General features: G+C 43.4%; 2 long non-coding RNA genes across 2 annotated transcripts in view; both read right to left on the reverse strand.

Annotated features, from left to right (window-relative positions):
• Positions 1 to 15081: 15081 nt before the first annotated feature.
• Positions 15082 to 30701, reverse strand: LOC121015417 (uncharacterized). The gene is made up of 5 exons (XR_005783824.1): positions 30534 to 30701; positions 29804 to 29922; positions 24054 to 24102; positions 21999 to 22129; positions 15082 to 15715 (listed from the first exon to the last, which is right to left on the reverse strand). It is a non-coding gene; the product is annotated as an uncharacterized LOC121015417 (long non-coding RNA).
• Positions 30702 to 48464: 17763 nt separating this feature from the next.
• Positions 48465 to 72089, reverse strand: part of LOC121015425 (uncharacterized) — a 58591-nt gene continuing 34966 nt past the window's right edge. Inside the window, exons 2-3 of the long non-coding RNA XR_005783830.1 lie at positions 56117 to 56277; positions 48465 to 48548 (exon numbers count right to left, since the gene is read on the reverse strand). This is a non-coding gene — a long non-coding RNA (uncharacterized LOC121015425). The remainder of the gene's footprint in view (positions 48549 to 56116; positions 56278 to 72089) is intronic.

The raw sequence follows: 72089 nt of genomic DNA on the forward strand, positions 1-72089 counted from the left end.
GAGCAGCTGGTCCTAGGCAGGTAGAGATGCAATGGTTGGTCCATCTGAGCTGGCTTTAGGGGATGAGCTAGGATGAGCTAGGATGAGCTAGGAATCAGAGGGAAGAGAAGTGTTACGAGCAGCAGCCAGTCTAGGCAGTCGAGACACAGCTCTAGCAACAAGGAGCTGTCAACTCTGAAGCCATCTTGTAGCAAGACGTACTATAGCACAGTGTTGAGGAGTGCAGGGCTGTGGTTAGGCTCCCTGCACCCGTGTCTCAGCCTGCTGTTTAGTAGGCTGGACCACTTACTGGTTCTTTCAATTCTTGATTTCTTCATCTGTAAGTGGGAGTAACAACGGTGCTCAGCATACAGAGTGGTGTGAACTAAATGAGCTATTGCAATTAAGTATTTAGTGCCTGGGATACAGGAAGTGCCCAATAAACATTAGTGATTACTACTATTAATTATCCTTCTCCTCCATCCATAAAGTTTCTGTGTACTTTGTGGCATCATAGAACAAGTCCCAGCACTGAGACTCCCCAAGGCTCTGCTAGGAATACAAGCCGACCTACCTCTCAAGCATCTGGCTTGCATGACCCTTGAGTCATTCAAGACATCAACTTTCCCCCCCAACCGCATGGACTGGTGCAGTAGTCTCTCTGACTCTGCCTGTAGTCTCAGTCTCATCCAGCCAGAAGTGATATTTCTAAAATAGGAATCTAATCATAAGCTCTCACTTGACTGCCTAATATCATGATTTTCATTTGTCCTCCAGATCCTTTGGGTTTCCTTTCCTAAAAAGGATGAGAGAGCTCCTTGGAAAAATAGCTGACTCTGAGACTGGAGCAGGAAGTATATAAAAAGAACCTGGAACATCTAGTGGTGCCAGATAGTAAGGAAGTGCTCACACAAACACAAAACCCCCCAGTGATGGGGGCATGTGAAAGGGACAGAGGAACCAACTAAACAGAGCCTCCAAGGGTCAAAGCTGGAACCGTTTGAACACAAAATAAATAACATAGTATTAGATTATAACCCAAAGTATAAAGTAAATATCCATGAGTTCATATTAATGTAAGTAAATGATTGAATGAATAAATAAATAAATGGTAGAGAAGGGACAAATTCCCCCTGCAGAAGAATTCCAAATAAATTATGTAGCTGCTTCATCCTCAAGTAGGGAGCCTAACTCCTCACTCCTTAAGTGTGGGCTGTGCCTAGTGACTTCTTTCCAAGGCTACAGAGTATGGTAAGGGGGAAAAGACTAATTTTATAGTGGAAAAACTTGGCAAACATTAGCTTAGCCAGGTGATCAAGGTCAGCCTTAGCGAAATGACTCATACATGATAGAGTTCTTACATTAATAGCCTGTACCTTCGATAGAATATGATGAGAATGACACTTCCTCTAGGGTCTTCTTCCAAAACTTGTAACTCCAGACAACTCATGTTATAAACGTCAGGCCAATCTGGTACCTGACCAGTATTCTTCGAAGCTGTCCCAGTCATCAAAAACAAGAAAGTCTGAGAAACTGCTACAGCCAAGAGGAGCCTAAGGAGACATAACAATTAAATGTGATGTGGTATCCTAGATGGGATTCTGGAACAGAAAAAGAACCTTACATAAAAACTAAGGAAATCTGAATAAAGTGAATCAAGTGTTGACTTCAGTTAATAACAATGTTTTAATAGTGGCTCATCAGTTGTGACTCATGTACCCTACTGATGTCTGGCCCCTACCAGGTCTCTGTGCAATGTTCACAATTTTTTTTCTAAATCTAAAACTGTTATAAAAATTAAAGGTCACTAAAATGAAAGAAAACAAATAGGAGAGAATCAAAAGACAAATGTCACCTGTTTTGGAATTCTGGTAGGCTCAGTTACCATTAGACCAAGCACATTCCGAATCAGCGGCAACATCTCCCCCACCCACAGGCACACACAAGCTCTGAGTTCTTCAGAGAGGTGACAACAGGGTCACCCCACTTTCTTCCATCTGGAACATAGAAAGCACCCAGGTTCACTACCTCATCATACAGAGGCAGCCAGGCACAGGGTTGATGGGAAGCTCAGTGTCTGAAATGAGGCCAGTTGGCTCTGCCATAAACTCAGGCAGGCTCCTGACCCTCTGTGAACCAGTTTCCTCATCTATAAAATGATGAAACAATAACACTTAGCACATAGAGCTGTTGGGATAATATATAAAGATGGTTAAGGCAGTGCCTGGCAGATAATGATTGTGGAGTGTGACCACCTTCTTCTTTCCGGAACTTGCTGAGTAGAGCCCAGTGTACGGATTGAACACACAGGAAAAACAGAAATGCTTCCTGCTTTCTAGAAGCTTCTTGTCAAAACCAAAGTGGACAGATATGGTGGTAGTTAGAGTCTACATCAGGCAGTGAATTGTCTAAGTGACTTGGCCAGATCTAGCTGAGAAGCCCAAGTGGCAGTTTATTATGGAACTGAGGCTGTATGTACATTTGGAAGGGAAGCCACGTTGAGGTCTAACATTTACCCTGAGGCGACTCACTTGGCCATTTGCTGACTGGATTGATTTCCAGAGGATCAGAAAGCTCTGTTTTAATACATTCCAGCCAGTTTTCAGCCTACAGAATGATTACAATCAGATCCAAACCAGTTTGAGCAGAATTTGCCAGTAAAATGTTGTAAGACAGCAGAGCGAATTCTTTATTACTTCAATAAATCTAAACATACAGCAACTACAGTTTTAACAACAACCCGTTGTGTTGGTGTAATTTTAACACAAATAGCAATTGAGTGTGTCTGGTATGATGTGTTCCCACAGTTTTGAGGTCACCCTGCTGACTGAGCAGAATCCCCTCCCCCCCCATTCCCACCCCCACCACTGGTAGTTACTGAGGGTCTCCTTCATAACCACTTGGCTATTTGACCAGGTAGAGATGCCAGCTGTTGCTGGTGTCGCTGTCCTTCCTTTCTGAGGACCAGGAGAGCAATCCCCAGACACCATCCAGCTGGGCAATTTCCTGGCCGAGTGGAGGCCGAGCTTCCAGCCGTTATAAGTCCCTGCTCACACTCCAGCTCTGGTAAGCCAGTCTCTCAGAAAAGGCACAGAATGGAAGATTCCCATGAACCTCAGGCCGAGGCCAAGCCATCCCGTAGGGTGCCGTGCAATCCTGTTCTCTTCTAGAAATTTGGTACATTCTCATTTCTGTGTAATTAAAAATTACATATTCAGTAGGTATACTAGTCAGAGCCTTTTAACATAATAGCAGTCAATCTCTACGTATCTACTGGGAATCCACTATGTCAAGTATCGTGGGAGGACCTTTTGGTTATCCTCCGAAGCAGGTCACTTGTAATACATGTTTTGTGTTTTCTTCCAGCATGATCTTTCCCACTTTAGGTGCCTCACTGATTTCACAATACTTTCAGCATGTTATATTTTAAGGTTTTCTTTGTTTCACTTTCCTTTTTTCTTCTTTCATATTCGATAGTTCTATCATGCAGGGGAAGGAAAATAATAAACAGTCATCTGATAAATGCAACTAAAGCACAATAACAATTGAGTCCTTCTGGTTAAATGAAAGTTTCTAATAAGAATTTCCTATTCACTCCACTCTACTGTAAATAGTTGATAAATTCTATTCCCAGCCGTTAGGGGAAAGTTAACTAATGTTTATTGAACACCTACTATGTGCTTTATAGACAGAATTTCACTTGGGCTTGGTTATTACAGTCATCACAGATTTGCACTTTTTTTTGTTTTGTTTTGTTTTGTTTTCAGGCAGTTGAAGTTCACATTTCCCTAAACACACCCACAAAAGCACAGCAGAACAAATGACCTGATGGGTGCCTTAATACCTGACCTTCACCAGGGCAGTATTCTCCTATGGAATCCTGCATTTTTATATACTGGCTACTCAGTAAGAGTTGTTGAATTGGATAGATAATCTTGTTTAAATCTTTGTATCTACTCATCTCTATGTACAATGATGTAAAGAAATCTTATGAAAAAAGCTAAGTTAACATTAAAAATTATTCAAAATGTATACAAATGTTTTGGAGTGATTTCTGACATTTAGATCTGTCTTTGCCCAATATATGGATGTCTTGATAAGAAAACAAGAACTAAACCAATATTTGAGATTCTCAAAAGATCAAGTGATAGGTTAACTCATTTTGAATGCTATTTTGGCTTCAGAAAACTCCACGTGCAAAAGTAAAAATTAAATATTGGCAAAGGCTCCCCGTGCGTAAGTGAGCACAGTCAACTCAAGTTTTGCACTCCATGCAACGTCAGTCCGTCTTGCTTTGTATACGTGATGGGCCCACGTCACATGACATCACATGTATGGAAGAAAATCAAGTGTTTGATCATTCAACCAAAATGAATTTACTGAAAATCCATTGCAGGTATATCTGTAAAGTACCATCTGGGGAATACAAAGGAATTAATAAGATAGGGTCCCTCTCCTCTTGGAGAGATAAGACTGGCACAGTTAAAATATATATAAAGGAATACAAAAGTAGGATCCAACTCAATTTAATTATTATCTGATTGAAAACCATTAAAACTTAATTCAACAAATCCTTTTTGTGCGCTAACTACATACAGGGCTTAGTCATCTTTCAACTTTGAACATCCGTTCCTACCAAATGCTTGGCAATCAGCAGGGAAACAATACACTATGAATGTATGAATAAACGAATCTTACTGTATGGAAAAAGCTTACAAGGGAGTAAAAAGGGAAGATGAATATATAAAGAACTGTAACGTTCACTAGCAAATGATCACAATTCAGTGTTGTGAAAGTGTACAAGTGGAGAAATCACAAGGCTGAAAATTAGCCATATAGGTTCAGTGCCAGATAATGTAATTGGAGTGAATTCTAGGGCAGTGGTTGAGGGTGAGGATGTAAAGTTGAGCTGAGGCATACAGTGAAGGCCTATCCTAGGCGATGGGAGCCATAATGGGGTTTAAAAACAGAACAGTCTAATTGAGCTATGCAGTGTTAAGAATAAGTCAGAAAGTTGGGTCAAGCAGATTGGGGTGGGAAGAAAACAGAGGTAGGAACATGGTTGAGGAGGGTCTCTAACAATTGTATACAGATAATAAGAAATAAGAGGTTGAACTAAAGTGGACAGTAGGATAAAGAAAGGAAGTAATTTTTCAAATATGTAACAAAACCAACTCTTTGCTCTAGAAGCTTCTGGTCAAAACCAGGTTATAGGTTTCACTTCCTGAGTGTATATGAAGCACTGGGATGAGGGATGGAGAATAAATCTAAATTTGAGGCTGAGAAGAACATAGTTGCTTCACGTTGTCTGTTAAAGATTAGAACTTTATAGTAATTTAGGGAAACGAGATTTCACTCCTAGCTGCAGAAGCAGGGACGGTAAGGATTTGGGGCGTACGCTGAGCTGGATAGAGAGACAAGAACAGTATTGTTCTGAACAGTGAGGAACAACAGGCAAAGCTCTGTTTACATATCTGTTATTAACAGCAATTATTTAATCTGAGAACTCTTCAGTTTATTGAAGCAATTATTTAGATGTTATGTCTACACAATGCCAAGCACTGGGATATTTTGTAATAACCCAATAAATTACAAGGATTTTGTTTGTTTGTTTGTTTCATTTTGTTTTTAATCTATGAGATCATGTAGTAACAGATTCAGCATTTGGCTGGTTTTTTCATATTAAGGTTTTTAATCTCTTGGAAGATCCATCCAAGCCAGAGAGTATATTAAATGCCATCAATTTAGCCAGAATGTCATAAGGAGATCATAAATTACATAAGGATATGTATTTTGGAAAATGTTATTTTCCAAGTGAAATTTTTGTTTGTCAGGAAAATTAAGATCTACAAAACAAAAGAAGACAAAAAATCATTTTGTTCATTTTGGAAGTAAGTCACAAAATTCTAAATTATTTCTACATTTTTTATTTATTTTTGGGACAGAGAGAGACAGAGCATGAACAGGGGAGGGGCAGAGAGAGAGAGAGACACAGAATCGGAAACAGGCTCCAGGCTCTGAGCCATCAGCCCAGAGCCTGACGCGGGGCTCGAACTCACGGACCGCGAGATCGTGACCTGGCTGAAGTCGGACGCTTAACTGACTGCGCCACCCAGGCGCCCCAAAATTATTTCTAAAGGAGAGAGGCATCTTTATAAAGTGAGGGAAATAAATGGAAGAATAATTAAATAAAAAAGTGGTGAATCCTCTATGTTTCATTCTCAATTGACAAAGGGTCAATTCTGGGAAAAAAATTAAAATTATTTTGTATCAACAAGATCAATTTTGGCAACACACCATCTTTGAGATTAGTAGTAACATGTCATTCCTGATTTTTAAATATTTTGTTTAATGTTACGACTCAAATTTTACTGTTTTGGTCACGAATCACTTTGGGGAGCTGACAAAACTGTATACACTGTCCTCCAGAGAACCTACAACTTCAAATAAACAAACAATGGTTGCATAAACAGACTCCAAGTTGACATCCTCTGCTACCCATTTCATTCTTTAAAATAGCAGCTCAAACAAAGCTCCTATTTGCAATTGCTAGATGAATGGAAATATGGCTTTGAAAGATTTACCACTCCAGTGGTATTTGGTCCTTGGTTCTGTTTGAAATCATGATAATAATAATTCTCCTAATCCTACACATTCTTTAGAGAAGCTTTCATTCTTTATAAAAGCTGTTTGGGCCTGAGATGTGAGGTAAATCTACATCCAATGACCCATACACACAACTGGACCCAATTCCATCTGCCAGGATCCCATGGTGGAGCGGGCCTGGTGCCCAGCCCTGGAGCCACAGTCCCCAGCCGTTCTCAGTGGCCTGTTGGTGGTGAAGCAAGGTCTCAGGAACACCACCGGATACCTAATATTTTTGAAAAAAAACACAGTGACATGTGTCAGACAGCATGAGAACCACTGGCCCGAGGTAGTTCACAGTTTCTGTTAGATCAGACTACATCTTTTTCAGTGACATCATATCCTTGTGAAGCAGGGTAGGGCAGTGGCTGTGTGAAAAGCAAGCACTGCATGAAAATCAGGGCAGAGCAGGAAATGATGGTGGGGAATTCCAACTGGAGTCTAAGATTTAAGAAGCTGTGCAATACCTAATAAGGATACATATCTCGTTGGCAAGTAATTATCATTATTTTAAAATGGAATAAAAATCTTAATATTTCCCTTCAATGTGTATGTATTATTTTTTCTCAAAAAGCTGCTGAGTTGTTAGGACATAAATATTTATGGTTTTTTGGACCTAACTATTGAATAAGCGAAACTATTAGGTATTTCTATGGGCCTATGGGCATCCTGAAAAATTGCAGACACATCAAGGGCATTGTGAACTGAAAGTGTGGGAAAGACTGTCCTACAGGGGAACTAACTTAAATAAAACCCAGTCCCTGCTTTGTAGCTGCTCAGAGAGATATAGGTCCTACAACCACAGTCATTCAGGATATTTGCCATAACAAGAATATAGACAAAATTCAAAGAGCTAAGAAATCCCAGATGCCATTCTGTTAGAGGCAGGAGAGACACGTGAGGTGGCATTTGAGTTTAACCTTAAAAGACAGTGAGACTTTAATAGGTGAGAAAAAGAGGAAGAACATTCTTCTAGAAGGGAACAGCATGAGCAATGGCACAGAGGCATAAAATAAACACCTTGTTTGGCTGGAAAGAACAAGGGAAAGGAGTGGAAGAGCTGCAAATTTTTACCTTGGATGACAGCAAGGCAAAGGAAGCTTCCAGGCAATTGTGCCTTAGAAAGCTAAGTATTACAGTGATAGGAAAGGTGGGTTGGAGATGGGAAGTTAGGGGGAGAATATATTGAAAACGACTATCATTTCCAGCTTGGATTAAACCTCTTGTTTGCACAAACTGTGCTTTATTAATCTGTATTAATCTGTATTAATATGTATGGATATTACCCGGGACAAGCCGGATAATTTGAGACAACGAATAAACCTTGGAATTTGAGGTACCTGGCGAGACAGGGAAATAGCTCATGGTAACTATGGGGAAATATCCTATGGCACAGTAGAGAGGTCAAACTTGCCATATCAATTTGGAAATCATCCACCTAGAAATGAGAGAAGGAACTGACAAAATAAAATTTCACAGGGAGCAAATAGAGATTAAAGAGAGAAGCCCAGTGACAGATCCCTGGGGAACATCCACCCCTGGGAAATGAGGATGAGCTGCCAGCAGAAGAGACAGGGAAGGATGGAAGGGCGTTGACGGGGTGAGAACCAGAGGGAGCGCTGGCCCGGGGAAAAAGCAGGGCAGACTTCCAGGATGGAGACAATAGTTTATAATATCTAAGGGAGGGGGACATCCTGCAAGGGAGCTACTGGATATGGTTCATCAACAGGTCCTTAATGCCTTCAGGGAGGACAGGTTCAGAAAGATTTAGAGGTGAAAGTCAGACTGTGCTGGAAACGATCAGAGAGGCCCTGCTGGAGAAACTCGGGGGGTGAAATGGATCTGAAATAGGAGGATTAGGTGAAAAGAAGTTTGTGGAGGGAGCCTGGGTGGCTTGGTCGGTTAAGCATCTGACTTTGGCTCAGGTCATGATATCATGGACCGTGAGTTCAAGCCCCAGGTCGGGCTCTGTGCTGACACCTCAGAGCCTGCAGCCTGCTTTGGATTCTGGGTCTCCCTCTCTCTCCTCCCCTCCCCTGCTCATGCTCTGTCTCTCTCTCAAAAATAAATAAATACTAAAAAAAAATTAAAAAGAAAAAGAAAAGAAGTGTGTGGGAAGATAGCTTGAGGACAGGAGTAGCCTGCAGGGAGAATGCAGTGGAGAGGAATAGAACACAATCAGGTCTGTGTTCAAGAGAAGAGATCATTCCAGTTTCCAGTGAGAGGGAGGGAGTGGGATTAAAAATATGATCAGTTTCTTCTCTCGTCCTCCCTTTCTTTCTTCCCTTCCTTTCAATTCCTCTTACTCAGAGCCAGAGCAGAGTGAGGAGGGTGACCAAGCAGGGGTGGATGAGAGCAGCCTGCACATGGCAGGGAGTAAAAGGGAGTGCACTGGACAGGTGAGGCAGCTGTCCATGCAGGAGTAGAAGCAGGGTAAGGAGTCCGGTGGAGCAGAGTGGGGTGCAGAGAGGGGACACTGATGCCATGGGGTATTTCTTATGTACAAGAAGACTGACCAAGTAAGTAAACATGTGAAGAACAAGGGGGGCTGAAATGCTCACCGCTGAAGAAGGGAATCACAAGTATGAAAGGAGAGAAACCTAGAACGAACTCTGGTTTGGGATTGGAAATGAAGATACCGGTGTAAGCTTATGGATCCCGATCTATGTAATTATAAAAAGAAGTAAACATACACACAAGTGCAGGCGTGTATAATACAACACACACACATTTCTGTAGCTTTGTCTGCTAAGAGGGTTGAAAAGGCCTGGCAACAGCAAACTCTCAATAGCAATGAACACATCTAGTACAAACGAGACTTTTAACTAGCATTCTTAGCTAAAAGAAACCAGGAGAGATGGATGATTCCAGGGTTGGGCACCGAGAAGTACAAGATGAATCCGGCATTTCTTTTTGACTCTGAAGATAAGGAAGCACTCATGGGAGGCAGGTCAAAAGGATGCCGAAGCCAGCCTGAAGTGGCTTCCACTGGCCAAAAGGGTGACAAGCTGAGACCAATAGAATGCCAATAGAAGGCTACGCCCATTGAGTAAAATAGGGTATCATGAGTCCATACAAACAAATTAGTTGATTGAGAGTTTGCTAAGGAACAGGATATTGACATAGCTGGAAAGGACCTCCCACAAGGCATTTTTTAACCACAAAGGAACAAGGAGGAACTTTACAAAGAGGAGGCTGGGCGACACCACTTGACTCCAGTCCAAGTGAACATCATCAGTAACAGGTCAAACTGCAATCATGGGCCACCTGAGAGGTGGCAAAGGGGACCCAACATTGCTCCTGGGTTATTCCTGCTAGAGATGCTTACATTGAATCTAATCATCAGGAAACATCAGATGAACTCGAATTGAGGGACTGTCTGCAAAATAACCTACCTGTAATCTTCAAATATGTCATGAAAGTTAAGGAAAGACAATGGAAGTGTTCCAGACTAAAAGAGTCTCAGTACATTTTGTGCATAAAAGCAAGTCATAGAATAAGAGAGTTTAATACTATTTAAATATAGCTTAAAACACTGCAGGGGCACCTGGGTGGCTCACTTGGTTGAGCATCTGACTTTGGCTCAGGTCATGATCTCACTGTTGGTTGGTTTGAGCTCCACATCGGGCTGACAGCTTAGAGCCTGCTTCGGATTCTGTGTCTCCCTCTCTCTCTCCATCCCTCCTCCACTCACTCTCTCTGTCTCTCTCTCTTTCAAAAATAAATTAACATTAAAAAATTAAAAAAAACACTAAAACAGTATTATATATTTTTTAAGGGAGCACAAATATGTAGCAACATGCTAAAATCATGCATTGAAATGACAGTGTTTATCTTTTTGGGGGGAGGAATATAGAGAATGAGTTTGAGGAGGGTGTCCACAGCGTGGCCTTGGTTATCGATTGCTGCAATTAACAGACTGTCCCAAAAAAGAGTGGCTTTAAAGCCACAGCTATGTATTTGCTCATGACTCTATGGGTTGGCAGTTGGGCAGGGCTCAGTTGGTGTGGGTCATTTCTCCTCTACATAGTGTCAACAGTGCTTGCTCATAGGTCTTTGTCCAGTTGGCTTGTCAGCTGCAGCTGTCTGTCCAAGATGTCCTCACTCACAGCTCTGGGGCCTCAGCTTTGATGCCTGACCCTCTCTCTGTATGAGAGCTCTCTCCATGCACTCTCTCTCAAGGAGAGAGAGCCTGGGCTTGTTCACAAAGTGGCAGCATTCCAAGACACTGAAAGAGGAAGCTGTGAGGTTTCTCTCTTAAGGCCAAGTCTCAGAAGCCATATAATGTCATTCCATCATATCCTATTGTCCAAATAAGCCACAGGGCCAGCCCACAGTCAAGGGATGGAGAAATAGGTTCTTGCTGGGAGGAGATGCAAAGAACTTGCATTTCACTTTTTAACGTGCCACTTAAGAGCTCCCATTGGGTATATACTAATTTATTTATGCAAATCTAGCAATATCTATATGATTTGATAATACTGAGTACTGGACATAGTTGTCTGTTACATTATCTCCTATACTTGGGCTTTGTGTATGAAATACTTCACAGTTTAGAAAAAGCAAATGAAATTAAAATGGTTCCAACTGACTTCTCCTTCTAGAGGCATCCCACACATGCAGTAGAGACTATACCTTCTTTCATGCTCTTCGGGGCCCCAGATCTGTTCAAGTTCCTGCCCTCTCAGAACCTGACTGTTCATCTGCCTTTTCAATTCTAGAATATAATCCATAGACTTAAAAAATACACTTTATGATAAAAAGCAAATTATACTTGGAGAACAATTTTTTGTGTGTAAGAGGAGAACACGGCTGAGTAGGAGTTGGAGCTTCTGGAACATGCACTTTAGGCATCTATTTATTGCCACTGATTTTCACTGAGACTGACAGACTCTTGGGCTAAACTCTGTCCATATATAATATTCAGAGATACAGAGATAGAGGGTGAACTGGGGTAGCCCTGATGGGAGCCAGATTACAGAGTGAAAAGTGATGGAGGTCCCTGGATGAACATGGACCGTAAGGGGAAAGGAAGGACTGGTCAAGCACACAACAGCAGGGTTTAATTGTGGGATGAGGTCGTGGCTCCTGGCACGTATGCCTTCCAGTATTGAAAGTGACCCAGGCCAGCCTGTGCATCAGAAAGAAAAGAGTCTCTGAGTATTGAAAGGGCTAGTTTGCTAACAGCTCTAATGTTTTTGAACCCAAGTGGTTGTGCTTGGGAGCCCCAAAACATTTAATAAAGAAGTGTTTTCCTTCTCAATCTGTATGAGCTATAGTGAAATTCTGACTTCAAAGCATTTTGATGCTTGCTTAGTATCATCAAGATGGGGTGGGGCAAATCCACCTTATGAATGACTTTGGGGTCAGGGGCCATGCAAAGAGAGCCCACAGACTCACAGTGTTTCCTCTGTGAAAATATAGGCCTGGGCTAGACAGTGTAGACTTGAGGGCTGACTGGCTAACAGGCCACTTTGTGCATACACATAAGCATGGCCTTGGGGTTTCCAGTAATATCTTAGGAGGAGGGCTTTTCAAAAAGCATCTTCTGATAGTAAAAGGGATGGGGCCTTGGGTCTACCAGCACTGAAGTTTTACTCTTAATGGGATTTAAGAGATAACTAACTCTCAATGGCTTCAGACTATGTATTTGTATTTCTTCAGCATTAATGCAACTAACATTTAGCATGTCTTTAATTACAAGAAGTTTATGGCATCTATATAGAACTCATTTCAGACTCTAAAGCCTCAGGACACTGTAAACATGTTTATAATGTGTTTTCTTTAAGCATTGAATTTACTCAGACTATTCCAGAGAACAAACTGCCCTACCAGCATTGGGTATTTGCAGGCTCTAAAGAAAGAGACTTTTATTATCTGATGATTAATGGTGAAAATAATGACCACCAACTGCTGAGGTGGATCTGATACCTTTCCGTCTTCTTCCTTAGATCAACCTGTAATGAATCCCTAATTCTTCTACTGTGGCTTAGCTTTTGTCAGGGTTCTCCACAGAAGCAGAACCAATTCATTCATTCATTCATTCATTCATTCATTCATTCATTCATTCATCATAAGGCCTTGCCTCACATGACTATGGAGGCTGAGAAGCCCAAGGTCTCCAATTGGCAAGCTGGAGACCCAGAACTGATACCGTGAGTTTCAGTCTCGATCCCAAGACCCAAGAACCCTGAGAACCAATGGTGCAGTTCCATCCTGGAAGCCAGCAGGCTCGAGACCCAAGAAGAGCCAATATTTCGATTCAAGTCTAGAGGCCAGAACACACAGATGTCCCAACAGCTCAAGGTGATTAGGCAAGAAAATTTCCCTCTTCACCGCAAGAGGGTCAAGCCTTTTAGGTCTATTCAGGCCTCCAACTGATTGGATGAAGCCCACCCACGTTAGGGAAGCCAACCTGCTTTATTCCGTCTACCAATTCAAATGTTAACCTCCTCCACAAACACCCTCATAGAAGCACCATGAGGTCAACTCCAGTCAACACATAAAGTTAACCATCACAGTTTTATTATGCATAAGATTCACAAGTTTTAAATGTGCAATTCAGTGGGTTTTGACAAGTGCATAAGGCAGTGTAACCAACACCATGATTATAATACAGAACATTTTCATCAGCCCCAAAAGTTTCCTTGTACCCTTGTCCCCGAGCCCCCAGCCCCTGGCAACCACAGAAATGCTTTCTATCACTATAGCTTTGCCTTTTCTAAAAGTTCATATAAATGGAACGACAAAAGATATGTTTTTTTTTTTTTTATGTCTGGGCTTTTCACTTAGCATAATGCTTTCAAGATCCATCCATAGTGTTTAGAATCTCCGTAGTTCATTCCATTTTATTGCTGAATAGTATTCCACTATATAGACGAACCACAATTGTTTACCTATTCACTCGGTGAAGGAAATTTAGGTTGTTCCGAGTTTCTTTCTCTCTTCCTTCCTTTCTTTTCTTTCTTTCTTTCTTTCTTTCTTTCTTTCTTTCGGCACTTATTAAAAGAGCTGCTGTAAACATTTAGGTGTCCATTTTTGTGACAGCACAAGTTTTTATTTTTCTAAGTTAAGCCCCCAGGAGTGGGACTGCGGGGTCTCCTAGGAAAATCTATGTGTACGTTTATAAGAAGGTGCCAAACTATTTTCCAGAGGGGCTAAAGGATGTTACATTCCCACCTGCAATGTATGAGAGGTCCAGTCTCTACGTATATTCCTAATAAACAGTATTTCAGGACAACCATGGAAGGAAGTGTGAGGAGGAGCAGACGGAGAGAAACCCAACAGGAATTGATTGTTCTAGAAATAAACTAAGCTCCTATCACTGTGAAAACTTTAGAGTTGAGATATTTGAGGCAAGAGAAGGAAAAACGGTAATAAAAAGGCAATTATGACCTCAAAATGTAGGGGATATTTGTTGAAACAAAAACAATCACTGGCTATGAAAATGGCCTGTGGCAGAGAGAGTCGCAAGAAAAATAAACAAGCCTTATTTAGGAAACAAGACCTAATGAATGAAGATAGAGAAAAGCATTCAGTTCAGGATATTACCCGCCCTGTCTTTTGCGTTACTCTAACTGCAGTGTGTCCTTGTTATTGAGGAGAGATTTATGTTCTTAATATTAATTAACTATTACTATACATACAAGACATAGATCTGTATAAGGGTGCCTAGCATAGTACAGCGTTTCTTAAACCTTAATATGCGTAGGAATCACCTGGGGACCTCGTTAAATGCAGCTTCTAACTCAGCAGGTCTGGGCAGGGCCTGCACTTCTGTATTCTAGAGAGGTGGTAAGTGAGGACACTAATGCTGGGCTGCAGACTGCAGGTTAGTGGCTATGAGTGCAGACCCTGGAGCCAGAATCCACAAGTTCCAGTCCTCCCTGTACAATTTTTAGCCGCGTAAATCAGAGCACATTCCTTAACCTCTCTGCCTTAGTTTTCTCATCTGTAAAGTGGGGGCGATAGCAGTGCACAAGTATCTCACAGGGGTGCTGTGAGGATTCCACGAATTACTATGTGTCAAGCACTTAGATGAGCGCTGGACATACAGTAGGTGCTGTGTCATATTCCTCTAGCTTTCCAGTAGATTCCAATGGCCAAGGCAGCAGGAGGCCTAACGGCTTTAAACCACGCTGATTGAGTGTGCAGTGCTTTACTTCCTCCTAGGTCCTGCGCCATACTCCTGGCAGTCACCAGTTCTCCTAGTGGTAATTAAGGGAGCCCCTTCACAGCCACTAGGCTGAGAGTGCCTTGGAAAAAGAAAACCCACTGAAAGGATTTCAAAGAGAGAGACTGACCATTCAGTGTGCTTTACCTGTCGGAAGTGTCAGCAGGTTCACCCCCTTGGGGAGAGTGGGGCCTCCACACAATAGATATTCCTACATTCAGGACTAGGACGGTGCTCAGGCAGTGCATTTGAAACAATTTCCAGCCTAACCCGAGGCCCGGCTGATAGCTAAGAGAGCTGCGCCCGCCCATGTGCCCTTCTCTCCAGGAGTGCCAGGCTGTCGCTCGGCCACACCAGCCAGTGAATAGACGCTCTATTGTTGTTTGCATCCTGCCCCTTTAATCTGCCTCCAGCACCCCTGTAGACATCCTAATTGGTCCTATGGATCCAGCCTTCTCTGGCCTGTCAGCTCAGCTCTGTGTTCATGGCCCGCTTTCATCTCCCTGCTCGCTTGGCACATTGCTCTATTCTCGTAGTTTCTGATGTTAAAATGCAGCTTGTAGAGCTTGGATGATCTTCATACCATTTCTGCCTCCCTGTTAGTAACTGTACTAGAAAAACAGCTGTTAATCTCAATTAGGTTTTGATTGCTAATTAGCAGCTACCTGTCAGGATCAAGCAGCCCTCATCCTGGTCCCTTCAGCTCCTTCTCATGCAACTGGTACGCTTGGTTTCCATGAGAACCGTTTAGCTGGATGCCTCCTCTCCCCAAACTGCCATCTCTTCTGTGGCTTTTGTAATGTCTCCCTGCTAAGCTCTGAGAGCCCTGGTCTGTTCCCCTGCTTCCCGGTGTTCTTCATTTCGTTGTCCGGCCAGAGTTTCCAATGAAAGCCACTTTATCTCTACTGCCAGTGTAGGCTGGAATAGAAATCAGGTGATTAATAAGCCCATTCGTTAAATTCAGGTTGAGAGCCCATTCCTTAAGATTTCATCCTTCGACTTCTGGTTTCTAGTTCTGCATGGAAGAAGCTTGCCACTCCGTCCTAACAAGTAAAGGGCTGAACAAACTGAGAAGTCAACAACTTCTCTTCAACGCATACGAGAAGTATGGTTGTAGGGCAAATGGCAGCCCTTAGAAGTGGCGAGACTGACAGGCAAACAGAACCACCATCCACCAGAGCACAGCGTCTGCGGGAAGGAGCATGCAGGAGGAAAACTTGAACTACAGCTGACAAACCGGTGGGCACTAAGCGAGGACAAACTCTGAGAGGGAAAAACTCTAGAAGGATCCAGTCTTTGCGGGGGGGGGGGGGGAGTCCCCACCCTTGAGAGAGTTTTACCTCCAGGAGTGTTACCAGGTCCTCACAGTGCACATCAGAGCAAAACCCCCACATGCTTCCCCAGTGAGAGGGGAAAAGGAACTATTTTGAACAACGTCAGAGCATTCTGGTCTTAACAGTATCTGCCCACAGGAGAAACTATTTAACCACAGCCTCACGTGCTGGGCTTTTTCCAGAACCTAACCCAAAGGAAGGGAAATATCCAACTCTGGCCCCTTCTAGCCCTACTGTCCTACCTAAGGGGCAAGGGGCTGGGGTTCACATGTGTGGGGTTCACAGTCCAGGATAGGCTCACTCGAACATGGAGATCTGCTAATAGGACTATAGAACACTTCTCTGTCCCCACACTTCCCACTGCATTACTAATGGCTTACTCACAGCAGTTTCTTTCACCCAGCCCATTGTGTCTGGCTATCAGAAAAAAATTACAAGGCATAGTGAAAGGTGAAAAACACAGATTGAGGAGACAGAGCAAGCATTAGAACCAGACGCAGATAATGGCAGGGATGTTGGAATCATCAGACCAGGCAGGAATTTAAAACCACTACGATTAACATACGCAGGGCAAAGTAGACAGCATGTGAGAACAGATGGGCACTGTGAGCAGAGAGATGGAAATTCCAAGAAAGAACCAAAAAGAAATGTCAGAGATCAAAAACACTAACAGAAATGAAGAATGCCTTTGATGAGAGACTGGGCAGGGCTGAGCAAAGAATCTCTGAGCTTTAGGACAGCTCAACAGAAATGACCACAACTGAAAACCAAAGAGAAAAAAGACTGAACAACAACAACAAAATCCAGAACAGAGTGGCCAGGAACTGTAAGACAACTAGACATCAACAAAGGGTATAATGTGAGTAATGGGAGGAACAGAAGGAGAAGACAGAAAGGAATAGAAGAAACATTTGAAATCATGATGACTGAGAACTTCCCAAATTAATGTCAGAAAGTAAAGCACATATCCAGGAAGCTCGGAGAACACCCAGTGGGATACGTGCCAGGAAGACGACTCCTACTGTATACACACACACTGTGCATGTGCTCCCTGGCTGCTGTTGTGCTACTGTGGCAGAGCTAAGTAGCTGGGACAGAGAACTGATGTGCAAAGCCAAAAGCATTTACTATCTGACTCTCTACAGAAAACAATGGCTACTCTAAGCCGAAGGCAAATTTTCCAAAGCTGTATGGCATGCTTGTTTTCCTGTTGATGAATAAGAGTTCTGAGTATAGGTGAGTGCAGTGGACAAGATGGGGCCAGATGGCGAGAAGGATATTTTGACTTCCAGATGAGGAGGCTCAGTTTCTACCTGGTGGCAGTGACTTGTCTGGGGTGCATGCCTGCTTCCTCAGCTCCACAACAACTCTTAAGAGTCCCCCTTGTCAGAACAACCACTTCAGAGAGCCATGTTGTATATAAATCATTCTGGGGAGAAAAAGCTCTTCCTCCTCTCTCTGCTAGCATTAAGGGGGTATGAAATTCTAAGTCTCTGCTCCACTTTCCCTACTGCCCCCACACTGACATTAGGCACTTTCCCTACACAAAAAGTTGTCCTCAGTGTTATGGGCAGTAAAGAGGAGGCTCTATGGGCCCAGCTGCTAGGAATGTAGACCATTATGTAATTATCCTGCTGATTATCCCTTTAACATCTGTATTTGTCCATGGAGTTTTCCTAGAACAGTTCTTTTTTTTTTAAATTTTTTCAATGTTTATTGTTTTTGAGAGACAGAGAGAGACAGTGCGAGCAGGGGTGGGGCAGAGAGAGAGGGAGACACAGACTCTGAAGCAGGCTCCAGGCTCTGAGCTGACAGCACATAGCCCAACGCAGGGCTTGAACTCATGAACCGTGAGATCACGACCTGAGCCAAAGTTGGACACTTAACTGACTGAGCCACCCAGGAGCCCTCCTAGAAAAGGAGTTCTTGAATGCTATGTTTATCAGAACCACCTGGAAGGCGTGTTAAAATCCAGGTGGTCGGGGGGCGCCTGGGTGGCGCAGTCGGTTGAGCGTCCGACTTCAGCCAGGTCACGATCTGGCGGTCTGTGAGTTCGAGCCCCGCGTCAGGCTCTGGGCTGATGGCTCGGAGCCTGGAGCCTGTTTCCGATTCTGTGTCTCCCTCTCTCTCTGCCCCTCCCCCGTTCATGCTCTGTCTCTCTCTGTCCCAAAAATAAAAATAAACGTTGAAAAAGAAAAAAAAAAAAATTTAAAAATCCAGGTGGTCGGGACCCACTCCACAAATTTCTAACTCTGTAGGTCTGCACTGAGACTTAGGAATTTGCATTTTTAATAAGTTCCCAGGAGTTTCTGCTGCTGGTCGGGGGACCATCCTCAAGAACGCCTGCTTTAGGGCTTTATTGGGGAGAATAGTTCTTATCTGCGGAGGACCTTTCCTTTGTTGCTTTGGACTATAGTTTCTCTACTTTCTATCTTCCAGAGCTTTATCACTTTCTGGTAACGGTACTTACTTTATTTGTTTGTTTTACGTAGGATTTGATTCTTTCATTCTATTCTTTCTTATCTATTTCATGGGCACTGAGGACAAGAGAGGAGACAGACACATATGCTACATCTTCTATTGTGATTTACTTTCCTTATGATTTCTTCTGATTCATTTATGCTGAAAGAGTACTTCTCATTCTATATTTACCTCTAGCATTTAATAGGTCAAAGGTCACCCGCTGCAATTTATTTTAGAGTGGTAATTTGACTGTGTTCTTCCAAATAGTTAACCATCGGTTCCAGGACCACTTATTCAATAATGGTTCCTTTTTTCACTGATTTGTGATGCCACCTTTAATATATACTAAGCTCGCATCTATACTGGGGTCGATTTCTGGGCTATCAAATCCATTACATTGATCCATCTGCCAATTCTGTTGTCAGTAGCGCACTGCTTTAATTATTGGAGTTGCATTATCTGGTAAGGCAGATTCTCTTTCATTAGTCTTTACTTTCAATATATTCTTGATTATTTTGGCCCTTCGTCTTTAAAATTACTGTATTGCACTCCCTTCTCCCCATTTATCTTGGGTTTTTATGAGGATTTCATAAATCTACTAAGTATTTTGTGTAAGACTGACATTACTTTTTCAACACAAAACCATTATATTAATCTATTTATTCGACTTCTTTTATAGATGTCAAACTTTTGTACTCTTCTGCAAATAGGTCACATATTTTTCTAGGTGTTTTATCTTTTTGTTGAAATTATGAAATAGGACTTTATTTTCCATTACAGTTTCTTGTTCCCATTTGGATACAGTTTTGGGGTGGAGTAGAGGGAAGGCTGGCAAGAAGGCCCTTTTTGTAATAAAAGAATTCAACATAATTGGGAGTTTTGGCTCTTGAAAGAGGGTATTTATTTTGGATTTCAGTATGTTTGAATTAATGGCAATGCTTGGTGGTTCTTGACTTAAAACCCATAATAATATGCTTGCATTAGGCTGAATTTTTGCAATAAAACAAAGAGAATGTTAAAAATCGAATAATAACAGAAATGTAATTCACAGTTAAGTTTGCCCACCAGTAGGCAGGGACAATGGAGTGCATCAAGCATACAATTAAGCAGATACACTCTTTTTCATTTCATCCAAGGCCAGTTCATTCAGTGCTTGAATAGCGCTAGAATATGTCAGCCCCTTAACAATATTTTTTAATTTAGTTGATATTCCCAAATGATCTCTCCACTTTTGGATGATGTTTTGCATATTGCCTTTAGTTCACAAACGAGAACGTATTGTTCAGGTAATAAAATCTTACCCTGGCACTAAAGTTCAACTAGGCATGCTCTGAAGATGTGCTAACCTGAAAATACAGCTTTATAATATTGGGGGTTATTGCAAACTTAAAGGAAAGATTATCTTAGAACAAAAGCTTACTTAAAGCATTAAAAGCCAGAAGTAGAAAGAAATCCCAAAGCCTAAAGTAGTCGTCAAATCTATAGCAGTTCATCTGATCTAAGACACCACATTTTAAGACACAATATTATCCTATGTGTTGCAAAGAAGAAAGAAGATTCTCCCAATAAACTATGCTGTACTATAGACTGTAAGACTGATTACAGTTTTAGAGATTTTAAAATTGGGTTGGGGAGTGTGGTTCTTAGAATCAATTATATATGTTAGGCTGTTTCAGACTAACAGAAATCTGATTCAGAAATCACATCCCTGGAAGCTGAGAGGAGGTGGCAGCTTCAAGAAGAGGCTGATCCAGCAGCTTAATACTGTCATTAAAGACTCACTATCCCATCACAGGATCAATTTCATTCTCAACGTTTTTTATTTATTTTTGGGACAGAGAGAGACAGAGCATGAACGGGGGAGGGGCAGAGAGAGGGAGACACAGAATCGGAAACAGGCTCCAGGCTCCGAGCCATCAGCCCAGAGCCTGACGCGGGGCTCGAACTCACGGACCGCGAGATCGTGACCTGGCTGAAGTCGGACGCCTAACCGACTGCGCCACCCAGGCGCCCCTCAATTTCATTCTCTAAGGCTGCTTCCCCTTATAGGCAAAACACAGATGCCAGCAGCAAATGGACTGCAGAATTCCACGTTCACACTGAGTCAAAGAAAGAGGATTATTTCCGAAAAATTAAAAAGAAATTTCCCAGACATCCCTAACTTCTCATTGTTTTCTCAGTAGTCCAACTCCAGAGTCACCTACCCTGTACCCATAGTATTCTGTGACCTGTGCTGTCCAACACGATAATGACTCACTGTTATGGTCACCTCGAGAGGCAAATGAACCCTCACCCGAAATTTGGTTTGGATGTCAAAGCGGATGATGCCACATATACACCAGGAGGATATGAAAGGTTTGATAGCTCACATAATTCATGTCTCTCTCGAGAGCACAGCAGCCCTCTCAAGCAGGTTCAAAATAGTTCAAGAGAGCAGGGAAAGGGGACTGGCCCGGTTCTTTATTATAGTCATGGGTGGGACCAGTAAGAGAGTTCCTGGGTGCAGGCAAGGGCTTGGGTGGTTAGAATCTCCCATTGCTGCAAAGGAGGAGCTCCTAGGCTTTCTTATCTGCTTGCATAAATGCAGGCACAAGGGGAAGACAGAGGCGTGAGGCCTAAAAGCTGTCAGCAAACATCCAAAATGAAGATTCCTTATTACATTAGCCGAAGGAGATTGTTTACATTTAAATTATTTAGAATTAAATAGAATTAAAACACAATAATTCACCCCAGACACATTTCGAGTACTCAAAGTCACATGTGGCCACTTATAGAACATTTCCACTATCCCTCAAAATGCTGTTAGAAGTGCTGGTCCCTATGGGGCGCCTGGGTGGCGCAGTCAGTTAAGCGTCCGACTTTAGCCAGGTCACGATCTCGCGGTCTGTGAGTTCGAGCCCCATGTCAGGCTATGGGCTGATGGCTCGGAGCCTGGAGCCTGTTTCCGATTCTGTGACTCCCTCTCTCTCTGCCCCTCCCCCGTTCATGCTCTGTCTCTCTCTGTCCCAAAAATAAATAAAAAACGTTGGAAAAAAAAATTAAAAAAAAAAAAAAAAAAGAAGTGCTGGTCTCTAGAACAAGTGTCAACAGACTAGAGCCCACGGGCCAGATTCAACCCAGTGTCTGGTTTTGTACCGCCTGCCAGCTGAAAAACGGTTTTTATATTTTCAAGTTGTTGAAAAGAATCAAAAAAGAGAATGCCATTTTATGAGGTGAACACTATAAGGAATTAACAATTTAGTGTTCCCAAGTAAAGTTTCCTTGGAACTCAGCCACACCCATTCATTTATGTGTTGTTTGAGCTGCTTTTGCACTACAGTGGCCTGAGTGGTCGCCACAGGGGTGTCTGACCACAGAGCCTAAAGTGTTTACTATCTGGCCCTTCACAGGAAAGGCTTGTTCACCTCTCCTCTGCAGGAACAAGATGATCCTTATTAAAGCAGGCTCACTCCTGCGAACTGTGGAGTGGGGGGTCAGCTTCCCATGTCTCCTGGGGTGTGTGGAAGCCTGGGGGATACCTGAACAAGTCCAAGTTCTGTTGGGACAGGACAAAACAGAGTCGGATGCTGAGAAGATCACCACCAGTGCCCACAACAGCTAATAGGAAACACAGGCTAACATTTCACTTCTGTGTGGAACCAAATTGATGGTCTCTGAAGCACAGCTCTCTACTCACTAAACAAATGGCATTTCTTACTACAGCATTACAAACTTTCCATAGGAAGACATAGCCCTTGGACTCCACTTTATGTTCATGATGTCACTCAACATCCATGCTTTCTCAGTCCTGGCACAAACATTTTCTGTTCATCCATCTTCCTTCATCGTTACTTCTGGCATGCAGAAAGCACAAAATTGCAAACCAATGCCTTGTGTCAAAATTGTCATCCCCACTTTGTCCCTCTTTCTCCTCACCTGCCTCCAGTTTTTTTGCCAATCACTTAGATTTCTTACTCTAAAACATCTCTGCCTAATTAGCTTTGGTCAATGGCATTTATTTTTCTTCAAGTTTCATTTAAATTCCAGTCACTTAACGTATAGTATAATATTAGGTTCAGATGTAGAATTGAGTGATTCGTCACTTACATACAACACCCAGTGCTCATCTCAACAAGTGCTCTCCGTAGTACCATCACCCATTTAACCCAACCCCCTGCCTACCTCCTGTCCATCAACCCTCAGTTCGTTCTCTAAAGTTAAAAGTTTGTTTTATGGTTTGTCTCTCTTCCCCACACCGCCCATGTTCATTTATTTTGTTTCTTAAATTCCACATATAAGTGAAATCACATGTTATTTGTCTTTATCCAACTGACTTATTTCACTTAGCATAATACCCTCCAGTTCCATCCACATAGTTGCAAATGGCAAGATTTCATTCTTTTTGATGGCTGACTAGTATTCCATTGCATATATACACCACATCTTCTTTATCCATTCAGCAGTCTTTGGACATTTGGGCTCTTTCCATAATTTGGCTATTGTTGATAGTGCTGCTGTAAACATCAGGGTACCTCTATCCCTTCAAATCAGTATTTTTGGACCCTGGGGGTAAATACCTAGTATTTATCCCTGCTGGATAGTAAGGTAATTCTATTTTTAACTTCTTGAGGAAACTTCATACTGTTTTCCAGAGTTGCTACACCAGTTTGCATTCCCACCAACAGTGGAAAAGAGTTCCCCTTTCTCTGATCACACAGTTTTAAAAAGTAATACCCATGTTGGGGCACCTGGGTGGCGCAGTCGGTTAAGCGTCCGACTTCAGCCAGGTCACGATCTCGCGGTCCGTGAGTTCGAGCCCCGCGTCGGGCTCTGGGCTGATGGCTCAGAGCCTGGAGCCTGTTTCCGATTCTGTGTCTCCCTCTCTCTCTGCCCCTCCCCCGTTCATGCTCTGTCTCTCTCTGTCCCAAAAATAAATAAACGTTGAAAAAGTAATACCCATGTTAAAAAGTTTTAACATTAAAAATGATTGATCTTTTAATCTGTAGAAGTTTCATTACTACCCATTCGTAGATACTCCCCTCAGAATAGGACACGAATTCTAGAATATGTAATGGAGCAGATTTGATTGATATTACAGGAGCAAATTATTAAAACATCTTTTCATGTGGCTAGAGTATCAGGGTTATGAACACCTAGGATGGACTAGAATTAGAGAAGTTTTTTTAAAAGGGATCTCTTATCTAGAGCATTTGAGGAAAATTTGAGTCTAAAACATCTCACTTTTGAGGGGGCACCTGGGTGGTTCAGTAAGCTTAGCGCCTGACTCTTGATTTCAGCTCAGGTCATGATCCCAGGGTCATGGGATCAAGCCCTGTATCAGGCTTCATGCTAAGTGTGGAGTCTGCTTAAAATTCTCTCTCTCTCTCTGCCCCTCTCCCCCAATCACATGAGCTCTTTCTTAAGTAAGTAGATAGATAGATAGATAGATAGATAAATAAATAAATAAATAAATATCTTACCTTTGTAAAAAACGATTTCTTCCAGAGGGTTTATCAAAGTGGAATTTCACTGCAAGTCAAATAGAGGAGTGTTCCTGTGAGTGGTCAGTGAGTTTTAAATGAGAGGCTTTGGCCCTGCCTTTGTAAATGTTATAAGTCAAACTTCTTTCCATTGCTTGCCAATGAATAAAGTTTGTGGATTTAAAGAAAAGTAAACCAAAAAAGGGGAGGGGGGGGTGGGTTAACAACAACAAAAAAAAGGGATGTCAGGTGAGAATATTTCAACTCAGCTAGCTTGGGAAGAGCTGTTGTGGTATTGATGCTGCGGGAAGCCCAGAAAAAGCCCACTGTCGCTCTGATTGCTAATTGGTTTTGAATGGAACAAATTGTGGACTTTAAAATTTATGTTGTCCCCCACCACGCTATTCTCTTCTTAGAAACAAAAGAGAAAATGCCTTTATTGAAAGTATTTATAGGTTTTGGCAGAGATGGAGTTTTGTTTTGTTTTGTTTTTTTAAATGCACACATCCCTCTTGAAAGAGCTCACCACATCACCCTCTGCCCACCAGGGTGGAAGGACCAGCAGCCTCTTCCATCAGAAATGCTGCTGTGGATCACGGGAGGGAGGGAGGCCTCCTAGTCCAAAAAATGGGCTGTAGGGACCCAATGGGGTTGAGTTTCAGGACACCGAGAGCGGAGAGGAAAAGCTTCGGGAGCATGCTCAACTTATCTTCCAGCTTCTCAGGGAGTGTAAGATTTAATCTTCAGGTGGGTAATATGGTAGTAAAAGGCATGGTGAATAAGTCGTTCGCAAAATACATTCTAGTCAGGTAGAGGACAGACCCAGGGCTACATCTGCCCACTGCAAGGTCCTCTGAGGCCAGGCAGGGAAGATCATCCCCAGCAGTGGCCCCCACTATTACAGTCCACCTTTGCATCCACAGTCACCATCCATAGCCACCCAGTATTCCAAAGCCTTCAGCCTGCCCAGCACAACAGCAATGGAAGGGATCAGGTGGAGCTTTGTTCTGCCCGTTTATATATGAACAGATTTTGTTTGGGGGAAGAAGCCAAGGTGTAGGGGGCTTGAGATACTAGGCATCATCTGAGCATAAAACGTTAATACTTTCCTTACCTCACACATCTGATTCTCCAGTTTGCACATGCTTTTTTCTGTATATCCTTTGAAGCTCTTTGAAGACAAAGAAGCCCTCTATCCTTTGCCCAGAAAAGTTCCACATGCAAAGAGGTCCTTTCAAGTGAGCTTTTAATCACACCAGAGACAAGTTTGCCCTGTAGTTTCCTGTATGTGGCTGGCATACTGCAGACCATGTTATTCTCAAATTGGAGATGCTATTTCCCAATACCTGAAGATTATGTGTCTAGATACCTTAGAATAGAAGGGATGTGCTGATAACCATATTAAAATCATAAAAATACCATTATGTTTTTCAAGGTAGAGTCAGGTTTAGTTAATCAGGATTGGTTTGCAAGATTCCATTTGTTTCTGTGTTTAAAATAGTGTCAGGTTGACAAGTCTTTTGTTCTCACGCTATCACACTGGCTTCTATTCTAATCTGTGTGATACCAGGACAATACAGATAAGCTAAATATGGTTTAATCAATTCTGACTCTTCTGATCTGACTGATATTTTTGCGTGGATTTTGATTAATCAGAAATGTATAGAATATTCATGCCTCATCCCATAGTTATGACAGGTGCAGACTTTGCTTTTCATACGTTCAGAATAATGCCACAATTCAAAGTGTCCCTTTCATCTGACATACTACTAATTGAATGATTTCTTTTATTGTTTGAAATAATGGAATAGCCTGTTGGCTTTATACCTTTGAAACAGGAAGTGGGAAATGTGGTTTAGGAAAGCTTCTGTGAAGTGTTATCAAGGGTAAATAAATGTGTAATAACGTAATTCACATGCTCTCTCAACACATGAGAATTTCTGAAGATTTTATTGATGATCAGGAGAATAATGAAAAAATATCCAAAATGGACTCTAGAGCAAATATCAAATGATTCAAATCAATACAGGAGGTGGATCCCATTTTACCTACAAGGGGAGTGTATTTTTCAGTTCTCCATTAGGACCTTTAATTCCAAATCCCTAAAATCACTGCCACAAGAAAGGGAGAGGCATGGGGGGACAGAATGGGATCTGGTCTCAAACACACGGCAGATTTCTAGTTGTCTTATCAAAAGAAAAAGACACTCTCTGCTCCATCTGGGGACACAGAAAGCTGGAAAGAGTATCACACTCATCCTTACAAAAACAACAGCAGCAAACACAGCAACAACATACACACACAAAAGCAGGCAAATGGCAAATCCACACCTTCTCTTTACCCTGTCAGAGAGGTAAGGAATGACAGCTGCTTACAAAGACAGAGGAGGTGAGGCCATTTTCTTACCTGGGACACATGCACCTGGACAATGGTAAGAAGAATTTAGCTAAAATTGTGAACAAATTGGTGAGGATTGAGTGTAGGTCAACAAAGGCGGGGTATAAGTGAGTAATGTAGAGAATATAGGATTGCCGGGGGCATTAGATTTTTACACACGTGTACACTCTTTTCTAAGTAACCTACCCATGTGCTCACAAAACATAATGGTGAGGGTCATGAGAAAGCATCCTTTGGAGTATATGCTTGTAGAAGGTGAATGGCAGGGCTGTGGGAAAGTGAGGGCTCCCTTCTCCATGATCCTTCGCATACTTCCCCTATGGAACACAAGCCTTATACAGTGGGAAGAAGGGAAACAAACATGGTCACTCTAAGGCACTGTCAAAAACCTATTGTAGCTGAGGAAGAAAAAAGAAAAACGAAATCTTCTAAACTCAGGGCAGAGGCAGGAGGACTGACAAAGCAGTGAAAGCCCATAAGACACAAGGGCCCAGTGACTATCTAAGTCTGACATATTATCTGAACAATAGAGGCCCCTGTCAACATCACCAAGCTAACACATGTCAAGTAACAATGGGCTTCTGTAGGGAGTATTGCAATAGTGTGGAAAGAGACTGTCTCTGAGGTGCAGCAAAAATGGATGACCTAATGCTCAGGGTAAGGCAGCCACTGAGAAAAACCCCATAGTGAACCAGCCCCCATCCTGAACTAGAGGCATCTGGAGCATGCGATGCATTGTGGGTAACCATGGCAACAATAAACCCTAAACACAGCTCAAGTCCTTACTGGATTCATTTAAAACTGCAGAGTAAAGGACTAGCATAAGAAAACCATGCCCAGTTTCAGCATAAAATTCTCTCAGCCTCTACCATTCTACAGAAGATGTCCAGCTCTCAACAAAAAAGTTATGAAGCAAGTGAAAAAAAAAAAAGGTAAACAAGACACTGCAAAGAGACAAAGCAAACAAAAGAACCAAACCAGATATGATGCAAATGTTGGAACTTTCAGACCCGGAAGTTCATATAACTATGATTAATATATTAAGGACTCTAACAGGAAAGGAGGACAAAATGCAAGATAAGATAGGTAATTTCAGCAAAGAAATGAAAACTATAAGCAAAAGTCACATAAAAATGCTTAAGTGAAAAAAGTACAGTAGCAGAGCCTTCAGTGATGCCTTCAAAGACCTCATCAGTAGGCTTGACACAGCTGAAGGAAGAATCCGTGAACTTGAAGATATGTCAACATAAATTACAAAAACTGAAACACAGAGAGTAACACTAATGCTAAATAAACAAATACGGGTTTTTTCTCAGTGGCTGCCTTACCCTGAGCATTAGGTCATCCATTTTTGCTGCACCTCAGAGACAGCCTCTTTCCATCTCAGGGCTGTCAGAATATAAGTGGTCTAGTGTATGTATACTTAGAATCCCAGAAAGAAAAGAGAGGAAAAGAGAAGAAATAATGGCTGCAAAATTTCCAAAGTCAATGACAAGTATCAAATATCAACTTTAAGAAATTCAGAGAAGACTAAGCAAGATAAATACTAAACACACACACACACACACACACACACACACACACACACACACAAACCCCTCTACCAGCATCATATCCAAACTGCTCAAAGCCAAAGGAGAGGGGAAGAAATGTTAAAGACAGCTAGAGAAAAAGAACACAATACAGATAGATAAACAAAGATGAGAATTATAATACACTTCTTGTCAGCAACTATACAATCCAAAGAACAATGAAATGACCAAAAGGAAAAAAAAATCTGTCAATTCAGAATTCTACCCCTGGAAAAAATATCTTCTAAAAATGAAGGAGGAATAAAGAATTTATCAGACAAAGAAAAACATAATATTTATTGCCATCATATGTAGCCTGCAAGAAATGTTTTTAAAAAGGTCTTCCAGTAGAAGGGATATGATATCAGACAAAAACTTAGTTCTATATAAAATTAAGAAATGTGGTATGATATAAATTCACAATTTCACTTTTAGCTTCTCTAAAAGATAACAGAGAATCTAAAGCAAAAAATCATTATTTGATTCTTGAAATGGATGCAAAATTTTCTTGGCAGAATCCAACATCCATTCATGATTAAAACCTCCCAGGAAACTAGGAATAGAGAGGAACTCTCTTAAGATAAAAGACATATGCTGGGAGCCTACAGCTAACATCATATATGGAGACTCACTGCCTTGCTCCTAAGATGGGGAAAAGACAGGAGTTTCTTCTCTTACCATTCTTCTTCAACATTGTACTAGAAGTCCTAGTCAGGGCAATAAGGCAATAAAAACAAATAAAATCCATACAGATTGAAAAAGAAGACATAAAATTCTCTGTCACAGATGACATGATTGCCTGTTATGATATTCCAAACAATCTACAAAAAGGCCTTAGAATTAATAGGTCAGTTCAGCAAGGCCATGAGGTACATGGTCAATATGCAAAAATCATTTGTATTTTTATATACAAGCAATAAAAAATCGGAATGTGAAATTAAAAAAAAAAAAAAACAATATCATTTACAATAGCACCAAGTGCAGGATCCATACCTTTAAAAAAACTACTGATGAGAGAAATCAAAGGAACCTAAAGAAATGGAGAGATACCCTGTGTTCATGGATTGACCCTATATGTTAGTATGTTTATAATACTTACATGAAAGAAGAAAGGAACTAGAATAGCCTAAACAATTTTGAAAAAGAAGAACAAGGTTGCAGGACTTACATTAGGTGATTTCAAGAATTACTATAAAGCTACAGTAATCAAGAAAGTGAGTTACTGGCAAAAGGATGGACACACACACCAGTGGAACAGAACAAATATTCTAGAAGTAGACTGACACATGGATGAGAACCGATTTTTGACAAAGAAGGACAATTCAAGAGGAAATGACAGTCTTTTCAAAAAATGGTGCTGGATATCCCTATGCAAAAAAATTTTGCCTTGACCCATACCTCATACCTATTACAAAGCTTAACTCAAAGTGGACCACTGACCTACAGATACAATGTAAATCTACAGAATTCCTAGAAGTCAAGGAAGTCAAATCTATGTCAAATTATACCTGATGCGTAATGGTCAGATTATGCAAAATTTTAAGTTCCTCTCCTATTGCAGGATTCCTAATATCCCTGAGCCTTGTCTGAGTACCTGCTCACACAGCACAAAGTCCACGTGCAGAACTTGGCACACCCTGGCCCCAGCAAATGAGGGTCCCCACGAGTGTGTGTTGAACAGATTCCTTTCTGTTGCCCATCTTCTTCTCCATGTCTGTGTCACCCCACTTGGCTATCACATTCTCATTTTATGCACTACAAGAAAGGTAAATCAAAACAGACCTAAAAATGTGGCTCTTCTCAGTTGCCTCTTGTTTCTGTCCAATCTTCCTTCTTTGGGGACCACTTTGTGTCAGTCCCTGGCTGATCAGTGTTCACACCATGTCCTGATTTCGTATAACCTGCAATTTTTATGAACACAGAGAAAGATTCACTCCCTCTTCCAAATTAATGATGAAACTGTTAAATAAGGCCATCCCTGGCGGCCATCTCTGCACCTTCCTACCACCAGATACTTTGCAATTTATCAATAACCTTTCTTTGTGATCTTGTAGCTAATTTTGCAAATAAAATTTCCTGAGACATATCAAATCTTTACTAACATAAGATATATTACATCTCTTGCATTTCCCCACCATCTATTCATAACTCTGTCAAAAAAAAAAAAAAGCTATTGTGCTGGCATGATTTGTTTCTTTGAAGCCTAAGCCACTTATTGTTCCTGATATCATCACTTTCCTGCTACTTAACCACACGCGTGTGTGCGTGCACACACACACACACATACACACATGCAGACACACACACACACACACACACACACACACACACACTTATTACAGCTGGAACTGATGTTTACAGGGCGATAATTGCCAGGGTCTTTCTTTCCTTCCTTTTCACTTTAAAGAACAGGCTATGTTTCATATTCACAACGGTCCATTCATCTTGTAATTTTCCTGATTCTACACCAAGTGCTGAGCCCGATTTTCTATGATTGCTATGTGAATCTTACCAGGAGGCCCATCTTCTGGATCTTGAGCTACATCCTGAGTAATATAGGCCAATGTCAGGAAGGTCCCTTCCCCCTCCCAGTGTGAAGAAAAAGCACTTTTCAGGCTTCAAGAGGAAGGCACAGGAGTACTGCGTTCTGCCATTGGTGGAAATATTTTTGTTTCAAGGAGTTCCTATGGAGATAAGGGGTTTTAGGAAATGGTACAGATTACAGAAGTCAGTTAAGAATAGAAGTTCTACCTCGTTTACATGTGGCCTAAAATAAATTTGAGACATTTGGCCATCTTAATCCCCTAAATATTTGAAGACTTCTGGAATCTTGTCTTTGTAAGAAAAGAAACTGACGTTTATTGAAAGTCTATCCTGGGGCAGACACTCTTTTAGCTCTCATTTAGTCCACATAGCAACCCTTCATATATATTTTATTATCCCCTTCCTATATATGACGTAGAAGCTGTAACCACAGCTTATGGTTATGCCTTGGGCCATAGGGCAAAAGGTGGATCTGGGACACACATGCAGTCTGAGTAACTTCAGAGGCCTGTCATTCTACACAATCCATACTGTTCTTTATTTTGCAGGAAATCATTCTATGACTGTAGATAAGTCTCTTTAACTACTCTGACCCCAGTTTCCTCGCCTGTGAAAAGGAGAGGTTGGACCAGCTCAGTGCTAGGATCTCTGCCTGTTCTAACACTCTGAAAGTCTTGAATCTGACCTCAGGGCAAGAGAAGACTTCATTGTATTTCCTATAGGGAAGCACTAATTTAAAAAAAATAGAAAAAAAATAGAGAGAGAGAGAGAGAGAGAGAGAGAGAGAGAGCGCGTGCAAGCGCAGTAAGAGGTGGACAGTTTTGGCCTCAGTAAATGGGCATGAGTCTAATGGAGATTGAGAGAGCTCAGCAGCTAGAGGCGATTTTGCAGTTTGGGGATGTATGAGGAACTGAAGCTCCCATTTAAAGTTGCTTCAGACATCTGAAGGGAAAAAAAAGGAAACGCTAAGATTTAAATGTATATGACTTCTGAACTCCCGACTCCAACTCGAGTTGCATTCTTTCACCGGGTAATCCAAGAAGCTTCTAAAGTCAGTGTACTACTGAGTGAGGTCCAACCTTCTGAAGAGCATAATTCCATTTAGTGGTATTTCCAGAAATTTTTATTACTTAAAGAATTCAAATTACTAGTATGCCCTTCTCTTAATGTCTTACATCCCTCTCCCCCACCTTTATACATAGGATAAAAGATGTCTCTTCACATAATTTAGTACTTTCGATAGACAGAAAAGTGACCTGAAGCTCCGAGAGGAGAAGTGCCCTTACTTATATGATTGATGACATTCTCAATGTTCTCCCTCCTCCCTCCTCTTTTTTTTCTTCTTTTCTTTTTCTTCTGAGCAGAGTTTTGCTTCCAGGAATTACTATGTCCCAATTTGTAGCTTCTCTAATCAGTATCATACTTTAAAGAATTCAATGGGCACAATTTTAAAATGCTCTATATTTCCACCTTGTAAGGTCAGCCGAACTCTTTTGAAACCTTGACACAGGGGCAACTGGGTGGTTCGGTGACTTACATGTCTAACTTTGGCTCAGGACATGATCTCATGGTTTGGGGTTCAAGATCTGCATTGGGCTCTGTGCTGGCAGCTCAGAGTCTGGAGCCTGCTTCAGATTCTGTGTCTCCCTCTCTCTCTGTCCCTCCCTCACTTGTGCTCTGTCTCTGTCTCAAAAATAAATAAAAACATTAAAACAAATTTTTTAAACCCTTAGATGGACAGACCAAGTACTTTTTTTTTTTTTTTAATTTTTTTTTTTAACGTTTATTTATTTTTGGGACAGAGAGAGACAGAGCATGAACGGGGGAGGGGCAGAGAGAGAGGGAGACACAGAATCGGAAACAGGCTCCAGGCTCTGAGCCATCAGCCCAGAGCCCGACGCGGGGCTCGAACTCACGGACCGCGAGATCGTGACCTGGCTGAAGTCGGCCGCTTAACCGACTGCGCCACCCAGGCGCCCCCAGACCAAGTACTTTAAATAAGTGCTCCTTTCTTGACAGCTTGGATACAATGAAATCTTCTGTGCATTTTTGGATGCGAGGTGACAAATGAAGAAATGTGGGTTAGCTGGTAAAAACTGAAGGCCGAAGGACCCCTTCAATCATATTATAAAACTGTATGTATTTAAAAAATTGGGATTCAAGTTCTTTTCTGACTTGATTGAACCAGAAACTCTCAGCAAGAGCTTGATTTCCAGCCCATTATCCAGACCAAAGAGGTCTGGATGAGCTTCTGTTAAGTATGCGATTCTTAAGCCCTCTGAATTCTACTCATCACCAGTCAAGGCGTGTTGCAGACGCAAGCAGAGGAGCTTTTGTGCCCTTTAATTTCTACTGTCTGGGCCATCAGCAGTGCATTCCAATATGCGGCGCCAGCGAGAGCCCCTTCCCAGAGCGGCTACTTTGCTACTCCCTTTGGTTACTCCTCTAGGCTGGGAACAGACAGAGACGGCAAATCCAGCATAAGAAATGCCGCTGCGTTCATATTGCATAAAGCGTCTCACGAAATGCAGAGCTACAGAGCACAGTCAAGTGCTTCTGGCTCCTGCGGTGGTTGACATCGTGTAACGAGTGCAGCGAACACATATGGGGGGACCCCCTCACCTCTGTTTCTTGCCAGGCTCTGGGATGACAGACATGAGGGCTCCCGTCCAGGGAAGGTCTGCGGAAAGCCCTGTCACAGCCTGTGCTCTGCTCAGGCAAACGTGTCCATGAGAGGGCTCCTCGCGTGCTACCTCAGCTTGGGCAGCTCCCAGGGCTTGTTTTGCATGCAGGTGCGGGCACCGAGGACGCCTGTGCTGGCAAAAAAGAAAGTGGAGTTCTAAGTCCTTCCCCACCAATTCCTGAACCCAGATGGTCATGAAAACTGAGACCTATGCTCTTTACCTCCTGAGCCTCAAACTGCACGGAGTTTCTAGCCCAGGCCTAAAGGTGATTTGTTCTTTATGAATATAGCCAAGGTGTCAGCGTTCAATATAAACATATCTTAAAGTGTAGACACGACCCCCTTTTTTTTTTAATGTTTTTATTACTTATTTTTGAGAAAGAGAGAGTGCGAGTGGGAGAGGGGCAGAGAGACGGGCAGAATCTCAACCGGGCTCAGTGCTGTTAGTGTAGAGCTGGTCGCAGGGCTTGAACTCATGAACCCTGAGATCATGACCTGAGCGGAAGTCAAGAGTCAGACACTTAACTGACTGAGCCACCCAGGTGCCCTGATACAATGCGTTTTTTATGAAAAGGTTTGGGAAGCTGCAACCGTGTAGACTGTGCAGATAGTTTTAATAAGCGTGTGTGTGTGTGTGTGTGTGTGTGTGTGTGTAGCATACATTATGCATGCTCTTTTAGAAAAATTATAAAATTGAGAGATACCAACAGAAACAAGAATGAATGTAAGTGACCCCAAATTCAGAGTCCATCACTGTTAATCTTCTAGACTCTTGTGGTTGTCCATATATGTGCCTCTAAATTAAAAATGTCGACATCCTGTAATAGAAATGGGCCATATTTTACATACTGATTTTATTCCACTCAGTAATATTATAACTCTCATTGCATGTCTCTGTCATAATATATATATTTACATTTTTATTCTAAATGACTATGAATAGTATAATTTATTTCATCAATTTCCTATTATCAGACTGCATGTTTTAATTTCTCATTCACAAACGTGACCTGAAAGTCTCAGGCTTTTTGCTAGCCAATGAACACAAATGTAATCCCAGTAACATAAATTTCCCCAATTTAATAATGCTAAGGCCCCAATTCCCATCATTTTCAGAATCTTTCCCCTTAAATGTTTCCAGGAGCCCCCAGGGGTATGTACCTGTGTCAGTGGATCATTCCTGCCATCGCCTGCTTCCACGGCCAGCCAGGCCAGGGTGACAGACACATCCCGTGTAGGACAGTCCCACGGGGGGGGGGGCACTTTAGGCTGGAGTTTTGTTTCTCTTGTTGTACCGACTCATCACGGTGTTCTGAAAATCCGCTATTCCCAATGTTGGCACGACCAAACTACCATTACTGTACTTCAAAATGGATGATCTTTATTGCTGGCACTACCCCTGTGAAGTGAGAAGGAAAACACACCTTTGCCATGCTCAGGTAGGGTCCCGTAGCAAGGCTATTCCAAGCCCAGTGTGTCCGGTGTGGAGGGACACGCTCTATCATTCTTACATAACTTCTTTCTCTGAGCGCGAACCTCGTCTCCCTGGTAGAGGTAGGGACCAGCTATTCTAGTTTGCTGAGACTTTCCTGATTTCAGCATTGGGGGGCCCAAGCCCCAGGAAACTCCTCAGTCCCAGGCAAACCAAAAAGATCAGTCGCTAGCAGAGGGATTGGCTCAAGGGCTGGCATCAGCTAACATGCTGTGTTTCAAACCACTGGTTACTTCTAATGATGAGGTCCTGCCTGACTTGCCTCCTCCGATATGATAAAATTCATCTTAGCACTCCCCCCATCCGGTTTCCACTGAGGCCGCATTCACCAAACCGTCCTGTATATGTCTCAACCTCAAAAACAAAACAAAACAAAAAATAACCATAACGTTTCAGTTATTTTGTCCTCAAGAGGCCCTTCAACTCCTGACTTAGCCTGTGCTCAGCTTCTTAAACCAGTGAATGCAAATGCATATGGGAGAAGAGATGTTGCCCGAGCCCACTCAGCTAGAGTCCTGCAGCTTTCACCTAAACAACACTCTTAGGAACATCTTGTACTTAGAGCTCTAAGTAGGAGTCTGACTGGTTCCTTAGGCTAAATCCCCCGAAATGTAATTGGCTTTTGGTTTTTGATAGGAGTTGCCAGAGTGCTGCTCAGAAAGTCCAGGCCAGTGTAGTGCTTTGAGTTTATATTTTTAGCCATGAAAATGTATGTCCAGAATGAAAAGAAGTTCTGACCTGTTTATAGGAAAACAGAGTACATTCCATGCCAGAAAGTACTTGCCAGAGGGGAAGGGGAGAGAATATGAACAGACGGCTGGGGAAGAACAGCTCCAGAGTTGCCAGAAAGGATACGAAGCTTTAGCAAGCCCCTTACATTCAGAGCTTTGTGCTTATTGTGCACACCTTCTCCTAGACTATCCATGCAGTCCCGTCTAATACAATGTTTCCTCTTTCCCTCAGGTCCAAATTCCTGAAGGCTGCTCAGGCAGAGCCCAGCCAGGGAACCCACACTTGGAAGGAAAAGAGAGGCTGGGAAAAATTCCACTCTGACTTGCCTTCTTGTCTTGTTCGATTCCCACAGAATCTATCGCTGTGTGGCCCCAGGAAATAAAACTGATGAGACACCCAGATCCAGGTCACTATTAGTGAGAAGAAGTAATGGTCTAGTTAATTGCAAAGCTGTCCAAGGTGGGGTGGGGATTCTGCCTCTGGCAAAGTTCCAGAAACAGTGTGCGAGACTGGTTGGGGTAACTGACGAGGTTTGGGGCATTGTGCAACCCCTGGTTACCAGGCCTCCAGGCTGCCAGGGCCCAGCTCCCAGAGTTGGCTTGAAGGGTTGGTTTGGCAGCTCCTAGAATCAGGCAGGGAAGGTGAAACCTGGGAACACGGAGCACATCAAGTGAATTTATCCCATAAGGTAAACTCAATATATACCCTGGGATGAAAACCACAGGAGACGTGTCCCAAGGGCATGTCCGCCTATATCCTGTTTTAAATTAAAAAAAAAAACTGTAAAAAAATGCATTAAAAATAGAGAGAGCACCATGTTTGCATGAACAATTTGTAATTCTCCTCGTGCAGAAGTTACTGGCAATGATCTGCTCCTCACTGGGCAGTGCGGGAAGCAAACCAATACGACCATTAGATCTGATTTAAATGCTTAGGGCACTAAATAGACACATATTTACATAATTAACCATCCAAATGAACACAAATAAAAGACCCAATTTCCTCAGCACTACAGCAGAGTCCAGAGCAGGCAGATGGTTCTGATCTTGGTCCTAACTGACCAAGGGTTTCCAACCAGGAACAGGCTTCCAAGAGGCTCCCACTTTGCTCATTCAAGACTCATTTCCCTGAACTGCCTGGACTTAAACGAAAAACAAGGAACAAGAACATCCTCGCACTGAAGATCATGGCTGAGACAGTGTTTCTACCTGGGTGCTTAACTCTCCTATGTCTCTGAAAGGGAAATATTCCAGCAGAAAAGAGAGGAGGCTTGGGTTCCAGCCCCAGTAGGTCAGTCGTCCAGTTGTGGAACCACAGGCAAGTCGCTTTCCTCAGAGAGCATCAGCCCTCTGCACCTCAAACTTAGGAGCTTGAACTAAATGGTCTCCCAAGATCTCTCCTGCTCTAACATTATCAGCAAAAGCTTTCACCAAATAAAGAAGCTGAGAGCAAGAGCTCCTGTCTTGTGTACTTGTTGTGACTATTAATAATATAATGGGTATAAAACCAAATGTTTGGCACATAGTAAAAAGTGGAATAGAAGGTAGATATCTAGAAAGTTTACTCATTTTGGTTGACGTTAGTTGGGGGGCTGGCACGTGGTATGAAAAGTTCATTTTTATGTATTTTCCAGGTTTCACATTTCGCTGTAACACAAACGTAACTTCAGTGAAATCAACTGGAGAGCCCACAAAAGCCTTTCCAGTGGCCTCTACCAACCCCGGATTTAACAACATGAAGAGGGCTATTTAGACAGTTTAAGGCTACATATTTACAGATGGGATTTTAAGGGTGAAAGCCCATTTGTAACCCTAAGGTGTTTAAACAACCCTGCAATTTGATCTCAGATTCTGCCGGCACTGAGCTAACTCCCCCAGCCTCCTGTCTGCCATCGCAAGCCTGACTTCCAGGACCACCTGTCAGCTGCCGCAGTGGCTGGGGCTTTGTGAGACTCCCAGCTGTAACCTGATCCCCACAACTGCTCCAGGGACGCTGCAGCTGCCACACAATTTGTAAGTTTTATGGTGCTGTACAGTGGCTGGTGTTCAATGGCATGCCTCTGGAAAGTTTCCATTCATTCATCTGCTCATTCACCAAAACATGTTGAGTACTTACTAAGGGCCAGGCCCCGTGCTAACTAGGCACTGGGAACAGAAAGGGAGTAAAACAGGGGCTCTGTCTTGTGAGGCTTACTGATTAGCAGCAGGCATGGATAGACAAAGACATATTACAACTCGGCATCATGGTACGAGAATAGAAAGGGACATACACCTGAGAGAAAGTTGTTACCCATCCAAGGTGGGGGGTGGAGGAAGGGTCGATCTCCCACAGGGGTGACACGTGAGTGGACTGTGAAGCACTTCTCTTGGCTGCTCTACCAAGTCTTTGTCTAGTCAAATGAGTTCTCGCTTTCTTATTCACCTCATCTCTGCAGCCACGCCTCCTACCCCCAACACACACAGAGGCACCTAATTTCAACCTGAAATCCTGCTATTTCTTCTTCTGCCTGCTTTCTCTGTCCCACAGCTTGGGTCCAAACCATAATCGCTGCACACATGGACTCCTGCCTCCCAATCAGCTCCCCTTCCTCCAGCCTGTGGGGGTCCCTTCTCTTCTATTGGACACACATCATCTAGAATCATCTTCCTCCAGTGTCACTTAGATCACATCGCTCTCCTCTTCACACGCCCGTAAAGGCTCCCAGCTGCCTCCCAAATCATATTAAAACTCCTCCTGTCTTGGGCTTCAAAGCCCACTACCAATTAGCCCTGCTTTGCCTAACTGCCATCCTTCCTGCTAAGTTCAGGTTGGTGCGCTCCGCTTTAGCCAGGCAAAACTCTTCCACCTGCTTCTTTCCACCTGCACTGCTGTCCCTAACCACGGGGCTGGCTGAGATCACGGTGTGGGGGCCCCGACTCGCGGGGGGGGGGGGGGGCGTGTGTGAGGGGGCAGTTTGCAGGGGAGGGAAGAAGAGACAAGGGAAGCCGACTCTTCCCAATATTCTGTTATAGGAGAAAGCTGTAAAACAAGAGGACCAAGGGTAAAGATGAAACACCAAGGAGAGAGTGGAGTGGACGGCTAACAAGCAAGGAGGACCGCGAACCAGTGTTCAGATGCTGGCTGTGGGAGGCTGAAAGGGAAAGCAAGCCAACCCTTGCTTGAATGGTGTTTCCCTGCCTCCCTGCCTTCCTTCTGTATCGCCCAGTCCCCTTCGACCTATGAACTGAATCAGGACACTCCTATCCTTAAGCCCCCTGCCAATAACTTCTCAGGGTCGAATATAGCTCTGGCATCTTTTACTCTGATGGCTGTGGTCTGATTCTTCTTCCTTGTCTAGTGTCACCTCATATCACTTTCCTCACTATGCTCTAGACCCTCTGGTTGTTCTTCCAGGCTCAGGAATATTCTCCTGCCCCACCCCTCCCCCCCCCCCCTCCCCTGCAGGGCCTTTGCACATGCTGTTCCCTCTGCCAGATACCTTCTTGATCACATTCGTCACCTGACTCTTTTCATCATTCAGGTCTCAGCTTCTGTGTCCCCTTCTCTGCCCACCTTCACAAAAATCCCGTGACAATCCTGTCTGTTCCTTTCATAGTATTAGTTACATTGTGTAAATCTACACATAATTCATTTTCTCACCATAGCCACCTCCACTAGCAGGTTGTAAGCTCTCTGAAACCATTTGTCTTGTTCACTAATGTACCCCTACAAAGCACCTGGCACAGGGTAGGAGCTGAGACCTTGGTCACTCAGGATTATCTGGATTTCTCCAAAGCACAGGCACCCTATGATTGGTCCAAGTTTTGGTCAAGAAGAAACACTCTGGCATTCTAGAAACCTTCCCCCTGAAATGCCTCACACACCCAATCCACCAGGCCACTATATCTTGCCTTTCAAAATCTGTTCCAGAATCTCCTATTTCCAAGACATTTTTTGAAACTACCCCCTCCTGAGTCTGGTTCAGGACTTACAAACTGAAGCACCTACAGATACAGGCAAGTAATTGGAAGGGATGGGTCAGAAGGGAGAGCTAGGACCATGCTTATATGGGAGACAGTCCCTGCTCAACTCTAGTGGGTGTTAATATGCAGGAAAAGCAGGCCCTGCATTGTCAGATCTTCCAATTTTTCAAAAAAGCTTTAAACAATCTGAATTTCCATATGACGCATCCAGATTTTTTAGAACATGTAGAGGCATATTTCTGCAATTCCTATCAGCCTGATGGTCAACTTCTGCTCTATTCTTCCAGGGAAGGTGCCCGCCACTTGAGTTCCTATGTGGAGGGCACGCTTACATTCCCATGTCCTGTGGTCAAGGCCGGGCTTCTCCTAGGGCAGAAGTTATGCCTTTGCCTTCTTTGCAATCCCTCTAGAGCACCTAAGTGAACGCTGAACACGATTCTCCCTGTCAACGCTGGTGCCTAACAAAGCGTTTCTTACAAAGGCAGCAACCGGCTTTGCTGTTTTGTGAACAGAAGCCTCGCCTATTACACTCAGCAGCACAGCACTTCACACAAGGCTCATATATTTCGTTCATTAGACCTTCATCCCTCAATCAGGGTGAGAGTTACAGACTCTGTGTCCTTCATCCATTCTCCTTCTGCTTTAATTTCTTGTTGAAAAGTATGCCCATCCTTTGTTCTAAATTCCAATCTCTTTTGTGCTATGATGATAATGTTAACTTTGTAATTGTGCATAAGTCAGCAAACCAGAGTAATGCCTTATTCATCCAGCATCGTCAGGAAATGAGGTGTTCCACGTAATTAAATTGTCCAGATAACTAGAGCTAACCAACATTTTAGAGATCAGCGTTTAAAAAGAGTAAATGGAAACATCCCCGAGTGCATTATATACTCTCTTGCCTTATTTATTTTAAAATCATTTCATGTCATTTTTTTTTCCAGCAGAGAAACAAAAGAGTAGAGAGTGATCATCATGTCTTCCTCCTCCTGGTGCCCCAGCCTCCCACTTCCTATCCCTAACAGATGCTACGTAACTGCCATTACCAGGTTATAGGGGGGATCTCTCTCCTCAGGTTTTTTTGGTCACATAAGGTGACGTGCTAGGACACTGTACTGCACCCTGCCTTTTAAGATCTTATACCTCAGTCATCACTCTTCATCAGTACATACAGAGATGCTTCATTCTTTATAACGGCAGCATTATTGTGTGGGTGCAGCATAATTTAAACTGTCCCTACCGATAGGCATCTACCTGTATCCAACCTTCTGCTGTTCTAAAATATGCCACAAAGATACTGTAATCATAATCTCTGTATTTACTTCATTTTGTACATGTTTGAGTATGTCTGTGGGTTAAAATCTCAGAAGCACTGGGTCTAAGAAAGACCATGTGCATTTGTAATTTTGGTAACTACCGTTACATCGCCCCTCACAGAATATGTATCTGTCATTCTCTCTTGCCATCACTGTATGAGCAGACCTGGTTCCCCACACTTTCAGTGGCATGATCTGCAACCAAGCTCTCCTTTTGAAGTTTTGTCAATCAGCGAGTAAAGAATATTAACTCATTTGTTAAAAAAATATTTATATTGTGGAATGTGGCTTTTGTAAAGTGCCCATCTTTGTCTCTTCTAATATTTGGCTTGGGGTGCCTGGGTGGTTCGGTCAGTTAAGCATCCAATTTTGGCTTAGGCCATGATCTCGTGATTTGTCAGTTCAAGCCCCGCATGGGGTGCCATGCTGATGGCTCAGAGCCTGAAGCCTGCTTTAGATTCTGTGTCTCCCTCTCTCTCTCTCTCTCTCTGCCCCTCCCCAACTTGTTCTCTCTCTCTCTCTCTCAAAAATAAACATTAAAAAATATATGGTTTGGTTTGACTTTGACGTTAGGATTGCGACACCTACTTTCTTATTGTTTCCATTTTTTTATAATCTTTGTCCACTCTTTTTTCAAATTAAGAGACTTTATTTTTAAGTTTATTTATTTTAAAAAAGAGAGAGAAAGTGAGCATGAGCAAGGGAAGGGCAGAGAGAGAGAGAGAGAGAGAGAGAGAGAGAGAGAATCCTAAGCAGGTTCCGCATTGTCAGGGCAGAGGCCAAAGTGGGGTTTGAACTCGTGAACTGTGAGATCATGACTTGAGCTGAAATCAAGAATTCGACGCTTAATCAACGAGCCACTGAGATGCCCCAAGACATTATTTTTTGAGATAAATATCAGGTTTACAAAAAGATTGAACCAGAGGTACAGATTTCCCGTATACCTCATCTCTGCCCCACCCCCACCACATAGTTTCCCCTCTTATTAACATCTCACTTTAGTGTGGCCTATTTGTTACAATTAATGAAGCGATACAGACACATTATTATTAACTAAGGCATTCACTCTTTGTGTTTGGGTTTTGATATATGCATAATGTCACGTATCCACCATTACAGTATCATACAGAATAGTTTCCCTGCCTTAAAAATTCTCTGTACTGTACCTGTTCATCCCACCTCACCATCCCCGACCCCTGCTAACCACTGATCTTTTCACTGTCTCCACAGTTTTACCTTTTCCAAAAGTCATACAGTTGGAGTCATACAGTATGTAGGCTTTTCAGATTGGCTTCTTTCGTGTACAATTAGGCATTTAAAGGTCCTCCACACCTTTTCGTGGCTTCACAGCTCATTTCTTGTTGGCCCTGAATAATATTCCACGGTCTGGCTGTATCACAGTTTCTTAATCTATTCACCTATTGAAGGACATCTTGGTTGCTTCCGATTTAAGGTAATTACAACTAACGCTGCTATAAACATTCATGCGGAGATTTTTGCAGAAACGTAAATTTTTTGTTTCATGTGGATAAATACCTAGAAGAAGCACGTTTCCTGGATTGTTCGGTAAGAGTACATGTAAGTACTGTTTCCCAAAGTGGCCCAACCACTGTGCGTTCCCACAGGCACCGAAGGGGAGTTCCTGTTTCTGTGCATCCATGGCAGCATTTAGTGTCGTCACTGTTTCTGATTTTAGCCATTGTCATATGTGGATAGTAGGATCCAGTATCCAGTGGTGTTGTTTCAGTTTGCAATTCCCCAACGACATATGATATTGAGCATCTTTTCACATATTTATTTGCTACCTGTATATCTTCTTTGGTGACCTATCTGTTCAGATCTTTTGCCTTCCTTTTAATTGGGTTGTTTATTTTTACTGTCAAGTTTGAAGAGCTTTTGGTATCTTATGGTTATACCTTTAAATGATATTTGTTTTGCAAATGTTTTCCTCCTGTTCAGAGGCTTGTCTTTAACTCGTACTTTTAATTTGCAGCTTCGTCGTGCAGAATGAGGTCGAACACCTTTTCATATTTCAAGGACTGTTTATATTTTTCTTCCCGTGTCTTGTGCTGTCGTATCCTTTGCTCCTTTCATGTTACTGATTTAACCACCCTAAGAAAATCTAACCATTATTTGATAATTGGATCATTAGCATGAACACGGATTGCTACACTACTGTGATTGTCCAAGCTGCTTTGCTCTCTTGGGCTCTTGTATCCGGTGTTTTGTTTTGTTTCGTTTTTTTCCTTAAGTTTCCTCTTTTCTCCCTAGGTTTTAGGATCAGTGCCATCACTTTTTGTTTCCCTCAAACATCTGTCTTTCAAAATCTCTGCTCCATCTTGTAATTGAGTTTCTGATACTTAAACAGTATAATTTGTTATAATAGCCTTATTCGTGGGTCAATTTCCTAGGCCACGCAGCACATGGACTTTAGACATCTATTCTGGCCATTCGAGGGTCTTTATCAGGCCCCACTTCTTGGCCTCCTTCAGAATATTCAGAATCATCCAGCAAATGAATTTCTAGTTCAAGCATTCTCTGCCAGGACACTGGAGGGTACTCATAGGGGAGAACCCTGAGTTAGGAGAGGAGCCCACAAGCTTCTATGTTTCTAGACACGTGAATATGATGGCCTTGAACTGGGCAGTTTGTTCTCACTCTCTAAAGCAGGAATGTGAACTTCTATTTCTGGAAAACTTTAAACAAATGAATTGTCAGCGGTATCTTCCTGCGGAGGCCCCTGCAAAACCTGTACACAGCATGCACATTTCTGTGTGGCTTTGTGACTTACACAGGAAGGGGACCCACTGCTGCTGCCATGGTGGCCCTGCTCCCTCCCATAGATGGCAGTAAACACACTTTTTAGCACTTGTCTTCATCTTCCTAGGAAGTGGGCTCCTTCAGGGAAAGAAAATGAAATGCAGAATCTGTGGAGTAATAATTAGCACACGGAATCTAGTCATTTGAAAAATTGGCAAGAAGCCTTATTGAAGGAGGTAATAATAGTCATATTTTGCACTTCTAATAAGGCCTTTTATCTCTAGGCCTCCGAGAGCCTGTCTGAGTCATGTAAAGGGAAAAAAAAAAAAAAAAGAAAGAAAGAAAGAAAGAAAAGAAACAGAAAAACCTGAGCTAGGTCAGAAGTCAGGAAACCAGGGCTCTGTTTGACATTCTGTAAGCCTCTGTCATCTCACAGTGAAGGCAGAGCGTCTCCCATGCATCAAAACACTAGGAATTTGTGCTGGTCAGAAAAGGAAAGGGGGCCGTGGGCCATGAGATAAATCCCACATTCCCAGTGAGTATGGAAAACATGCCTCTCTCAAAGTTGTTTTTCTGTGAAAATAACAATAGAGCTTTAAATACTTTGCCTCCCATAAACACACAGACAGCATTATTATTCACAGAGAGCTAGACAAATTGAGGAAGAGTTTTTCTATCCTCTTCCGTGTATCAAGGCGTAATTATCAGCACATCCTTGTATTTATTCCTATGAGGCTGGAATAAATACTGTTGCTGATGGATATCAGTCCTGTGAACTCGGTATCATTCATTCTTTATCGCTGGCAGTGGTGGTTGCAGAAGAAAACAGCTCCAAACATGTATACACAGCAAATGCCTTAAATCTACAAGATACGGCTGTCCTCCTTGTCCCGCATTAAACCTGCATCTTCAATTTCCCACACAAACTCCAGATCTATTGAAATCTTGGAACATTAAAATTCTCCTTCATTGTTGTCAAGGTTTAGTAACTTGACAGCCGGAAGACAGACTCCCTGACTGTTTGAGAGAATGTAGGTCTGTAAATAAAGAACAGCTTCTCGTGGTGCATTAAAATTTGCTTGAGGTTGGACAGAAAGAATGCACTTTAGAATAACCACTCTTTGGCCGTGTGACTTTGACTTTGGGCAAGCGAATTAACCTCTCTGAGATCAATTTCTTCACTGTCGCAATTCTTACCTCACAGAAGTTGGCTTACAGATTAAATGAAATCATGAATATAAAAGCACTTAACATAGCACCTGTCACTCAACAGGTATTCAATAACTATCGGTTATTAAAAAACTGATACACATACACATACAAACATATATACCTATCACACACACACACACACACACACACACACACACACACACACACAGATTTCTACTGGGCTTTCCTGAGTCTCAGAGATTTAGGTAAATTGGTTCAAATCCCCAAATTCTGAACCCACCAGTCATCCTCACAATTCCTACAAGTTCATGACCTTACCTCCTCTTGATTTCCTCCAATTCTCCTAAATCCAAAAGTCTTAGGTTAATTTGGTGCCCCGCTAGCTAGTACATGAAAAAAGTCCTGTCCTTTTACACAATCTGGTAAGTTGATCAGAGATTCACATTTGATAAGAGACGGGATCTTGTACCTCTCAGCTTTCTGTCATTTTCTGGCCTCCCCTCATGCCCACTATCTTCTGAAAAGTGCAGGCTTACAACATGAAACTCACACACCCATGTCACCCTGTCCCTGGAAGCACAGCCCAGTCCTCCCCCACCCTCTGCAGCCACTTTTCAGGTGGAGAATAGTTCCAGCTGACCAAGTGAATTGTGTCAGCCTCCTTGGAATCCTTGAAAATATAATTTCTTCCATCTTCTTACCTTATGGCTATTAATTCACTATAAAACTCAGTAGTTAAATTTTCCTAGATAATGCCATTTCCTTTATTCTGTGGAACAGTCTATTCTTACACTTTTACATGTAAGAACATACATATAAACACAGTAACATTATTTCATACCCTAAGAGATATATCAGAAGCTATTCTTTTAAGGATTACTTAGGGTTTTTGATTTTTTTTTCTTTTTAGAATTTTAAATGTTTGATGCAAAGATTTTCCATTCATTGAATTCATCCTTTTCTGATTTTTTCTCTACCCAGAACACAACTTCATCTTTTCCTGGTGGTCCAGTCATCAGTATACATAATTGTGATGATGCTTTGCCCTCTGGGAGTATTGATTGCTCTGTACAGGGCTATTTGCCCCTGTACTAGATAACCTCAGCTTCTTGTGTGTTTAGAGTTGCTGTGTCTGGATGTTGGGGTTTTCCCCTATGCTATTGTCTCTTTGTCTCTTTTGCTCTTATTAACGTACACTGTCTCCAGAAGTAATTCTTCCCTCTGCAGTCTCCTGTCTCAAGATTGATGAAAACATGGCAAACATTAAGGTGGTTTCAAAGTCAAAACCACTGGCAGAGAATCCCTTCTATCAACTGTCCTGTGAACAGACTGTGTGAACCTTGCTATACAGACCTCCTTCTAGATATGCTAAGTGGCTCCATCATTTTTTGCTGAGCTCTTCTGGTTTCTGGCTAGATTTCAGATTATTTAAATCCTATAGAAAATGAGCTGAGAGGAGTGAAAGCTTTCGCTATATTGTTTTTCCATTGATCTCATTTTAAAATCCCAGATCAATGACATCTGAGGGTTGAGATCTAGTTGATTCCCATGGACACCATATACCAGGGAGCACTTGCTCTGACTGGTTGGGGCCCTGGCCAAACCAGTTGTAAGCTTTGGTTTACAAATGGATTGTAAAATGTGAATGTCAGCCTGGGGAATACTACTCTAAGACTTAAGGAAGATTTAATGTAATGAAAATTTTAAATCAAAATATTTCCTATGAAGGCAAAAATAATCACCAACCAGAGGGCATAAGTAAGGCCAGACTATTTTAGGTGATCAGATTATATTCTCATTACCATGATGCATAGTCCAAAGTAAGAAAAAAGTTTTCTTTTCTTCATGCCCTCCCTCCTTGTGTCTTTCCTCCTTGCCTCTCCCCTTTCTTTATATACAAATCAGTGATTCTCCCTCTCCCTTTTTTTTTTATAGATGGCAGGAAAATTTTTTTACCAAAATGCTTTCATTTAGGCTGAGACAAACTATTTAATAAATGCCAGTAGCAAGAAACTTTTTCCTTTCTAACTTTGAGGGTAACTATGCTAATTTAAAACAATGTACTATCTCGCAGAATTTTCACATTATGAACCTGTTTCTCCAAGAGTTTCACATTGTTAACACTTGACAATTAAGCTCCCCCCATGCTGTTCAGGATACACTTAGGAATCCTCTCTCTCTTGTTGTGCTCTGGGGACAAGGATGACGGCAAAGGGATGCTACATGACCATTGGTACAGGGTACGGTACGGAACAGGGACAGTGGCCACGGGAGATGCTGGAAGTCCACCCCACATGGGCAACATTCCTGAAAAGGTCCCCCCTTGCAAGTTATACATGCATACTCTATACACTTGTCTCTCAGGCAAGATGTCACAGCAATACAGTTACGGGATGGACCGCCTGAGTTAAAATTCTGACCTCAGGGAAGTCACTTAACCTCTCTGTGCCTCCATTTGTTTATCCTTAAAAAAGTAGATGATAACAGCGCTTCCTTCGCAAGGTGGCTTTGAAGTTACTGGAACTGATACATATAAAATCCCTAGAACAAAGCCCGAAACACAGTAGCAGTATCTCAGTGTTTGGTTTTTGATTTTTGGTTTTTTTAATTGTGTTCAGGATGTGGACTGAGGTCCTCTAGAATGAGCCAGTGTAGCTGTCACATGGATTTTTTAATTTTTATTTAAAAAATTTTTTTAATGTTTATTTATTATTGAGAGACAGAGAGAGACAGAGCATGAGCATGAGAGGGGCAGAGAGAGGAGACACAGAATCTGAAGGAGGCTCCAGGCTCTGAGCTGTAAGCACAGAGCCTGATGCAGGGCTCAAACTCACAAACCCAGTGAGATCATGACCTGAGCCGAAGTCAAATGCTTAACCGACTGAGCCACCCAGGCGCCCCTCGCATGAATTTTTAAGAGCTTGTGTACTGGAATCCATCTCCCACGATTCTGGCATCCACTCTCTGGCATCTCAGCGGCATGACCTTGAGCAAATTGCTCAAGCACTCTAAGCTTTAGTTTCCTTGTCTGTAGATGCGGTTAATTATAACACCTTCCTCATCGGGCTGCTATGGAAATGAAATGTATGTAAAAAACCCACAAGATGCCTGGCACATAGAAAGTGCTCCACAAATGTTAGCCAAGGAGATGTTAAGAGAGGAGGAGGGTGTCAATGACACAAGGACTTGTCTACTGAGAAATTTTAAAAGGCAATTTTCATATTTCCCCTTGGGGAGCGAGGGAGACAGCCAGAGCTGTTTTTTGGGAACTGAGGGACATAGCTCACATCGTTGTTTCTGGGCTTAGTTGGAGGATGAGGAGGAGAGCAACTGAAAGCGAAATAAGCCTTGGGGCCCCGAATTTTGTAGGTACTCGAGTTGAAACATCTCCAGAATGGGAGTCTGGGGATTTACCCTGCAACCTCTGACCTAGAGCAAAGCCCCTAAACCAGGGAGATAAATAAATAGCCCTGGTACAGGACTCAGGTCAAAGAAGACAAGAGCCTGGAAGAAACTAGGGTTCTACTGTCTGGGTTTTCTTTTCATTCTCAAGCCTATTTTCCTGAGAGAGGCCAGGGGAGGGCGACTGGGATGGTTTAGCTTCCATTCTGCTACGTCGTTCACCTTGGAATGTCTTCTTTCCTTTTCCCTGGAACATTCCTATCTCCCTTTCAAGGCCAGGTTCAACTGTCCCTCCAGAAGGCCAGTCCTCCCTAGCTGCACTGTCTGTTACGGAGGTAGGAGAGGTTGCGGAGGGACCATGACATTTTGGAAATAGCTACTTACCTTGGATTCCTGGGATTTCTATTTGCCACAACACACCCTGTGAATTTTTGCATCTGCCATGACTTGTCGTCCTTCTAAGTGCCTGGATGGAAATGGGAAGACAAGGAACAGACAACTGTAGGTTTTCTAAGAATTTGAAGGTCTGTGTCAAGCAATACGGCTTTGTTTCCTGCCCGGTATTGATTGTGAAGATCCGATGGCAAAATGGGAGCTGTTTGAGAATAGAGACCCTGCCTTCCTGACCTGTGGCTGATGCCCAGCATTCGACACCTAGTGACTTGTCTTCTGAGACTGACGCTGTCCAACAGTACGATTGGGGTCAAGTCCCTGTACACCCTGAGCCCAAAACTATCTCTGTCACTGTCTCCCATCTTCCAAATATAGCCCTCTCAGGTCATGTGAATCTAGTCCACAACACTTCCTAATATTATTCTTGTCTGCAGACAACTGCAGACAACACCCACCCTCACCTCCTCCCAAATATATCCCTGTCCTTGGCCCACCCTGTTTCTCTTATACCTTGCTTCTGATGGCTCTTCCTAACTCATTCAAGTTCATCAACACTCCTTTTAAAATGCTGTCCACGGAACTGAACTCATTCTCCCCTCCTCCGGCCTGCTGCCCTTCTGCCTTCTCGTCTCTTTGTTAATTGAACCAGCCGTCATTCACACCGGCTACTTCGCGCTCCGTTACCGCACCTCCTCCATCATCTCCCCCACTCGCCTCCCGTCAGGCACTAAGTCCTATTGATTGTTCCGACTAAATATTGAACAACTATGGTAGGTATTCAGACAGTATGTGGTGAAGGAATATAAATGAATAAAATTCATCACTTTACATTCATTCCTGATACTTCTGCCTTGAGCGAGAGTTTTGCTTTGCTTTGCTTTTATTTTTAAAAATTCCAAATGTACAGAAAAGTTGAAAGAAATTGTGATGAACATCCATATACTATTCCCCTAGATTCATCAACTGTTTACATCTTGCCTCAATTTCTTCATTTCTCTCTCTCCCTCCCCAACACACACACACACACACACACACACACACACACACACACTTGCAAAAATGTGCTGACAAATGATTTGAAAATTAGTCACAGGAATTGTGACATATCATCTTTACACACTGCAGCACACATCCCCTAAGAAGAATGAAATTCTCCCTAGGAAACAAGTTATTTCCCAGAAATAGCTTTAGGTCCATGACTTCCATGAGATCACATGCAAAATGTGGAACCTATGAGACGTTTTCTGGAAAGGAAGTTCACAGCGGGCCCCACCTCCAGTATCTCCCTCTCTAACCCAAGTAGGCCAGCAGTCTGATCAGTTGTGGGGGTTTAGCCACCTTGGACTAGTACTAACTCGGAAGCTACCTAAAATACATTTAATGGCTTCCTCCTATTGGCTGCATGAGAAAGTTAAGGTTTCTTAGCATAACACCGAGAACTTTTGCGATCGTGCTCCTGAGGACATTTCCAGTCTCGTCTTCCACAGCTCTCTGCTCCCCAAAGGAAACTGGCCGCATGTCTCCACCCCAGTCATGCTCTGAGCTTAACCTCAACCCACCCCCACTTCCTACCCACTTCCTGTCTTGGCAAATTTCTACTTTCCTTTCAAAACCCAACTCTGAGTGGCCACTGCCTCTGAGGAGTCCTCTCCCACCTTCTCCCCAGTTGTTTCTCCTAACATTTACATAGCTGTTATATTATTTATTGCTTCCATAGCTTCATGCTCAGTGATATTGTGAAGCACTCAATGTACAAGTAAGGAGATGCATGATGAAAGGGTCACACAGCCCGTGCCAACTGCCTGGACTCCCCATTCTCCTGCCACCCAGTTCTCTGAGGCACGTTTGCACCCTGACTCCGATGGGCTCTCCTGGTCTTGGACCCTGGATTTGCCTTCACCAAAGGCTTTTCTGTCTCTCCTCTTGTGATGCTCTTGGCTCCTGTAATTTTGGCAGATGACTTCACATCCACATCCGGACAGCCCCTTGGCTGTCCAAATTCAGCCACTTGAAAAGACAAACCTGCATCCAGACACGGTAAAGATTCCACAAGGTTTAGAGGGGCACAGATACCGGGAAGTGAGTATCTGTCCAGGCACTGAAACACCAGGAAAAACATGAGACAGAATCAGTTCCAAGGCTTCGTGAAAAAGTACGAAGCTGAACTGCAGGGCTGCAGCTACTGAGAACAGATATGAGGCTATGGAGGGGGGAACCATAAAAGCTGGCATCGGGAACAGTGGGAGGTACCCTGGCAGCACCCCTGCACCGAGATGGGGATAGAGAGCACAGGCTCGAGGCTGTGTTCTTCGAGTTTTCTAGGGTGACTGGCTGTGCCTTTCCAACATTGGTACTGACACTCCGAAGCTAGAAATCAGATCCTGAGTTGCAAGGTGGCAAGCAGCTGGCCTTCTGGCTGGAGTCCAGGTCTGCAGCCCAGGTGAGACACCTGCATTGCATTACTCCAAAGCAGAGTGTGGTCACGTGAAGCAGAGCAATGGGTTGGACAGGGAGGGGTGACCGTTCTGCCGTGGGTCTAAACGCTTGCAGGAGGGGCTGCCAAAGAGGATAACACAGGAGGGGTTGAGGAGTCAGAAGAGAGGGGTTGGAACAGCCTGCTGAGCCTCCAGCTTCCCTAGGGAGCAGCACCCCAGCAACCATGGGCCTGTGCTGGGAAGCTAAAAGGCTGCTAAGCTCTGTGCTAATGTCAAGGCGGACCTCAGCTGGCAGCGCCCTCCTCCTCCTGCTTCCCTGGTGGGTTGGCCCCTGTGGGAGGTCAGCCTATCTGCTTTCAGAAATGTGGCTGCCCCCAGCCCGTGTCCCACTTTGGTTCTCTTCTTCTCCCCCCGCAGGAGCGCCTGGGCCCCGGTGAGCGATGGTTCTGAACGGATTCAATCCCCTGTGCTCCAATCGGAATGCATTACCAGGCAGGGCGCGTCAGCTTGGCGATTTGGCTTCGACAATAAATCTCCTTGCTTTCATGAGTTTAAATCAGACTTTAAAACATCGCCCTTAATGTTCTTTTAATGCAGTTTTCTTCTGAATGAGTTCCCTTTAGGTCCAGTCCTTGTCATTAATACACTCTCTTGGCAAATGAAGGAGGGCTTCTTCGAGGAAAACCCTGCCAGTTTAGGAAACCAGTTGAATTGCCTTGGTGATGCCAGGAGCCTCTTTTGCATTTTACAAGGACACTTGAGAAAACAAAACTCTCTGACCGTAAATTTAATTTTCTCTTGACAGCCTCAGTGTCTCTGTAGCCCCATAAGTTATCCATTACTTCTTTCTTCTGTAATTAAAAATCAAGGGGGGAAATGTACAGGATTAACAAGTTCTAATTTCCATTGATGAGCTCTAAGAGCTTATCAATAATGGGATCAGAAAAGCCGCTTCGCCTAAGCTCTATTTTTCTAGGGTGTCTGATTTTGACGGAGAATCTCCCTTAGGGTGGAAAGTGCTGGCTTTCCAAGGAGTCCCATTGCCAAAGTCAGGAAGAAGGGGCAGGGCAGGCCGAGTAAGTCGTTAGCAGGAGTGAGCAGAAGAGTGGCCTGGGCTTGCAACTTTTACAGACTCAGCATTTGGGCTCCGGGGAGCTGATTACAGGGAAAGATTAAACAGGCTGTCTTTCACACACATGTTCCTTTTCTATGGATGGCTTCTGCAGAAAAGGAGCTTGCATGTATCTGCTTAGGAGGAAGAAAGATATTTCCAATTAAAAGAATATTGGTGGTAATTCCTTTTGAGTTATGCGTTTGTAGATAGAAGTGCTTTATCAGGGGATGGGGACATCCATCCTGTTTATCACCCACAGGGATATAGCTGAGCATGGGTTTCTCCAAGAGACACTGAGCTGATCCATAGCATCTGGGCCGCGTCATTTCAAAAGCTGTGACACGCAGGCTCCCAGTGAATGTGACAAGCATGTGACAGGAATGAGCTGTTTAATTGACACGTGCAGGTTCCACAAAACTCCCAAACAATCAGGTGCATAAATATTTCAAGCCAGGATTTTTTTTTAAAGATAGGGCAAGTGACATGTAGGAGCAGGAGCTCAGCCTCTGGCTTTGAGGTTCTTCTGTAGGAGAACCTGTTCTGCAGAAGAACAAAGTTCTCTAATATGTTCAACAGGGGTTGGGCTTATGAGTTTCAAGAAGAACATGGATGATTTGGTTCCAAAGCTTTCTTGCTTAGAGCTGGAAAGTTCAGGCTATCTCTGGAGACCAAAAAAACGCACAGGATAGCAGAAAGGGCCAGCAGCCAGGGATTCTATCAAAGTGATACCAAGTTGGCTCCTGCCACAAAGAACTTCTTAAACTAAGATTAGAGAGTCATAGACTACTGAGTTGTCCACTTTCAAGAGGTTACTTTTCTGAGTATCCTGGCAGCCTTCTGGCAAAGCATCCCTCCTTCCACCAGCAAGAACAGGCTGTAGTACAGCAAAGTTTAGGTGCCAAGAACAGTCTCATCTATAGACTATTGGAGGCATTAACACCTGTTAGAAGTGATAATCTCACTCTACTCAAATGGTTGTGTTTGAATAGAGGGGTCAACCCTTATCAGCTGTGTGACCTTGGGCAAATTACTTAACCACTCTGAGCCTCTATGTTCTTTTCTGTAAGATAAAGATGATTTTAGTCTCATTTCGTAGTTATTATGAGGATTAAATGAGTGAATATAAGTAAGTCATGCAGAACAGTGCCCAGCATGTAAGAGACACTCAGTAATTGTTAATAACTTGAATATTATACCATCAAAGCATAATATTTCAGATCTTACTAAAGGCAGTATGATTGGCTTCTCACAGCTCTCTCCAACTCTATGATGTTTATTTATTTTTCAGAGACAGAGAGACAGAAGATGAGCAGGGGAGGAGCAGAGAGAGAGGGAAACACAGAATCCGAAGTAGGCTCCAGGCTCCCAGCTGTCAGCACAGAGCCCGATGCAGCACTCGAACTCACAAACCATGGGATCATGACCTGAACCGAAGTCAGATGTTTAACCGACTGAGCCACCCAGGCACCCCTCCAACTCTATGACTTTAAACAGCAAGACGGCCCATCCCACTGTTTTAAAAAAGTGGGGTGACTTTGGTGGTATCCAAGATGATCTTTGGAGGTTGTGTGGATGGACATTCTTAATAACTATGCCCTTACTATGTATCGGGAAAAAATATCAAGTCCATTATTCTTTGAACATTGCTGATCCAATTGAAGATAAGGCTTTTAAAAAGTGAACATGTGCTATGCAATATGGGCAAAATCATAATGACACTTGAGCTGAATCTTAAAGGGTAAGTAGGAGTGGCAGAGGGAACGCCTAACAGGGGGACTGTCTGTGCAAAGGACTGGAGAAAATTCAGCATAATAGCAAGGAAGAGAGACGGAACTGGAGAAGGAACAGTTAGAACATGGAGGGCCTCATATGCCATGTTAACAAGCCCCCCAGGTGATGGGAAATGTTAATGGATGGGGCTCAAGGGGACTTAAAGAAGGAAGATGGTTAGGACACTTGCCAATTAAGAGATGAGGAGGATGGGAGTGGAAGCAGTGGTTGCACAGGAAATGACAGAAGCAGGTGCAGTCAGTACACCTTGGAAAGGTAAAAGAAGATGCTCAAGATTCTATCTGGACATCCAAATAGATGCTGTGCTTATAAAAAAAACCCTAGGATTAAGGGGGTTGGTGAGAAAGATGATCTCTGACTGATGGCAGGGTAAATGGGATCAATTTAGTTTGGGACTTTGATTTGAGTTCCCTTTAGCAGACAGATCTGGACCAAAGTCTAATTCAAAGTCCATGGGAGGTAAGTAAGTGGAGATTCAGGGTGCTGGCTGGCTACTTGTTCAAGTGTGGTTAAGATGGGGAGAAGGTAGACCAAGGACAGCTCTGGGTCAAGGAGTGGAGAACCTTGAGTATGCCGGACAGGCTGACAGTGAGGAACCAGCAGAAGCAATGGGGAAGCTAAAGCTCGGCAGTGCCTTGGAGTCCCTGGACTGACCTCATTGGTGTCCTCAGGGTGACTGTGAGTCTTCAAGCACTTATACATGCTTTTGTCTTGGCCTGTCTCTATCTTCCAGCCCACTCTGACCAGCCTCCCATTGCTTCTGTCTATCCCCCCTTTCCTCCTTCATTCAGCAAATATTTTCTGAGCATCTATAATATGTTCCAGGGGCCAAGAGACAAATCATGGGGCACGTATTCTAGTGAAGGGAGGCAATCAACAAAACAAAAGGTAAAATGTGAACTGCACAGGATGGTGTTAAGTGTTCTTGACCAAAAAATAAGGCAGGAAAGGAAGAGAGGGATTGCCTTGTTGGGTGAGGGGTAGGAATAGCAATTAACAAGTAAGGAGATCAGGAAAGACATCATGGAGAAGGCGATATTTGCGTACAGATCTGGAGGAGATGAGGGACGGAGGGATATAAATATCAGGGGAAAATACGTTCTTCCTAGAGGGAATGGTGATACCAAATGTCCTGAGTTAGGAACAGCACCGCGGCCGGCGGGGGGGGCCCCCCCCCGGAAGGTGTCCAAGGTGACACTGAAGAATCAGCACACATGTCATCAAGACTCCATCCAAATGGAGTTTGTAACTCATTGTCTTTGTATCCAGGACAATCAGCACTTAGCCTTGATTATGACACAATTTTAAGTGAGCTACCATTTCACTGCTTATTTCTTCTTTGGCTCCTCATCCTTCTTGACCTCAAGCAATTGCTCCAGGGTGTACCCATTCGTGGGACCCACCTTCCTCCAAACCCATGGAGAGAACCTAGGGAACATAACATTCTTTCAACTTTTTGGTAGCAATTTGGTATCGTCTACACCATATTGCTAGCTGGGTTTCCAGTCTGGAGCTAGGATTTAGGAGCAGTGAATGACACCAGATGGGGAAATCCCAGGATCAGAGGTATAGGCTGAACCGTAGGACAGTGAAACACCAATTCCAGTAGCAAAAGAAAGGGCAGGTGTCCCCTGTTCTGAATCTGGAAATCATTCCGGAGCACTGGTTCTGTCCTGTGGGAGAGGCCAGGCAAGGAATAATGACTGGTGGTTTTAAGATCAAGTATTCACAAAGTCAATTCAGAAAAAGGTTGGCAAGCAGGGCAACTTAGGTAACCAAGAAAATGACTTAGGAACGTGCTGGTAGGCCAGTGTGTTAGAGTAGGGTCAGCAGCAGATATGGGGGAAACACAAGTTCAGGCTCAGGAAATGCATTCCCCACTGCACCTGGAACAGGACGTGGTTCTGGCTTAATGGAACTTGGATCAGGCCTAACTCAGTGATGAGCCAGAGAGTCACTGGCTTGAGATCCTTCAATCCCCGGCCTAGAGACAAAACTGGTTCCAGAGTCTTGGCTGGGGCCAACCTTAATTGTGGGGTTAAATGGCTCCAGCTTTGAAAACTGGGACGGCCACATCCCAGAACCCAGCCAACCCTTAAAAACATATGAACAATTTAATTGTTGGCTCCAATTATTTGCCAGTTCCTTTAACCCCAGTTTTGCCACAGCTAACTCTTAAAGGAGAATACTTCGCGGCCTCGTCTTTAAACTTGGCCATGTTACTTGCTTTGAGCAAACAATAAGTGGGTAAAAGTGTGTCGGTTCCAAGCCTAGGCCTTAAGAGGCCTTGCACATTCTTACCTGCCCTCTTGAACTTCTGCCATCAGCATAAGAAGAACAGACACTGACTAGTCTGCTGGTCCCAGGAGGATGGAGACAGAGAAACAGAGCTGCTCTGGCCGCTGCAAACTGAAGCACAGCTACCAGTTGAGCCCAGTCTACACCGGCAGAGCCCAGATGACCTGCAGACACAGGAGCAACAATGCGTGATTAGGGTTTTAAATTGAAGACAAGGACCAAACATTTTGCCTCAAGGTGCCTAGCACGGTGTTCTGCTCCCATCCCACAACCTCAAAATTGACTTGCTGCTTTCATGTGAGATGCTCACTGGACCTCAACTGGACATCTGGGTTCTTCATGACAAGGGGAAATCTAGACACTTCCATGAAAGTGACAGAAAGTAAAAAGCCACAAGGCAGTTTCCTTAGACATGAGGGGCAATGACCAAGCTTGGTGTCCTGTGCCTGCCCGTTGCACAGTCACAATATCTGAAGGAGAACACTGAAGGTCTATAGTAGTTTGGGACTCACAAAAAATAATTCATTATGCATAATGGTGATGTTGGCAGTGCATGCCAAATGGTTAAATCTAATGTAGCATACAGTTTCATTAAGGCACAACAAAATTAATCTATCCCTTCCCACCAGGAGGTTTAAACAAAAGCAATGGGGAAGGAGCTGCATGTAAAAAGCAGCAATTCATTAATGAAATGAAGACATGTAAAATAATTAGGCTTATAACAAGAGATTAGAGAACTAAATTAACCCTTCTGTTTACTTTGCACAGGATGCAACAGAGAACTTGGGCAAACCTTAAGTTATTATGGAAATGTCACCTCCAAAGATTAACCTGGTGGACGCCCATGGAAGGAGTCACCTGTGTTAGTCCCCAGTACAGTAACTTGGTTGGTCAGAGTTAAAACCGAATCTGTGAGGTATTCCTGCTTTGGTCCCAGAGACATGAAAGAAAGCAGGTACAGCCATGGGGTTGCAAATGAAACAGTTAATTAAAAAAAAAAAGTAGGGGTTTGATGTTGACATGCTGTATGCTAACTTGGATAATTAATAATATTGAAACGAAGGGGCTAATCTAAATCAATGGTGGGCTGAAGCTTTCCTCTGCCTGGTTAGTAACGATAAGCCAAGGGGGACAATTGAGCTCCTTTTCTTAATAACTCCCAAGTCCTCATCTGCACGGGGGAGTGGTGGGAATGAGAACCTGTCCATGTGATGGAGTAAAATTCAGCTCAGGACAAAACAGACTGGGGAATGGGGTATGCACATCCTAGCAGGCATCTTCCCGGCCCAGGAGCCCAAGGCTGAAGCTTTTGAACTTGACCCTGGCTTCTTGCGTCTTGGCTCCCTAATTTAAGGGCTATAGGACAGATTTGCAAGCTTGGGTTTCCCCCACTGGTTCGAACTCTTCCATGTGTTGTTGGAAGAAGTCTAGACTCTAAATGCATTTACATTGTAAATCTGGACTCTGTGTATCCTGTCACTGAGACTGGGGACATGCCAAGAGCTGGGAAAGGATGACCATGGTAAGATTACACACCAAGGCTTTGATGAGGAGACAGCTAGAAGTGCCATGCCCAAGGGACACTGTCAGTGAGGGGTAAGAGGGCAGCAGGACATGGCCTAACCTGCTGACTCAAGCCAGATATTCTGGATAAATATAGGAATAATGCCTCCTTTAGGATGCCATCCACAGTGGCAGCCCCACAAAGGACAGCCTGGCCCAGACCAGGGTATACAGTTCCCCAGAAACCCCACATGCTATGCCCAAGGCCACAGATGCTCGTGTATCACACACACTGGTGACACCATTTCTTCTCAGCTTGCCTTATGCTGATGAAAAGCAGTGGCCATTAATTCATCCTCTTTTTTTTTAAACTTTATTTATTTTGAGAGAGAGAGAGTGTGTGTGTGCGTGTGTGTGTTGTAGGGGAGAAAGAGAATCCATGGGGCTCGAACTCATTAACTGTGAGATCATGACCTGAGCCAAAATCCAGAGTTGGACACTTCACATACGAGCCACCCAGGTGCCCCAACATTAATTCATTCTACATGATGAAGTGAGGATCAGAGCCTTGTGTGATATACTGAGAATCAAAATTAACTTTTCTTTGGCACCCGGTTGGTGACCGGTGATCTTCTGACATTATCTTGTTTCATCACCCAGTGTCAAAGGTATTGTGTTCCATTTTCCAGATCAGTAAACTGAAGCTGTCACATTAAGGAGATAGGCTGAAGTCATTTTAAAGAGGGCTATAACTTTTGAAGTTTTTGTAGATACACAAATCATCCTCTATGGCACCTTCCCAAACTATCTGGAGAGCAGAGCCAATAAAATCATTGTGTGCCAGGGCTGGGGGGCTAGGGAGACCAGGGATAAGGTACCTCAAAGACAGTTGCAGTGACCTCTGAAAACTCTTTGTGCGGGTGAGTATGGAGAATGTGCCTTTATGGCGCTCCCCTTTCCCACCCCAGCCTCACCGGGAGTGGGAAGCTAAGCAAGCCATGGGGAGGAGTTAAGAGGAGAACATGGTTGGACAAACTCCTAGGGCTACTGGAAGACAGCTGAGGCCTGTTTTTCTGAAGAGGCCCAAGTGAACAACAAGCATCATTTCCCATCTAAAAGTAGGGCAACTGCTTCAATACAAGTATCTTTAATAAAGGATATTTGACTTTCTGGAATTTCTGTAAAAACAGGACTATCCTACTTGAGCAATTTCGGAAAGCACTGAATGCTCGTCCTCCTGTGTGTCCCCCATGAATTCAGAAAAGCTATCTTTATAGCATTGGGTCTCTCCACACACAGCTCTCCAGACTCTCCCAAGCCAGAGAGAAAAGAAAGCAAGTATAAAGGAAAAAAAGACACCCTGTTCCTTCCTCTTTGAAGTTCTTGATGCTCATTCCTATTCTCCAGCTTATCCATGAGCTCCCTTTCTATTCATTCATTTCTTCTTTCATTCAGTGCTTATCTGGGTGCCTACCATGCTAGACATAGGGCAGGGCTCTTCTCTCGTGGTACGTATTTGTCACAATAACCTGGGAGGAGGGCACTGTTACCTGCTTTATGAGTGAGCTCACTAAGGCACAGAGGAGCTGAATGGTTTCCCCACACATCCAGGTTCACAGATGTTGGAGCCAGCCTGTGAACTCAGGGCTCTCCAGCTCCTTCCACACACATACTGTTTTCCCTGCCCCATATATTCAGCCATCGTTTTTGCTAGAAATTTGCCATTATTATCCCCGGGAGAGAAGGCATTTTCCCCCATTATCCATATATTCAAATTGAGGTCCTAGGGTCATTCTGGAATAAATGAGTACTTAGAACCCCCTTAGACTGTTGATATCTTTATTAATCTTTAGTAATCTACTTTGCCTGCAGAGCCACACTCCAATTTCCAATGCTAAGTAGAAAGTCTCTCTCAAGAGGTGTTGTGTCCTTGATGGTACTTTAAACAAAGAAATCAAATTGTAAAATGCTGCTGATCTGTGAATAGAAGATGCCCAGAGCCTAGCATAGTGTCTCGTACATGTTACGTGCTTAATAAGGTTTTGATGTGAATGAACAAGTGAATGAAGGAACAAATGAATGACTCTGAAACGTACCCAGGGCTTCTCTGGTCTCCTCAGGTCACTGGCATCAACACAGATTTGTGTGGGATGTGGATCCACAGCACACAAGCCATGTGGCACTGTCCTGCTCTAAAGGTAGCCTACAGCTGGGGTACAAAGTACACAGTTCATTTGTGGAAATGCTTCTTTGTAGCCTTTGTCTGAAATTCCCCACAAAGGTTGGTAGAATTTGTTTTTAGAATTACCTGACAGGCATTAAAAGCAATTGACTTCAGAGAAAATACCGAAAAGTCACTTTGTTCACTATCATCGATTTAATGGGGATCAAAAGAAAATTGGGTGTGAATGTCATTTTTACAGAAACTTTTAACTATTGAAGATGGAGAAATCTCCATTCTATGACCCACTTCTTAACTAATTACATTAGATAAAGGTGGGAGGAATTATGGAGCTAGTGATTTGAAAGTATTCAGACTCTTGACGAAACAAAATGTGTATGAGGCTGAACACTTCAAAATATATACATCAATAAGAGTGGATCCTGCATACCTAAATTCTGTGAAAGTGGTTAAGACCCGAAGTCAAACTGAAAGATTTTTCTTTTCAAATGTTTTTCTCCTAATCAGCCTCCTCTTCCCATTCCCCAAATCTTACTGTAATCTCCTGGGTCTTAGGCTCCTTGAACAGAAGGGGACGTACAGTCAAGCACATTCGGAAGGTATTCTTCATTTACCTCCTAGTGGATTGGCACTCTGAGTCATGATGTCTTTGGGGCCATTTTGTTACTGTCTCTGCCCGTCCCGGTTCTGCAGTACCACCTGCTTTGGATTCTTGCAGCGGCTCTGAATAGCACTCTAGGGGAGTGTCAAGAACACTTGAGAAATGCCCAGACGTAACCAAGACACCTCCCCTCTTCTGTTAGTGGCTCTGGATCAGGTCCCTCCAATGAAGACGTTTTGGTAATTTTAGTTTCAGTTGAAGTTCTAATTTGTGCTTGGGTCGAGTTCTAGCTAGAAAAGCTTTCTCTTTACTACTTATGATGAGAGGACAGTCAGTTACCTAAGAGGTGTGATTAGAAAGGTGTCAAAGTTGGGGCGCCTGGGTGGCGCAGTCGGTTAAGCGTCCGACTTCAGCCAGGTCACGATCTCGCGGTCCGTGAGTTCGAGCCCCGCGTCGGGCTCTGGGCTGATGGCTCGGAGCCTGGAGCCTGTTTCCGATTCTGTGTCTCCCTCTCTCTCTGCCCCTCCCCCGTTCATGCTCTGTCTCTCTCTGTCCCAAAAATAAATAAAAACGTTGGAAAAAAAAAAAAAAAAAAAGAAAGGTGTCAAAGTACCTGAAGAAAAGAAATGCTCTTCTTCCACACCTGGAGCTCTTACTTTTGGGTGACCTATGTTAAATTGCGGATGCCTTGGGTTGGTGGCATATTAAGTTGGGTGTTACATAATTCTGTCATCCAATTTCCAACCTCTGAATATGTTTGAAAAAGGGGGAAAAATTTTAAGCTGGTTCTTCAAATAATCTCAAAAGTGAGTTTGAAAAGAATTTTGAGTGATAGAATATCACCTAAGTGGGGCCTCCAAAGTGGCTATTTGAAAGAATGATAATTACTGGCTGTGAAAGTTTTGATATGTTAAAAAAAAGATCAACATAAGTTTTTGGTGTCTTTTTTAAAAACATTTTTATTTTATTACTTTTTTTTTTGAGAGAGAGAGAGAGAGAGAAAACATGCACACATGCAAGTTGGGGAGGGGCAGAGAGAGAAGAACTGGGAATCTAAAGCGGGCTCTGCACTGACAGCAGAGAGCCCAGTGAGGGGCTCAGACTCATGAACCACAAGATCATGACCTGAGCCGAAGTCAGATGCTCAACCAACTGAGCCACTCAGGTGCCCCTAGTTTTTGGTATCTTTGATGCAACGTTTCATGCTCAGGAAAGATTATTCAGATGGTTACTTTTGTTTCCAAAATTAATACTTAATTTATTAAGGTTATACTTTTTTTTTTAATTTTTTTTTTAACGTTTTTATTTATTTTTGAGACAGAGAGACAGAGCATGAACGGGGGAGGGGCAGAGAGAGAAGGAGACACAGAATCGGAAGCAGGCTCCAGGCCCTGAGCCATCAGCCCAGAGCCCGACGCGGGGCTCGAACTCACGGACCGTGAGATCGTGACCTGGCTGAAGTCGGACGCTTAACCGACTGCGCCACCCAGGCGCCCCAAGGTTATACTTTCAAATACGTTTGGTTTTTAAGTTCAACTTCCAAATATTATTTCAAAATCAAGAAAATTTTAATACTTGATTTTAAGGGGGCCTTTGATTAATTTTTTGTCTGATTTGCAAATTATTAAAATCCTTTAGAAACTTTAAACAGAGTATGTAAATTTTTCATATATTCAATTTTCTTTTTAAGTACACCCTTTGTCCAACCAGCAAACCCATTTTTCTAAAAAGTTTTAGCTTAAAATCACAAAACCACTCATGTTAAATTGGAATTATAACCCTGTCCTAGTATTCTAATAAGCTAAATTCTGTTAGTCATTACAAGTTTCCCCAAATACTAAGTATGCACATATTACCCACAAACACCCAAATATTAACATTATGAGATTGATTTTCTTTAAAAATACGTATTTAATTAAAAATGTTCCTGGGGTTAAGAGATGCATATCCACTAAGGAAAGAATTATGTTGTTCCAAACAATTTCACAAGCGGTTTTTAGGACTACATTTTTAACTGAATTAGGTTACTTAGTGATTAAAGAGGCCATCGGCCAGGACACCAACCAGATTTGTGTCTATGACATTGACGGGCCACACAAAGTCTCTATCAAATTTATAGTTGCTTTGTCCACCCTTGCCAAATGGCAACATCATATCATTATCTTATATCTGACTTTTAGAGTCTCCAATCACTACATCTTACTTGACCACTTGCATTGATTCAACTTCTCTCTTTACTGTGTCATTATATATACATAGAGATAGACATATCAAATTATTCATGTTAGAGCCACAAATCAAAGAGATTTAAAAACGTGTTCTTGAATCTCATCATTTTATCTAATTCTGTGGTCATTGTTTTAAAGTTAGGTCATGCCAATGAAAAAAATCAATCAGAATATTTTATTGTTATGCCTTATCAATACGTATGAGTGTTGACCTTTCTGATTTCATCCTAGGAAACTCTAATGTAAGCTCACTCCCAAGACCTCCCTGCAATACACACACTCACTTGGCCCACATGGGACTTTGGCTTCCTTACACCACTGCTGCAGGAGGTGGGACACTGTTTCTGATATCCTGGAGTTCATAAAGTATTTCCCATGTTACCATCATTAGGCAAATTGCTTAGCTCCCATGTGGGTGTTGCTTGGTACTTCACTAAGTTGGACACAAGGTTATGTCATGAGTCGGGGAGGCAGTAGATCTCTTCACAGCCTGCATTTCTTCATGTGCTGTTGCAACATACAGGGCATTTCTAGGCAAAATCAGGAGGCAAGTGAAGTGTTGTTTTCTGGAATCCTTTCTTCCCGGGTTCTCGTCTTCCAGAGAAAGCCTTTGTCTGTGATTACCTCTAATCTATTAGGAGAGAACAATTTGGCTACCTGCACTAGAATTCTGGTTGATAGCAGTCAGGGGGCAAGTGAGGGGACATGAGAAACCCTAAAAGGATAATGAAGTTAGAGAGCGAGCAGAACTCTTCTCGGAGCCGAAGAAAGCTGCTTAGCAGAGAGGACTAACGTGCTGGTAGTGGTCAATTAAAGGAATGGGGCAGGATGGACTCAGTATCGTTCTGACAGATCGGGTAAGACACCAAAGTCACTCTGAGCAGTGCTCAGGAAAATTCAAAATCACTTCCTTCTTCTTCCCAGAACTTAGTCTTTGGATCAGTTTGGTGTCCTTGACTGTCTCTCCCCTAAAGTAGCTTCCTTCAAGGGAGTGCCTGTGTCCTTCATGTGAACCACCATCAAGAGGCCCTACCCAACAGTCACCAGACCTGTTCCAACAGGGATGAATGTGCAGCTGTAAATAGTCCATCACCATAAGGCCCCCACTGCTCCATCTTGCACCTTACCCAAAGACAAGCCACGATGAAGTGGGCTGTCTGGAAAAGCTGATGATTTTCCCTCACATGCCTGAGGTATCTGATAACTCAGTGACAATCAAACAGAGAAAATTCAACTGCAGAAGTAAGAGTTTGTGATGTGGGTAGGCCATTCTTATGCTTGGAGGCCCCAAGATGTTTGATATTTGAATATTCCCATATTGCACACTAAAGATATTATTTTTTCTAATTGTTTGTTACAGATCTATCAGAATGTTACTGATTTGGGTATATTGATCTTGCTGAACTCTTATTATTTAGTAGTTTCCATGGTAGACATTACAAGGTCTCCCTGAGCATTCAAAAATAAAACAAAACAAAATAACAAAACCAACTACACGTCCCAGGTCCCTTACAGTTAGGGAACACGTGACCAGCTGTGACCAATGACATGCGGGTGGGAGTCCCACGTGGGTCTTCCCAAAAGGGTCACTGGCAAGCTGAAGAAGTGAAAATCTCCTGCATGATTTTCTCTCGCTCTTCTGCTGAAACAGGTGTGGACACCAAGCATTGAGGGGGCCACATGTGTGTTGATGAATCACACCACATGGTGGAGAGTCACTCAGAACATCAACACACTGCAAGAGAAGGAAGCCAACTGCTGCTGTGTTCAGCCCCTGATCTTTCAGGATGGTTACCACAGCATAACCCAGCCTCCATCGACTAAGCCAGTTTGTCTCTAGATTCCCTTGGACTTTTTTTATACGGACCATTATAGCAGCTATGAATAATGAGTTTTTGTTTCTTCTTTTCTAATTCTTAGGTAATTAAATTTTCATGAATACCAACCTTAACAATTAATGAAGTTGACATAATGTTGCATTTTGTAGATCTTTAATTAAACATTTATTAATTCTGATTTGCCGTTTTCCTTTGTCTTCTTCCAGGTCTCAGACATTGTCTGGGCCCTCAAACAGCTGACAGGCCCCAGGCCCAGTGCTAAGAGGGCCTAAGGGTTAACAAGGCCACAGTGAGGCTGGCTGTCACTTGGGGAACTTACCAGCTCAGGAGCCTGAAGGTCCACAAGGAACTAATCTAAGAGAAGTACAGAGAGCCGTCACTTAGGGGAGTCAGCTGGGCTGAGACCAAAATACTAACAATAGCTCCCTGGGTATTGTAGCAAATCAAAATGGGAAAGTCTCTTTTTTCCAGTTCATCTTTTCTTTCAGGAGGAGAATCAGAGTTCGTCTTCTCTTACTTCTAGAATTTGGCGACAGCTCTGAATATCTCATTATTACCATTTTAACACTGTAGGTATGCTCTAGTTCAAAAAGGTCCAAAATAATAAAACCTGACCTTATCAAAGAATATACGAATTGGAGGATGGTAATTTGCTTTACAAAGGGTTCCCTGCTCCACAAAATGAATTCAACTTTGGTGTCCCTAAAATAGCCAGTTCCCTTGGTGCGTGTTAAATATAATTCAATTTACAAAAATTCGATTTGCATATAACCTTTTCAGCAGCACATCCATTGTGCAAAGCAATGTACACTTGTAATTGGCTGCAAATTGCCAGGAGACCACCCTTGCGCATATTGTTCCTAGATGTGCAATTTTTTCTTAGTCTCCATGGGGTAGAGCAATGGAGTGGCTCAAGTTTCAGTTGTTTATCTGATCCCATTGACCATCCTGAGAAAAAGCGCTCGTCAATTATGTGGGGACATGAGCTATGTAGAGATTAATGTGGTGTGCGTAGAAGAGGAAATGCGGACAGTTGACAAGAACTGGCTGGGTTCACGATAACCACCTAACTGTGTCGCAGGAGCTCTCTTTATCTTGGTGGCTTGACGGTCCTCAGGACAAAGTGAAATGAAACAAGGGACAATTTAGGAGCATGGTTTGGATATCATTTCCCCCCCCTGAGGTGGTGGACCTGTAGGAGCATCACTCAAGGAAAAGACAACTAAGTATAGTGGCCTGAGCCACGGGGTGAGGGAGAGCCACAGCAGACCCAGCCGGACGGCAGTCTGACACGGAGGCTCCCCGTGCGGTGTGTTCTTACCACAGGAGCAGAGCCAAGGTACTTAGCAAGGCAAATGCTGCATTTTCTCATGTGTTATGTAAAAAGCAAAAGTGGCATCTTTTTATGGCAAATTGAATTAAAGTAGATTATTGCTGGTGATGCCAAGTCACATCTAAAACCCTTTTCAACCTGAATATTAAAAACCCTGCCTGGCACATCACACTCTCTTTTCAGAAATGATACCTTCCTCACATGTTCCTGCTGCCCCCCTTCCCCGAGATGGATGCCAGAGCCCTGCTCTTCGGATTAGGCAGTTCCCTCTGGGACTGCACGCAGGGTGGCTAACAGCTCTCCTTCCCTAGGCGAGCCTGCGGGGTGTGTCAGGCATGTGGCAACAGATTCCTGCCTCCTGGAGACTGGACTCTGCGGCTTCAGATGCACTTAAAGGAACTGAACCAGGCCTTTCCAGACCTGGCTGGTTGGTGCTTTTGTATTGTTTTGTTTTGTTTTGCTGGAGGGAACAACTCCTTCTCCCCCAGTTGAAAAAGTCTTCTTGGGCAGCAAGTTCAAACTCCAGAGGGCAAGGCTTGGCTCCTTCCGGTTGCCAGGCAGGTGTTCTCCGTTGACTGCCTTAAACTCCTGTAGGCACAGCACTCAACAACCTTGGAAACAGCAATCTCTCCTCAACCAAATTAAAAATACTGTCATATTTCTCAGCGGCCCGAATTTGGGGTAGTTGATTAAGTACTTTATCTCAGCCCACCTCCAAGAGAGAATCTCTTATTTAACCAAAACCGACTTTCCCTGCAGTGGGAGGCAGGCGGCCACCTCGGGCGTGCAAGATGTGCCCTGCACTACTCCAGGGCTCGCCCTTAGCACAGACAGGCGAGGACACGCCCTGCAGAGTCAGGCAGTTTACGACTTGCTTGTGCTCCGTGGAGCGAGTCCTGGGAAGTACAGGGCAGGTGTATTTCTACCTAGGTGGCCTGAATTCAGGGGAAGAGGACACCCTGGGGTGCAGACCAAGCGGGGCTCATAAACTTGCTTGGCCACTTATAACCTGTGCAAAGCTGGACGGTGTCCATAGCCTCTCCCCCAAGAGCCATGCACAGCAATGTCTGACAGACCACAGCAAAGATTAAATGAAGAGGATGAGGTGGAAATGCCCGGTGTGTCGTCCACGTTCTCTTCCTGCAGTCCTACTGGACGGACAGGTCACCGTTTGTCCCTGCCTCATCTGCTTTGATCATGGAGGCTGGGGGGAGAATGAAAAAGTAGCATGGGACCCGGGCCCCGGCACGGTGGCCTCCAAGAGGTCTGTGTATGTGGTGGCCAGATGTGCTAAGCTCCAGCCGACCTGAGCCCATCAGAAAACTTCCTCCAGATGTTTGCTATATATGTTAAAGCCAAGTCACTTCCCCAGTGAGGGAAGAAGAAGGAAGAGAAGCTTGGGCAATACAGGAGGCGGGATGGGGTGGGAAGTAAGGTGGAGGATAGAATGATTGGTTGGGAATGGGAGAGTAAGGTATGAGAATTTGAAATCTTTATCTTTATATACATGGTATTTTCTGTGCTGCTTTCTCTTTCTTTTGTAGTACTGTGTCCAATGGAGTCTACGAGAGCTCAGGGAAGGGGCTGCCCTCGGAGGGGGCACTGTGTCGCAGGGCAGCAGTGACCAGGTGACCAGCTCTCCTCAAAGGCTGCGGACACTGGGAGGTCAGAGTCTGGCCCCTTGGTGGCCTCCTTGTTCCATTAAGAATGTAGAATCTAGAGTCTTCTGGGTTAAGTCTTGGGCATTTTGTTTGAATAAAGAAGCCTTTTCTCTCCTACCCATCCAGATATGTTGGCCATAACAGATGGGTGCATTTCAGGGGCCTCCTCCAGCCGGCTTTGCCCTGGCTACAGATGGGGTGGAATCATGTCCTCTGTCTGAGGGAGGGAATGGCTTCATATGCTGCCTCATACGCTGCTTTCCTCCCTCTCTCTGGGTTCTCTGAAGAAATGCAAAACTGAGTTCAGAGATGTTCAGATTCAATGACCACACGCAGGAAGAAGGGGCATTTTCAAGGACCCAGCCCCTCGCCTAGCTTGGTGACATGGGCATTCACCTCAACTCCCTGGAGAAGACTCAGGGCTGTCCATCTTGACCATTGAATGTAAGACACAGGGAACTCCAGAAGGCCCCAAATCAGCTTCTCACTCTGTTGACCTTCCTCTTCTCTACCTCTTAGCTTCCCAGCATTGATTTTACTATTCTAGGTTGAATATATTTTCAGGGCTCAAGTGGCCCCCTGTCCCCCTGTCCAGAGAAAGCAGAAACTCTTTGAACTGAGGACCAAGGAGCAGGAAGCCAACCTCCCCAAGAGCAGTGTTGATTCAGACAAGACACAAAACCTCCCTGGGCCTGTTTTCTTTAAAAAAAAAAAAAAAAAAAAAGATGCCTACCTGCTGTCACTGTCAAGTGAGATATGAATGTGAAAGCATTTTGTAAACCATAAGACACCGCATAGAGGACGAATATAATTACTCTCGTTAGGAGGGCAGGGGTGCTTATGTGAGGCTGGCCTGGGCTTTCTCCTGCCATCTATGGTAGACACATCAAACTAGCAGCCTTTGGAGTCCCCGGTATGTTGTATTTACACAGCATTTACAAATATTTGGAAATCACTGCCAACGTTAAAAAAGGAGGAAAAAAAAACAGGAAATGTGGAAATGTTTACGGTAAAGAAATAGAGTTCTAGTTTCACTTCAAAAATTAGAAGACCTGGCAGCAGGGACCAGAGGGGCCATCTTGGGCGGTAGCATCTGCTCCCCATAACAGGCATGAGCTGCCCAGTTCAGTAGCATCTCTGCCAGCCCAGGCATCTTCTACCCTTGCCTGCCTAGCACTGTGGGCGTATGAATTTGCAACACGTGCTCCACAGGAATTTACTTGAGAAACGTGCCTCTCCTTTCTCACTTTCACTGGCCCCACCACTGCCATGCCCGCTTCCCAAGGACAGGAGTTTTGCTTTCTCTGAAGCCAGCAAGGAAGGAAATCCAGAGCTAAGAACAGCAGCAAGGAGGACCTTTCCATAAGGCATTAGCGAAAGCTTGGTCAGGGGTAACTGGCGGTCTTCAAGAGCTGTTCCGAGGGGACTAGATTCAGTTTTCACCAAGTAGTATATCATCAAACATTAAGAGCTATGTTCTGGTTAGCTGTGTCTGTGTAACCATCCCAAAGCTTAGTGGTTGAAAGGTATTAACTCGCCTGAGAGTTCTGTAGGTTAACAAGGCTCTGGGGGTGGGGGGTGGGGGTGGGGGGGGTGGTATTCACTTAGACTATCTCATCCAGTTGCAGTCAGAGGGTAGCTGAGGTTGGAGTTGTCTGAAGGCTCACTTGGGCCGACGTCCAAGGCAGCTCATTCCCAAGGCTGGCAGCTGATGCTGGCTCGGAGTTCAGTTGGGGTTGTCCACTGGAGCACCTGTGGGCATTCCTCTCCTCTTGGATTTCTCGCTATATGGCAGCTGGGTTCTAAGGGGGGGTGTCCCAAGAATGAATGTTCCAAGAGATCCCAAAAGAAGAGGCAAGGCTTCTTAGGCACAAACTTCAGGAGTCACACAGTGTCACTTCAGCCATATTTCACCGGTTAAAAGCAAGTCACAGAACATGCCAGATTCAAGCAAAGAGGAGTACACAAAGCATGAATAATGGGAGGTGAGATTCATAGAGGGGGAGCCATCTTTGGAAACTAACCACCACAAGCAGCATTAGGGAGGCCGGTCCTTATTTCATGGCTGCTTTCACATGTGTTTTTATTTTAGAACAACTCATCTCCTCTCCCTTCAGCTCTCCCCAAGGTAAGATATTAATGAGATCATATTTGAACTCCTTGACAAAGTAATGCGTCCTTATGAAGCATACTATTATTATCAGCCTGCCTAATGGTTTCCACCTGGAGTCCACAGAAAACAGGATGAGAGGTGATACTGCATCTATCTCAACAACAAACAAAACTTCATTAAATCCACTGAAATAACACAGACATTCAGATTTAGTACAGATCAAATCCTATTACCAACAAATTGCATCAAATCTCCTCCAAAAATCTGTAGAACCAGATGTTTTCCAAGCCCTACTTCCTTTAGGCAAATACCCAATGTAAGCAACGTGAAGGGCTACCAAAGAATTAGAATATCCCCTGAGATTTGTTAGGATGGGATTTGACCCATTTTCTTTTAGTCACAGGTTCAGGCATCTTAAAATCAGAAAGAACAAACTTGGAGGATTCATGAGTGTGAGCTGGCTGAGAAATGGGTCTCATTTAAATTGTAGAAAATGTATCTGTACGCTGCTCTCAGGTTTCCTTTCTAGGCCCTGGGGGATTCCCACTCCATTCTCTGGTCAGCATCTGGGGAGTTTACAGAGCAGAAGCATACCTGGCAGCCGAGCACCCCACTCAAAATCCAGAATCCTCCCTAGGAAAGGGAGTAATCAACATAAAGGTAAGGGCTTCAGATGATGTCAATTTCTGGGCTAGTGGTGGAGATGTGGGCACCACACAGCATTTAGACATGTCCCCAAGTCAAGCCTCTGCTTTTCCTTTTGTGAAAACACACATTTCTTAATCTTTTCCTGCTTATTTCTGCCTAAAGGCCCTAAAGGGACGTGTTAGGGTTAGGCCAGGTGTCCAGCCACAGGAACGCTCCTAAGCCTGCAGATGGCAGCCCCTCCTCCAGTGAGAATGTTCCGGAAGGCCTTATTGGGCCTGCGCGTCACCCGAGTCCCCTTCTAAGGACTCCCGGTTCTCATTTCAGGCAACACCTTTCTTTCCCCCATGAACGGTCGCAACATCCCAAGCGTTGTTTCTCTCCACAAAGAGCTCTCCCTCCCTCACTCCCTCCCTTCCTTCCTTCCTGCCCTCCCTCTCTCTGGCCAATGTCACATGGGCAAAGGGTGTAGTGGGCACGCTGTCCGTCAGGAACTAGCTGGAAGGTGATCTGCTTTCTCGTAGGGTTTCCAGAAATATGACATATCTAAAATTGGAGACCTCTGTACTCTCAGCCAAAGGCCATTTGCTAAAGCCATCTTTGTGTTTTTCCCCTTCAAAATTCCTCCATTTGTGCCTCTATGCCTATTTTCCACTAAAGAAGGCCATCCCCTATCCTCCTCTGTCCTTTGCCAAATTAACCTCATGCAAGCTACCAGCAGCCACATAACTGACTCTTTTGTCTCCTAAACACTAGGTGCATTTCATTTCTAGTGTTTGGTTTTCTTCTCATTTTGCCTTAAATGCAACCATGCTGAAATGCTGGGGATTCTGCTAAGTCCTGGGACACAGAAGTAGACAATATCATACAAGAGGAGGCAGCATTGACAACAGTCCTTACACTAACTGGGAATGATCTTTTGTGTTTGTCCTGCCCATCTTGATCATCAGTACTTTCACAACAAAAATTAAGCCTCTTATTTCCATTTGTAGGTCTCTTTCCTCACACCAAAGAGCACAAGACCCTGCCCACAGTGGACACTCAGATTAAGAGCCATAGGGTCAGCGGCGCCTGGGTGGCTCAGTCAGTTAAGCATCTGACTTTGGCTCAGGTCCTGATCTCACAGTTTGTGGGTTTGAGTCCTGCATTGGGCTCTGTGCTAACAGCTCAGAGTCTGGAGCCTGCTTCGGATTCTGTGTCTCCCTCTCTCGCTGCCCCTCTCCTGTGCAGGCTCTGTGTCTCCCTCTCTCTCAAAAATAAACCTTAAAAAATTTTTTTTTTCAATAAGGGCCAGAGGCCTGATGGTCCTGGGCTGTACCCTCAGGCCAAGGCTCCCTCTACTTCCACAAGGACTCATAACACTGGGTGTGGGCCAAGAAGCCCTTAGGAACTACCTTGGAAAAGTGGTCCTTAACCTCTACTGTTTGTCACACAGGGAGCTTTCAACCAGTTTTGAAGTCTGTGGCAAGAAATTTGTTTCTAGTAGCTTAAGTATACTTTCTTAAAGGATCAACTTTATTTTTACAACTCGAGACAGATTCAAGTTTGTCCCTGTAATAACTACCCTCTTTCTGGCTGGCGCTGGAATATTCTTTCTTCTGTGGTACAGCATCAGGAATCCTGAATGGTGGTGGGCAGCCTTCAGTCCGCCCACTGTGGCACAAGCCAGTAGGAGAGCAACCATTAGTAATGTACCCTTAATCTCTGGCAGCTAATAATCACAGAGATTAACCTTTCCTAATTCTTAACTTCTTAAAATAGAAATCTGTGTATTTCCTTGGGAGTCTATCAGGCTTATAAGTACCATGTTTATATATGTTTGGGAAAGAAAAGTTTGAGAATTAGGTCTTTAAGAAAGCTACTACCCAAAGA

This window comes from Herpailurus yagouaroundi, unplaced genomic scaffold (genome assembly GCF_014898765.1).
Source record: "Herpailurus yagouaroundi ecotype Mexico unplaced genomic scaffold, PumYag 29, whole genome shotgun sequence".
NCBI lineage: Eukaryota > Metazoa > Chordata > Mammalia > Carnivora > Felidae > Herpailurus > Herpailurus yagouaroundi.